This window comes from Salminus brasiliensis, chromosome 1, assembly GCF_030463535.1.
Source record: "Salminus brasiliensis chromosome 1, fSalBra1.hap2, whole genome shotgun sequence".
Taxonomy (NCBI): Eukaryota; Metazoa; Chordata; class Actinopteri; order Characiformes; family Bryconidae; genus Salminus; species Salminus brasiliensis.
Genome location: NC_132878.1, coordinates 32,671,651 through 32,743,423, shown reverse-complemented (window position 1 = coordinate 32,743,423; position 71,773 = coordinate 32,671,651). Strand labels below are relative to the sequence as shown.

At 39.3% G+C, this 71,773-nt stretch overlaps 4 protein-coding genes across 5 annotated transcripts; 2 read left to right on the top strand and 2 right to left on the bottom strand.

The window, feature by feature from the left end:
* Window positions 1–11,250: 11,250 nt before the first annotated feature.
* On the bottom strand, window positions 11,251–30,763 carry prkg3 (protein kinase cGMP-dependent 3). Its single transcript, XM_072677975.1, has 22 exons — window positions 30,387–30,763; window positions 25,314–25,409; window positions 25,089–25,151; window positions 22,573–22,702; window positions 21,794–21,960; window positions 21,451–21,564; window positions 21,047–21,152; window positions 20,690–20,753; window positions 20,453–20,530; window positions 20,218–20,306; window positions 19,862–19,927; window positions 19,666–19,713; window positions 19,413–19,451; window positions 18,450–18,561; window positions 18,229–18,365; window positions 18,063–18,152; window positions 16,837–16,978; window positions 16,153–16,316; window positions 15,475–15,591; window positions 14,396–14,458; window positions 14,100–14,175; window positions 11,251–12,299 (listed from the first exon to the last, which is right to left on the bottom strand). Exons 2-22 carry the CDS (start codon window positions 25,399–25,401, stop codon window positions 12,213–12,215), a joined length of 2,040 nt encoding a protein of 679 aa, XP_072534076.1. The 5' UTR covers window positions 25,402–25,409; window positions 30,387–30,763; the 3' UTR covers window positions 11,251–12,212.
* Window positions 30,764–33,172: 2,409 nt separating this feature from the next.
* LOC140554713 (phospholipase ABHD3-like) lies at window positions 33,173–43,466 on the bottom strand. Its single transcript, XM_072678001.1, has 9 exons — window positions 43,286–43,466; window positions 42,542–42,702; window positions 41,521–41,703; window positions 41,244–41,289; window positions 40,246–40,358; window positions 39,663–39,836; window positions 39,426–39,474; window positions 38,442–38,607; window positions 33,173–37,584 (listed from the first exon to the last, which is right to left on the bottom strand). The coding sequence occupies exons 1-9, from the start codon at window positions 43,412–43,414 to the stop codon at window positions 37,379–37,381; spliced, it is 1,227 nt and encodes a 408-aa protein (XP_072534102.1). The 5' UTR covers window positions 43,415–43,466; the 3' UTR covers window positions 33,173–37,378.
* Window positions 43,467–46,614: 3,148 nt separating this feature from the next.
* LOC140554687 (interferon-induced protein 44-like) lies at window positions 46,615–56,141 on the top strand. Of its 2 annotated transcripts, XM_072677954.1 has the most exons (7): window positions 46,615–47,343; window positions 47,432–47,483; window positions 48,427–48,622; window positions 49,936–50,088; window positions 51,626–51,788; window positions 52,453–52,553; window positions 52,756–56,141. In XM_072677954.1, the coding sequence occupies exons 1-7, from the start codon at window positions 46,731–46,733 to the stop codon at window positions 52,972–52,974; spliced, it is 1,497 nt and encodes a 498-aa protein (XP_072534055.1). In that variant the 5' UTR covers window positions 46,615–46,730; the 3' UTR covers window positions 52,975–56,141. The 2 variants fall into 2 exon arrangements, with proteins under 2 accessions (XP_072534055.1, XP_072534063.1); XM_072677962.1 differs by lacking the exon at window positions 52,453–52,553 and having other exon boundaries at window positions 52,756–52,938.
* Window positions 56,142–56,965: 824 nt separating this feature from the next.
* Window positions 56,966–59,360, top strand: LOC140569412 (uncharacterized). Its single transcript, XM_072692580.1, has 5 exons — window positions 56,966–56,971; window positions 57,126–57,233; window positions 57,365–57,526; window positions 57,857–58,691; window positions 59,245–59,360. The coding sequence occupies exons 1-5, from the start codon at window positions 56,966–56,968 to the stop codon at window positions 59,358–59,360; spliced, it is 1,227 nt and encodes a 408-aa protein (XP_072548681.1).
* Window positions 59,361–71,773: the final 12,413 nt, after the last annotated feature.

Sequence of the window (71,773 nt, the reverse complement as noted above, 5' to 3'; positions counted from 1 at the left end):
TTAGGGTGAAAAAAAATCCTACCATGCATCCAGACAATCATAATTGTAATACATCACTTATTGAGAGAAAAGGAACAGATGAGCATCAAGTATTGCTTCTTGTGTAATGCTGTAAATACAGTAGGGTGATATTTTGTTTTAAAAAAAAATAATACATTAAAGAGGAATTAAGTCAACCTAGTTATTTACGGCAATATCAATGTGAACATGGAAGCACTGTAACTCTCATAACAGATTTAAATCAATAAAGACATCTTTAACCTTAATCTTTAATCTTTGAACACTAGGGGGCCTGTGGAAACAGGTTACTGCAGGTTACTCCAGTGCTAACTGAATGAGCAATCACTTTAGTGTGGTTTTCGTTTATCCTCCAAAATACAAATGGCTTTGTGTTCTTTCTTTGATAAAGAATGCTTATTTCTCATTTTCTTAAATTCAAGCTCTAGACAACAGCAGCAGCGTCAGATCCGTCACACGCCGTTAATTTGATGCTTCCTGAGTCGCTCTGAGTGAAGATTATGCAACAAAGTGTGAGTCATTACAGGTCTCTCAAATGTGCCGAAAGACTGATTTTATCTCCATGGGCTAAAATTAACAGAGCTGACAAGTCTCTGAACAGCAGGCCAGAGCCGCGAGCCGTGATTTGTTTTGTCTAGCAGCTACAGGTAATTGGTGCAGCTTGGAGACAAGTACTTGATTACGACTACTAGCAGCTTTTTAATTAAACTGAAAGATGGGAACGGCTTTGTGTTTCACGCTTTCTGCCTCCTGGAACCTTTTAGGGGAGCAAACAACTTGTTAATTTAATGTGAGTGTAGTTCAAAGGTAGACTGGTGTGAGTATAAAATGGCAGAAAGGAAACGGATGTAAGGACTGTTTTGACATGCTGTGCTTTTAGAGTGAGGCACAATGTAAGACAGCTAACCAGAACCTTTACATTTACATATATCAGTCTTTGGTACATACAATCACACCAGTGCCATAAGTGGAAGAAAAACAAACAGGAAAATTGCTGAACACGAATAGATGCATGAACAAATTGGAGGCAAATTCTAAAGGCAAGAACTTCCAACCAGTAACCTGAAGCACTCAGCTGGAGATGTAATAAGAAACAAAAAAACATACTTAGATTTAAGCTCAAGATTTGACAGTCAAAGCAGCTTTAGAAATCCTAGAAATTTTATCTCTAGAAATTCCCATTATTTGGGAATAATGCTTTATAACAGTGATATGAATGGATAGTGCCTGGGTGCCAGATACCATAAAATACCTTCAAAGATCTTGTGGAGAGCATGCTCCACTTCAAAGAAGTACTGCCAATAGAATATGATTCTCTGGAGCAGATGAACAGTAAACCTAATGGCACCATGCGAGCAGTGGAACTGTGTTCTCTGGAATGATATACGGTGCTCCATCCAAAACCTTTGGGAAGAGATGGGTGTGAGGTGGGGTGGTGATCATCATTGTCCTGATTTCACTAATGCTCTTGCAGCTGAATGCAATCAAATCCTCACAGTAGTGCTCAAAAATCTACTAAGCCTTCTTCCCTGAACAGTAGATACAGTTACTCCAACAAAAGCAGCATATGGTCTTTTTACCCTTAATACCCTTGGTTTCGGAAGAAAGTCTGTATAGTGTGCTGTCTGTAATTTATTCTGAAGAATTACATTTGTGTTTAAACTCTGCAAGTATTACAATACAAGGCTAATCTCATTGGTGACAATGAAGAATTTGGATTTCCCTTTGGTTCCCAAGCCCTCCTACTGGTTAAGTCTTCAGAGGTATAATTGAAAGTCTAATGAGACTAATCAGCAGCATAATTATAAATAACAGAGGAATCAACCAATCACATTCAGATTTCCAGGGGATGAGACCAGTTTTGTTTAAAAAAACAAAAACAAAACACTCTAGGCCTTCTGGAACTCCCACACATATCACTGACTGAATACGAGTGGTGGAGTTCAGTCAGTTTTAGGGGAATATTGGCAGCAGCTCTGAAAGCTCTTTACTGTTAGGAACACTGTAAAACTACAACATAGAAGCTCACACATGTACGTTAGCATGTCTGTTATAGAAAATGCAGAACGTCTTACACAAGCTTTGATTGTCCGTGTTTAATCTGAAACAGCCAACAACATGTAAATGGACCACAGTTTGATACAAAGATACTATTAGTATTCCTTTGGTAGACCTGAAGGTCTAATAGTCACAGACTGCCAGTGATAAAAATAATCAGTCATACTGTTGCTGTGAGGTCAGTAAAGATAAATTAGGTGTTTCAAAGGAAATAATCAGTTATTCTGCTTGAACCTGAACTTTCAAAAACTGTAAAGCCTCATATCCACCCACAAGACACAAGCATTAATTAAAAGCTCAAAAAGAATGCTTCAAAATAAAGTCACCATATCCAGGTCACACACACATAAGATCCTTGAACAAGCTTCAAAAACCCATGTGAGATGTCACCAAGCATCATTAATAACATCTGAAAATGGAAATGGGGAAACACACTGTTCCTTTTCAATACATTCTCTGAGGTGCTGTAAAAGAGAGCTGGAGTAATATCGACCCTTCGGTTCTGCAGAAACTTCTAGAATTAGCAGTAGGTAAGTCACGGCCTAATGGTTAGAGACGTAGGCTTGAGACTGGAAGGTCACCGGTCCAAACCCTACCGGCAGCTAATAATTGGGGGTGGGGGGAATGAATAAAGGCTGTCTCCTCCCTCAATTTATTGCTAAAGTGCCCTTGAGCACTGGAGTTGGCTGCCCACTGCTCCAGGTGTGTGTGTGTGTGTGTGTGTGTATGTGTTCACTACCACGGATGGAAATAATGCAGAGGACACATTGTACAGTGACAAATGCACCTTTAGCTGTTTTGATTTAAAACAGTACCCCAGATTAAGGTATCAAGAGTATTTACATTCATTACTCAGGTAGTGGGATACTAGCATAGTGTAGATACTAGGGTTTAAAATGACTTAGAAGTTGAAGTATCAACTTAAGCTTTTTACTCAAGTAAAAGTGTACTGGTTTTAAAACTACTTAAAAAAAAGTAAAAGCTTAGGTCACGACACAGGGGCCTATAGTCCACTACCACACATTTTTCTAAAAGCCATAATGATGATAATAATGTTCTATTAAAATGTTAATGTTGAAAAATGTTGTGATGCACTAGACTGCCTGTTTCAGCTATATATCTGCCCATTGAAAATGAATGCATTTCAGTAATATCAAATATAATAAATGAGCATATATGTGTTCTACTGAGCATTAACATGTGTATCATGGAGTGGAAAATATGATAAGTATTTGCCTATAAGTTTTGTAATGGTGAAAAAAGTCCAACTTCAAGGCATGTTATCAATAAGCTTTATTGGAATGGAAATGTGGGGCTTAGTCGGGACATTTCTCTTGAGTCTCTGCCACGAACGTCTTCATACTAGGCTACATACATTTGCTGTGTCCATGCTGGAGTGTGACGTGATGTGCAGGTGCAATGGATCGCTTATAAACCAATAGGGTGTCAGAATGGTATGTTTATACTTCTAATCCAACCACAATCAAATTCACACTTTCCAGATGAAATGGACTAGGAGTAACGAGTAGAAAATGCAGATAATTGTGTGAAAATGTTTGATAAAAAAGAATTACTCCAGTAAAGTATAGATAACCAAAATTACTACTTAAGTAAGGTAATAAAGTGTTTGTTCTTCATTACTTGATACCGCTGTCCCCAGAATGGGTTATTCTGGTTTCTTAGAAGCATATAAACCAAGAAGAAACTATTAGAGAAATAAAAAATGACACCAACGAAATGAAACTTCTGATAAAACCCAATCAAATGTGATGTTGTGTTACAGAAAGATGGGATATATGAAATCGATGACCATTGCAATTACCAAATTTAATGCTTTTGTCTAGCTCCACTGACTTGACAGAGAAGCTGACCACAAGGAAACATGCTAATGCATTAACCCTGAATAAATATATAAAATCTGGCTTGCTAACCACAAAACCAACATGCTTAACTGCAAGTTTATGCAGTGAATCTGAAGTGGCTAACACAACACTGTGAGGAAAATGATTTGCTCCAGTTTGCTGAATGTACAACACAGCAATTGCTTTTAGCAGAGTACGCTAAATGGCGCTTGCAGCCAACCAGTGGATAAAAGCAGCATCTATCAAAAGCAGCAGCAAAGTGGAGCTCCAGTTCCCCGCCTGCACTGTAGGAGGCACGAGCTGTACGAACTGAACGAGAGCAAGAGGCTACAATCAGAGAGGAGCTGAACCACTGACTGTATATGGTGGAACAAGTAGCCACTGCTGCTCTTGATGAAATTAGGGAACTGCATTCACTCTGTTGAAGTCATGGAAGTCTGATGTCCAGGTTAATTGGAATGCTACGTTCCCATGAACCTGGTATAATAACATATATTGGGTTGTATTGTACGTATGGATGGAAAAGACCACTTCTTATGAATGAAATTGAAATCTGTGATATGAATAGAACTGCTTTCTCATAATCTGACTAGATTCTTTCGATGGCTTTGTGTGCTCATAGAGAGTGAGGCAGGCCCCCTGCCGTGTTAACTGGGCGACAGATGAAAGTCAGCGTGACCTTTATCTGTTCAGAGCAGTACAAACGCTCTCATGCTGGTCCATGCAGTCCAGCCACTTGACAGCTGCATGACCATCGCATCCGTCTGAATGCAGTGCACGCTGACATTCACCCTCTGCTAGCACTATGGTGTGATCAGGGAGAGACTGCTATATTAGGAACTAGCCATGAGGACAAAGATGTGGACAAAAATAGAAGCTGCAGTGGCGTTTTACCTTTTTATTACTTATTTATTTATTTATTTATTTAGTCGTCCGTCCGCCCCCCCCCCCCCCCCAACCTGTCTATTGACATCATCATTGTTTTTTTGGCAGCTATACATGCAGTCCCTGGTCCAGTCCTTAAGCATGCAGTTGTCTATCCTCGGTTAAAGTAGTTAAACCTGGATTTTATCTGGATTTTAAGTTTCAAAAAAAAAAAAAAAAAAAGGCATGTAACTTTACAGGAGAAGAACAAAACCTTCTGAACTTTCAATGGATGTCAATTTGAAAAGATTTTATTTCAAGTCAATTAAGAGCATTTCAATTGGTCCATTCATCCAGAATTGTTAACACAGGATACTGGGCATCAAAGGTTTCAAAGGATGGAGAAACCAAAAAAGGGACAAAAATAGAGATACGTTTTTCATTTGGCCACAGCAATTTGAGGGGTTTGGAAGTGGGCCGGTACACACGGAACGAAATACTGGCGTTTTTCCTGCATCCCAGGACTTACAAGTTGCCAGTACCTACACCAAAATTGCTTGAAATGTCTGGTGTTGGCTTCTACTTTCTGTGTGTGGGTTTTTGTGTGTCTTTTGTTTTTGTGTGTCGGACATCTGTTCAAGTCCTACTTTCTCGACACTATTATTTGTCTATATCTACAAACAAAATTTATAAGGCTTTTCAGTCAGGCTTAGAAGCTTTTCACAATACCAGACTTTTTATGACATAGCACAGTGTAGGTACGGTGTAGATGTAGTACACAGTCGTGTGAAAAAGTTAGGACACTAACTAGCTTTTACTAGGACAATAACAATCTTTTTATTATGATTATTGGATATGAGCATATGTCAAATGCAAATAGTGATGATATTTTTATAATGAATAAGCATGATGAGCCACATGCTGCATTTAAAGCACACACACCTTCAGCAGAGCAAGACCACAACAGCATGATTGACAAGAAAACTGAAAAAACTGTTCTTGTATGCAAAGACTTATGCTAGCCTGATGGCATTTCAGTAATTATTCAACAGCCCTCCGAATAACTTATGTCTCTGTCAGAACAGCATGGATAGACCCACCAATCCTCCTTAATTGGCCTCCCCCCATGAATCCTGCATTTGATCTATTTATCTGCTGTTAAGTTCTTTTTCCACCAGTCCTTACTCTCAGACCATTGGGGAAGTCAGGAGGCAGAATTGTGGGGTTGCTATAGAAACCATTCATTAAAGGGCCAGCATGTGTCATATTGTGTTTGATGTCTGCGTGTTTTACGGCTGTTGTGTGCAGGCCGCAGACAGGACCTGTCAGACTTGTGCTACACTGCTAACAGCACCCAAGTGGCCCAGAAAAGCACAGCTAGGGTACATAAACATAACATAAGCACTTGTTTAGGGATATGGCAATATGGAAATTAAATAAAATATTGATTATACCTGACTTGTAGCCTGTTAAAATAGTTTTTCTGTTGAAAAAGTACAACATTTCAACAGAACCAAGACCACATATGAGGATATATTTTCTTTTGGGTTCATTTGATTAAAACATTATATATTTCATTGTATTCCTTACATGATTAAAATAAATAATGTCAGGTGTACAGATTAAAATCTGGACAAAATGTCATGTTTGAATGTGATTACCCAATTATATGACTAATTACATAGTTATTACATAGCTATAACATATATAAATATGTAATTATATGATTACTGGCATACATATTATATAAAGCATTTCAATATTGTATAATCTAATTCTGTGTAGTCATAAAATGATTAACAATTTCCATATGACTGTAATAGCTTATATGAATAAGTAATTTCATGAATAGATAGTTATTATATAATGTGGTTCAAAACAGCTGTTACATAATAACTACATAATCACATGATTTCTGACATATTTTATGTTATTAATTATGTATTAACTATGTCATTAATCATGCAGTTACATTCAGTAACCATAAGTAATTATACAATAAAACCTTTGTCTTGTAATGGCTTAGATCTCCCATTCACTCAGTGAATAACACATCAGCAGATCACACACCATGTACCCGCTGGTTTTGTCATTGCTAATCTGCTGCATCCTCTCTTGCAGGCTTTTCAGTTCCAGATTAGCAAAAGCCCAAACGTCTTCAGCCTTCTATTCTCCCCAACCTTTGATCAATGCTAATGCCTCAGGAAATGTTCTCTTTTAATGGATGTCATTTTTCCCATTTTCCCCTCCCCTAGCCTCTCTTTTTTTAGGCCGTCACTTTCAGGGCCTGGTTCAGACTGTGTTAGAGCGTCAATGGTGTTAATTTACTTTTGGGGCAAATAGAAAGAGGGAGAGAGACAGAGCTACACTGACAGCTCATGTTCATGCAGTCTCACTCTGGCTGACTTACGTTCTTTATAAATCATGTAGAGAAATGACACAGATGTAGAAATCACTGCCTGGAGATGTTGCAGACAGTTGCAGTGCAGCTGCCTTAAGTTTCATAAATACAAAATCAGTAAAAACCCTAGCTGACTTGAAGCAGCTTTCTGAGAGAACTGGTATTTCTTGCTCCTGGGCTCCCCCTACAGTCAATGCACACACCACTAAGAGTCACCACTAAAAATATGCTATTCACATACCTTTCTGGACAAGCTGAGAGATACAGAACTGCCACTGAAAGTGAAAGAAGGATGTAGACTATTACAGGATTTTACACAAATAGGCAGTTTTCATAAGCGCTGCCTGTTTCACCACAGTTACACAGTGCAGAAACTCAGAGTAACAACCATATGGACACTATTCTCTGTATTTAAATTTGAATTTGAATATTAATTTGAAGCAGCACTGTAAGATTGAAATGCTACATAGTAGTGTTTTACAACTGCAAGTATGTTCTGGTTGTCTGTAACAGTCTATCCTTACTAGAGTTCTATAATGTGACCATTGCATGGCATGGGCTCCACCTCATCTGCAGACCTGTGCTGGGAACGCAGATGAGATCGGATCCTGGATCATGTAGTATTTTTTTTCTAATCATTTTTTAAATGCTTCAAATTTTGTATTTTACTTACTGGCATGTTATAAACTCTATATAGTTAAAAATATTTTTTTATATTTGTAAAACATTACACGAAAAGTTTGCCATTGTCACGCCCACGTCGCCGCGCCCGCACCGGGGGCGGTCTTGTGCCGCCGTGCACAGGAGTTCATGAGACTTTAAGTGAAATATAAGAGCCCTACGGACTCTTATATTGAAGAGGACTCTGATGTTGGATTTTACGTTCATGTTATGTTCAGTGTTCACTCTTGTTTAATACGTTCCACCTGTGGCTGAGGTATTTAAGGAGGGCTAGCGCCAGCAGCCAGTGCCGAGAATTAACTCAGGTTGACTCAGTGTTGGATCTTGTGTGCCATAGTTCAGACTGGATCCGTTGGGCTCATCAACGGCCTTTGGGAATAGAGGCTAACCTCCTTAGCCTAGGGAATCTTGTGTATCTGCCGAACCGTTCTGAACCGTTCATGTGAGTGAGTTTAACTCACTTAGCTTCGTGTTCGAAGCTTAGTCACGGTCGTTAGCTCAAGTACAGGCTTGAGGTATCACCTGTATTCAGGGAAGCTAGCCCTATCGTAGTATTGGTTCTGGAGTCAAGTAATTTCAGAATCGCCTAACTAGCGCGGCCTGTTGTGTTTCACTGTTTCACCCAGGCACAACCTGTAGGTTTTGGTTAGTGATATTGTTCTGGCTCATCCCTGGCACACTAGCCTAGTCCTCGTCTCTCGTCAGCCACAGGTGTGCTCCTTTGCTTTGCCCAGTTTACGTTGTCACATTTGTGTTTCTGTTGTACTTTCATCCCATAATGTTTTGCTGCTTTATCTTGTGTTCTGCCCTGTTTATTATTTAATAAACTCTCTCACTTTGGTCCATCCCCTGCGAGTGTTCACCCTCATTGTGGTGAGTCCCAGCGGATCATGACAGCCATGCACTTACCTTACAACATGACCCTGAAGTTCCACCTTAAAATGATGCTGCAGTTGCATTCTTTCTAAGATTTTAATTTGGCAAAATATAACTGTGTGCTACCATAGAGGCAGTCCACATGTATTTCAACAAATATGTTTCATCTGACACCAAAAACTGCCATGCCAATTTAGTTAGTATTATTTAGGAAGATTTGTAAAAAAAAAAGATCTGAAATCCATTGTTAAGAGACAGAAGGCAGAAGGTGCTTTACAGTAAGTGCAAAAAAAGAAAAAGAAAGAAAAGAGATGAAATTAAGAAAGCACTTGTTTTGTATCCTCATTCTGAAGCTTTTCTTTTTCTTTAAAAAACGTTTTTGCTATTTTTTGTGCTCATGCTGATCTGTAGGCTATTTTGTCTTAATTTGTCAGACAGTCTGTCTCATTTCAGTCCCTGCTTATTTCCCTAGTGAGTAAACTCTTTGCTTAAAGTGCAATTTTGCCATTTTTTTTAGTACCAGTACCAGTGTTGTGGAATAAATTGGAAAACTAACCTTCACTTCACTATAAATACCTTCATACACTCAGCCCAGTATAATGATAAATATGAATATAAAGTTTTGAAAAGAGAATTAATATTTAACCATTACACTATTACTATACATTGCAAAGCTACAGTATATATGTAATATTTACATATATGTATTCCAAGCAAATCAGATCAGATCATAAGTGTTGTTTTACAGGTACTGTGAGAGGTATTACAGTTTTGCTCACTCATGCATATCATTGTTGCTGTCTGTTTTTGACTTTTTGGATATATCTGGAATCTTGTTCAGAATCACTGTTGGAACAAAACCTTGTGTCTTCAAAGTAGCATCAATGTAAAGTAGAAGCCCCAAAGTGGAAAAAGATATTATCCCATTTTGGAACATTTCTATGATTTAAAAAATCCCATTAGTTCCAGTGAAAGAGAATTTTAATGCTTTAGCATCCCAATACATTGGGACAATTGTGTGCTTTGGGTGAGGCCCTATTCTGTTGCAGCAAGATCCATAAAACTATGGTTGGGTGAGTGTGAAAGAACTTGTCTGGCCCTCACAAAGTCCTTACCCCAACCCCTTGGAACACCTTTGGAATAAACTAGAATGGGAACTTGTCCAACATTAGTCTCTGATCTCACAAATTCTTTTTAAAATAAAAGGCTTTTTGCTTTTTAGATGATCTAGAGCCTTTATTTATAGATATGGTAGCCAACACGCTCATAAAGGAGTTTATTTTTCTCTCAGTTCCTGAGGCAATAGTGTGGTTGTGTACAATGCTTACAGGGATTGATTTAGTCTTAGGCTCTTAGTCTATACTGACTTCAGAAATAATTCTACTTTACCTGTGACCATGATCACCTGCCTCTCCTCTGTCTGAGCTACAGTTATCTTGTTTCTGTCACCTGATAGAATAACACACAGATGCAGACATAGAAAAACTCCATTACCATTACTTACAGAGATTTTTTTTCACTGACTCACACTTTGACTTGTCAAGTAGCTCCTAATTGTAAAGTAGTTTCTTATAGCTGCCACCCTGACTGAGCATACCACTAAATTAGGCTAATTGCCCAAGACACACACTAACATTTACAGATGCCACCACTTCCATATTACAGGCCTACGGAATCATTCCTTATTAAATAATGAAATGCATTGTCCTTTACTGAATCAGTACAAGACATGATTTTTGAGCATGCAGCTGTTGGATGGTGTCTTTTATTCAGACTATCTGTATGGAGGGTATGTAGTTGGCAGAGCTTTGACACTTCTTACAACAGCCTCTCACACATTAGCAAGAAACAGCAAAGCCAATGCCGTTAGCGATGTGGATAAGAGAGGTGGGACTCATAGTACAGAATGAGGTGTGTTAATCACTTGCGCCTAGACAAAGCCCTGAGCTTTGGGGTGCTGCCGATGCCTTATGGCATTTAAATAAGACACAGGGAAAGTGATGAACTAATGAAGTAATCAGTTTACTTCATTCATTCTCAAAATAGTATTATGTATGAAACGGGGGTGTAACTTTAAGCATCTTTTTACCAAACCGTCACTGTACGGAAGTCACGCTTTAAATGCACACAGTCTCAAGGAGAATATTTGTTTCCCCAATATGTTAAATTCAGCTGTGATAAAATGTAAAGTGTGTTCTCTGTGACTTATAGGCTTTTTGTTGGCTTGTAGATGGGAACACTTACAATGCAACAAATCACACTAACAATTTGGAAAACACTGGCATAGAAATGCGTCTCTATCTGCACAGCTGTCGCAGCACTTGCATGCACACATACACACACACACACATACACACACAGTAACATTTTGGAATGAGTCACAGCCCGTGGTCCATTCTAATTATGCAGTATTCACATTCTGTTCACTGACACCCAAATGCTACTTACAAGATTCTTTGGCACGATTACATATCAAAAAGCAGGCGAATATTTATAAAATCCAATTTGTGTTTATTTATTCATGTATTTCTTTATATATTTATTCCATTTATACAGCACTTTCTTATACCAGAGGCTGCTATGTAAAAAACAATTAACAAAAAGTCCAGATGTGCAATGGGATCTGCTCATCAAAAAATGCAACTTTGTACAACATTAGAATGATTTAAAGGCATGGTCCAATGTCTGCCACATCGGTTATGTACTACTGATTACCACAGACAGTGGCATTGACATATTTCTGCATTAAGTAAAGAACAGAAAATCTACCCACTTGAAACTCAAAACAACAGCCATTTGACATTGGGTTGAATTCCGCAAATATGACATTTGACTACATACCGTAAATCTGTGACTACAGCTTATTATAACAGTCAAGGTGTATACATCTTACCAAAGTTTTATCCAACTTTTAGAATTCAGAAACTACCCAATGGCATTTATAAGTATGTTTCTAGTTCAGTTCATTTGAAGTACAGAAAAACAAACATCAAAATAATTGCCCATAGTATTAATCAATCCTATGATACTGATGCAGCAGATAAGAATTACTTTGAAAGAAATTCTATATAGTACACTTTGTAGAAGTTTGTGTACCAACAAACATTCACACAAATGTGTCTTTGTGTGTTAAACACCACTCATTATCTCTTATCACACATCTATACACATCTCTATGATTTTTTTTTTCTATTCAGATAAAGTGTAAACAATTAAACCATGTCACTGCTTAGATAGTCACCAAACAACATCCAAAAAAAAAAATAATAAACCCTCCAGCAGAAGGCACTATTACTATTATCAAGAACCTTTGAGACAAGGTGTAACAACAGCCTCTACACTTGAGCAGTGTAGTGTATCTTCGATTAACTGCCATGATAGCGACACAATAGCTCTGATGGTGTAGGATCACTGGAATGTGTAGGAGAGCCATAAGCAGGCCATCTGCAGGTTCAGAAATCTTGATCCCACCCGGAGAACTCCTCCTCTGCTTGTGTCTTATCAAATGGAAACCGGTCAAAGTTTATGTAGCATGGACCCTGAGAAAGGAAGGCAAGCGTAAACACTGTTAGCTTAGGAATACAACCCTGATATATGTTTTAGATCTAGCTCAAGCTTAAAGCTTGTAATAGGTGTTCTTCAGAGTTCTATATACTCATAGCCATTTAAATGCTTAAAAGATTCTCTGCAGAGGTAAATGGTTCTTCTCGAGGATTAAGACCTTTCTGAACCCATGTTCCATAATGACCCTAAATGACTTATGTTATTGTTAGAAGGCAAGGTCTTTTTGGTACTATAGGCAACAGTAGGACACAATCATGAACACATTATGCCGTTAACACATCATGGCGTCATCATGCTTAAAATTTTTCAAAAGTTACAAATGCAAATATAAACTTTGCTTCCAGAATCAACCAGTGACTCTTAAAAAAAGTGTGGGGAAGTTATTTAGCAAAGGCAATGGCTCTTAGATGTTTTTTAGAACCATGACAGCTCAAATAACTAACAATAGTTCTCAATGGTGAAAAACCTCTGTGACTAAAATCCCCTACATGGTCCTTTACAGAACCTTAAACAAAATAGTTCTTTATAGCACCAAAATGTGGAGATAAAACCTCTTGTTCAGTACTATATAGAACCCCCTTTTGTTAAAATGTCTGTAAACAATTACATACAGAAATACTGTTAGTGTGAATGCTACTTGCACCCCATCTGTGAATTGTAACAAATGAAAAAATATGATATTAACATCAAAATAAATATGCTTAGTAAATCAAATTTATAAGGTCAACTATGAAAAAATGTATCTTTCTCAAGATCAGGATCTATCTGTCTCTGACTGATCTTTCTCAAACCCCTGACAAATATCAAGTAGGTTTAATATCTTGAACTGTCAGTGACTCAAAATCCAGTACTGTGAAAAGTGTTGTGACTGGAAGTTAGCACAGAGAAATAACAATGACATTGGCTATAGTTATAACATTAAACATTAACAAACAGGGCAACAAGAGAAGTTCCTTGGGTGCAAGTCTGGAAAGGCAACTTGTCGCTAATCAGTCATTACATGACTGATCAGAGACAACCACTAAAAGATTCCTGATTACAAGTTGTGTGATATGAACCCAGCATAAAACTCCTTAAAGATGAACTGTTTTACATGTATTCAGGGGGGATGTATATTTGCCATAACTGCTAACAGTATATTTACTTTTGAACATGTACAAATGGAGGGACTATGTCAAAAATGACTCGTAAATGGTTAATTTAATATTTTTTTGTGGAATTAAAGTCTGAGTCTTATGTTTACACTTTAATCACATCTTGCTTCATTTCAAATCCATTGAGGTGATGCACAGAGGCAAAAGATTGTTTCAAGATTATATTCTATAATTTGAAATTTGCTTTTTCATTAAGAGATAATGTACGTTTTTTTTTCAGACACTGTGACAACTACTACACTAGCACAGCACGCCAAAATCTTAATTGGCTTTATCCACTTTATTTACACGCAGGAATTAAAAAGAGAAGGGAAAGTAAGTGTGTTTCAGAATCCACTCCTACATTACTAAAATCTCCCTCTTGGCGGCTGTTGTAGAGCACAGTTTTAAAGAAGAGAAACAATTGACTGCATCATACATTGGCATGGCTTAATTTCACAAGCCCTTCATTTCAGCTAAGTATAAAACACATACAGTGTGATCAATTAAAAGTTGATGATTACTGCTTGATCTGTTCATTAAGGTGTGTTATTCTTTCATTTAAATAAAGAGCTTGGACACACAGCTTTCATAAATATGGTTCCCTGGTGTAACTGGTGTTTTAGGGCTTTGAGAACTGACCTTCCTGATAAGCCGGACTGTTGGAGCCTCAATCTGTCCCATCCTCAGCTTGTGCCAGTTTATACTGTTAAACCATCTGGCAGGACAGAACAGTGCAGAGACAGTGTGTTAGCTGTCATTACAGCTGTGCATTCTAACACATAACAGATCAATGCTATACCCACAGTAACAGCATGTGAAAAGAGCAGAGTTTCAGTTGTAACACAAATAACGCAAAGAACATTTACATTTTAAAAAAGCATCCTACTGAAAAAGTGATTGTATGACTTTATAGTTTTACTTTCAACAAAGGTTACCTGTGATTACGGACATCTTTAATTCCATTTTTGGTGTTCCCTAACCTCTGGCCTGGACGTGGTCTGCAAAAAAGACAAACACATACAGTCGGTTTCTTACAATAGAATTTGTAAAAAAAAAAAATAATAATAAATAAATAAATAAACCCTTTTTTATCAGAAATACTGCACACAGTGCCAAAACCTGCCAAGAAAGGGCCACCCACCAAAACTCTCTGATCAGGCATGAAGGGAATTAATCAGAGAGGGCAGCAAAGATAACCCTGAATGAGCTGGAAAGTTGTCCTTAGGACAACTTTAAGCTATACATGCCACAGAGCTGGACTTTATGGAAGAGTGTCCAGAAAAAAAGCCATTGCTTAAAGACAAAAATAAGAAAACATGTTTGGGACTCCCTAAATATATGGAAGAAGGTACTCTAGTCACAAGAGGAACTTGGAGACAAAAAACTTGGTGGTCATCAAGGAAAATGCAATTTCTGGCACAAATCCAACACCTCTCATCACCCTGAGAACACCATCACACAGTGAAGCATGGTGGTGGCAGCATTATGCTGTGGATGTTTCTTTTGTTATCATGCCAGGGACTGGAAAACTGGTCAAAATGGAAAGAAAAATGGATGATGCTAAATATAGAGGAAACCTGTTTCAGTCTTCCAGAGATTTGAGAATGGGACAGATATTCATCTTCCAGCAGGACAAGGACCCTAATATTTTTTTTATAGAAAGGACTGCCTTGTATGTCTACTCACTGACCACTTTATTAGAAACATAGGCAACTTTCTGAAGTCCACCTTTCCTATAGGCCCATAAATAGGGGTACAGTTATAGACAGGAGTGCATTGTTTATCATGCCATTCATCATTGGTCAGTTTCTGACCACAGGACCGCTGTGACAAATATAATGACCCAATAATATCTATGAAATGTAGATGATAATTAACACAAACTGTGCATTATCAGGTTTGCTGCACTCTTTAACTGCACAGCAGCAAAGTTAAGCTGCATGCTGCGGGTTTCTAATGAATAGAAGTGAATGGAAACATGACAGCCTGTTTGGGTATGAGTCAAACCTCTTACCTGCAGAGCTTGCTAATAAGCGATCTGGCACCCTCTCCCATGTAGGGGGGGAACTTTATCACACCATCCAAAATCCTGGCGTAGATCTTCTGTGGCTCTGAGCTTGAAAAAGGTGGGCTTTAACATAAAAAAGGCAAAGTGTCCATTTGCTTAACATCGTGATGAATTTGTGCATATCATTATTTAGTACATGCAGTAGTTCCAGTGTCAGTACAGTACAGAATGTGGAAACTGCAGCATTAAACTCATTTCTGATATGTAAATATAATAAAATATAATGCAAGCAAATTGAATTTTACAGAGGTTTCCAGTAGTGAGGATTTAAATAGCCAAAGGCTTCCAAAAGTCAGAATTTGTACTCTGGATGTTTTTATTTTTTATCCAGAACAACACTGCTATCTGCTGGCCCACACTATAATAACATAACTTTTTCATATCATCTTATTTACTACACTTTTATTTGAATTCTCATTTAAATTTCCCATCAAAACACATAATTAAGTAATAAATAGCCAAATCTGACCCACTTCCACTGCTCAAACACTTGGAATCACTATTCACATTACCTAACTTTCCATATTTTATAAACAAATAAATGTGAACAGGGCAGATGTTGATTGAGGTTTGAACTGCATCCTCAACACACACAAATGGTCAGTTTTAGTAGTGACTGCCTACCTCCCTACGAGGAGTTCATAGACCAGAACACCAAGTGACCAGAAATCAGCAGCAAAATCATGGCCTTGGTTCTGAATGATCTCTGGGGCCATGTACTCAGGGGTCCCACAGAATGAATAGGTCTTTTGCCCTCGCCGCAGCTCCTTAGCAAAGCCAAAGTCCACCTGGACAAACAAACATGAGACATATAAACACTGAAAGACTACTATCCTCAGAATCAGCAAAATGTTAAATATTTAAAAGACCCATATTACACACAACCCAAATATCCTTTTTCTTGTTTATAATAAATATTTTGTAAGCTATATAAACAAAAACATCCTGTTTAAAACCCTTTGTGGTTGTGATATCATTAAGGTCAAATTACATGTGCTGCTGATGTTCTAAATCCACACTTATTTACAAACAGTTTTAGCACAGTTGCAGCGTAATTACTGTTTATTTGCTTGATAAAAAAACAAAGTAAAGGCACATTTCATATAATATTGTGTTTTTGCTAAATGTTTACCAAAATTCAGAAAGATAAATGTGCAGAACAAAATGTTTGTTTCTTGTATATTTGTTCATTCTAAAATTATTTCAGCAGGAAAAAGGACGAAAATGAAGAAAATAGAAGAAAACCATAAAATGGGGAGTTTTAGAGACTGATACATCTAAAAGACATTATTTAAAAGAAATATTTACTAGTTTGACGTATCCGTTCGAATCCAGCATGAGGTTCTCTGGTTTCAGGTCTCTGTACATGATGTTTTTTTTGTGCAGATATGCATAGGCCTCAACCACACAGGCTGCTACAAACACAGAAATCTTCTCCTCAAAACGGCCTCTGTGGAAAAACACGTACAGGTACAGAGTGCAAGAATTGTGTTTTGGAGTTTCACTAAAATTGTCTAAGCTTTGATAATTGGCCTCACTCTCTCTGTGTGGGTACACTGTTAAAAAAAACTTTTTATGAGCAATAAAATTTGTCTATAATAATATTTTTTTAATTGTGTACACAACCATTTCAAATTATCTGTAAATGAACCACCCAACTGTTATTTGTGTTATTTTAAGTATTATGGTAATAATTACAGAAAAATTACAAAAACAAATGATATTTATGTGTACACTAAAAATGGTGAAATGGTTGGCAGCAAACCAGCTAATTAAAATTTTGTGTAAACACAATAAATGTACAGTTTATTAAAGTACATTTATATGTATGTAAATATAATTTGCATTATATTTTATTTCATTTATTTCAGCCATTACAACACTAAAAGTTCTGCAGTAAACATAAACATCTGTCGAATTGGCTCCTTCAGTCACTGACACTCACCATCAATGAGGTCTACCTTCTCTTAGGTGTCTTTTTATGTTTTATTTAATGATTGCCTGGCCTCAGTATTGTAGGCCATAAGAGCAAGTTACCATTTTCTGTGTAGCGGAGTATGACTGTGTGCTGGCTGTGTGCCAGTGTTCATTCCCATGCTACCACAGAATTATGATGTCAGTGTTTTGCTGCAAAATGTTTAGCACTGTCACTTTATTGAAGGTATTTCATTGTAATAATTTAGGAACAATATGTAACAATAGAGTTTCTCTGCAGTGCCTTTAATGAAAATGTTATGTTTTGTGTAAATGTATTGTTTTACCACTGGATTTAAATTAGGGTATTTGACTTTTTATATTACTGCCAGTGATTTGGACTATGTAATATGATATAGAATTGTGACAGTTTGAAAAGATGCAAATTATACTATTATACTAATATTAATGAAACTATTAATTCTACATTAAAATTAACTGTTACAGGAAGTCAGAAGGAAAATAAGCTTTAGTGGTACCTGAAAAGTCTTTTTTTTTCAAAGAATAAATAAATGCCTAACATTAAGCTGATAAGCACTGAAAAATCATTCAGATTTTACACTTCTTTCAGCTTGGTCCAGATTTCTCCCCCGGAGCAGAACTCCATGACCATGTAGATGTAGCGTGTATCTTTGAAGGCAGCATGGAGCCTAAAGCAGGAGATCAGAGGTTTAGAAGTAGAAAACGAAAGGTCAACTGTTCAGTCGGCCATAAAATAAAACTTACCGGACGATAAAATCACTCTCTATGTCCTGCAGGATCTTTTTCTCAAAGATTACATGCGGACCCTGCCGCTTCTCCACTATGAGCTTTTTGCTGACCTTTTTCATGGCAAAGTACTTCCCATGAAGCAGTGTCGTTACCTACAACACAAGTAAAGTAATTTTTCTTTTAATGGTTCTACTCCATCAGGAAAACATCTGAGCTTCAGCATCAGCATACTTTACCAGTTCCACTCGTCCAAAGCCCCCCAGGCCCAGGGTGACGGGTTCACCTTGGTAACGACCCTCCTGGTACAGAACAGGGATCAGATCCTTCAGCTTTAGAAAAGACACTAGCCTGGAGAGGAGAACCATGAAGAACATCACAACCAGCAATGTAGAGTAACTCCAAGTCAAAGGCATTAACATTAAGTATTTGGGGGGAAATAAACTACCTTCATTTCCAATGTAGAAATAATAAGTATTTTAATATATGTCAATCACTGTTCAGAATTTCTGTTACTATGCATTGTGAGTAGAAGATGAACTGATCTTTAAAAGACATAAGGCTGAAACTTTTTAAAGCAAAAAACTAAATACATTTTTTGGGTTTTGGTTGTGTATCATCAAGTTGGTAAGCATTATCCGGTAGTCATTCCTTCAGTTCACAATGGAATTAATTAATGGCAGTTAACATAAATGGGGGGTGATCAATTTGAAATCTGAAAGAGAAGGTAGAAAGGCAAATTAAACTTTCAGGGAGAGACCTCCCAGGCAGGACCTTCAGGGAGATTTAGCAGACCCTGGTGGTGCACTGTTCTACTGTGCAGCGACACCTCCACAAAAATAACCTTCATGGAAGGTTCATCAGAATAAAAACTTTCCTGCATCCTCCCCACAAAATCCGAAGTTCAAAGGAACATCTAAACAAACCTGATCCAATTTAAAAACCAATTTTGTGGATTGATAAAATAAATATAGAACTTTTTTATGACAAATCAATAACAACACATTTAACTGCTGATCTCTGACTGTGTTTGTCATTTAAATGTTTTATTATTTTACTTACTGTTTTGCTGTATATATAGTTAGTTTGTTGTTTTTTATGTCATTATTTTTATTATCATGAAACAATTCTAAAGACTCAAATAATTGCACTGAACCTTAGAGAAACTTTATTTCTCTTGTACTGGTTGTGAACTGTCTTACCTTTCTTTGTCTGATGTGTTAGTGTTCTCCAGGTCTGAACTGCTCAAAACAGAAAAAATCCAAATGTGCTGTGATGTTGTTTAGCCTAAATGTGACACTGAAAAACTATATCTAACTCAATAATATGCACCAAGAAATGACTGCCAATAGTAAATCAATAACACATGAACAGGAAAGATTGCACTGTCAGAAGAACTACTCAAATATACTGGAAGAACCTTGGAAAAGGTTTCTGAGAGAAAAGGCGTCTTACTCATCATGTAGCTCCAGACTTTCTATCGGAATGGTCTCCTCAAAAACCCTGTGAGGACATCAGAACTTTTAATTAGGACAGAACCATGAAATAACTTTTTATCTATCACAACAATTGACTGGAGGTTAAGGGGAAAATGGTAAGTTGGAGCTGTAGGGTTTGAAGGCTGAATTAAAAGAGACTGAGTGAGACTGACTCTTTGTCAATGGAGAAGCAGGTAACATCGCCCACAGCCGTGCATGTAGCCGTCCTCAAAATTGCACTGGAAAGAAAGACAAACATTTCAACCTTTCCTCATTGTAGCCAGAAAAAGCAATTACATCTGCCTGTTTGCATCTCCCTCAGTTAAACTGGGTATTAATGCAAGATATCCATTATCTGAAAATATCTAAATAAATCTAATAAATCTAAATAAATTCTATTCTGCTCATGGACTGGTCACTAGGGCACCCACATAAATGGGCTCTGTTTCAAGTAGCTCTGTTTCCAAAAAGCTCACTGGTGGATCTTTAGAGAAAGGCTAAATTACAGAAATAAAAAACTGTATTTCACCGTATAAGCGCTAACTCTCCAAAGTGTTCCCCTTGGCCCATTTTACGAATGACTTTTTGCTGCCCGTTCACTTTTTTAGTCACTAGGACCTAAAGAGAGAAAAGATATTCAATAGAAACTAAATACATTAATTATATGTAAGTTTTTTGTTGCTGTTTTTAACAAACACCATGTAACTACAAGAATGTTTAAAGGCAAGTATGTAAGACTGGCAACAAATGTGCCCCTCCCTCACCTCTCCCTTGAGGATGATGTAAAATGTATCTCCCTCAGCACCTTCTCGTACTATTACCTCATTGTCCTGAAACCTCACCTACAAGAGGAAAAAGCACTGGTCAACATAATAATCAAACTAGTGGTTTTATTTCATAATTTCCCTAAAATTTCTCTTATTATAATGATGAGTAAAGACATCTAGATACAATGTTTACATTTAAAAAATATGGAAAACAAATGGGCAAATGGTACAAACCTCCTCCATAGAGTCAATGATATTGGAGAGCTGCTCATCATTCAGGGCTTTCAGAGTGCGGGCGCTGGAAAAGGAGACCCTTCAGTACACTATAATGGTGCACTCTACAGCCCTGTTCACATCACACTAAAACCAACTGGATCTTAAGTACTGACACTGATACCCAATTCAGATACAGATCTGTTGTTTTTTGATAGAGAACAAAAATCCAATGTCTGTAAAACTGAGCTAAACTCAGAATCACAGGATAGAAGAAGGTGTAATAAACTGCAGCCTTGCTTGAACAGTGTTCATGGGGCAGTTATTTTTTCAGTAGTAGAGTAGAAGAGGGAAAGAACGAAGAAAGAAAGATCTCACGTCTTCAGGAAGCCCATCAGTTGTTCTCGCTTTTTCTTGGATTTACTTGTCATGATGCTTCTGTATGTTTGTCTCTCAATGCACCATAACCTCACAGCAGTGAGGGCTAGATAGATAGATAGATAGATAGATAGATAGATAGATAGATAGATAGATAGATAGATACAGTAGATAGATAGATAGATAGATAGATAGAGATTATTATTGTTGTCATGTGCACAGCAGAAACAAGCAGTTACACTGTACAATGAAATTCTTACTTGAATATGGTATGCATATATTAACTTATACACATTGCTTATGCACATTGCATTGCTAATTGGATCTTTATACATTTAACCTCAAAGCTGTAATCAAAGGTCACATGCAGCTGCAGTGGGCTGTCTGAGTGCCATGGAACTGACCCGTGACGGAGGCTGTCCGTTTACAGTTGTACAGAATGGCCAGCTCCCCAAAAACATCTCCAGAAGTTAACGTTCGTAAATCACGACCTGCCTGAGTAACTTTGAGTTCACCAGCTGGAATCGAAGAAGAAAGTGTTATATTCACCTTTCAATAACAATCATCCACTAGAATTGCCTCTTGTACCCTGATAACACACACACACACACACACACACACACACACACACACACACACAGACTACACTCACTGCCCACTTTATCAGAATCCCCTAAATCGCAGCGCAGACTTACTGGTATACAGAGACTGTAGCTCAAAACACACACACACACATACATAAGATACCTGCAACAATGTACATGCTGTCACCCTCTGTGCCCTCTTTGATGATCTTATCGCCAGGGCAACGATCCAAAGAGATCAGCAGCTCCACCATCATGCTGATCTGTTCCTCATCCAGACGACTCAGGAAGTCATTCCTCCCCATTGCCTTCATGATCTGAGCTTTTTCACTGCAGCACACACACACACACACACACACACACACACACACACACACTCAGTTATTGCATACTCAAATATTTGCTGTGCATTGTTCAGCTAATTATCTAAGTATAAAGCTATAAACTAATGTAAGAGGATCCAAAAACAGATCTGTAGAGTTTAAGGGACTAATTCATCTATGCATATGTGTTACTTTAACAATTCTTAAAAACAGCTACTTCAAAAAATCAGCCACTCCGAAATTTTAGTGAAACAAGTTGCAGCTTTAGACGTTGATACTCAGAGCAGTTCTAATTCCAGAAGCTTTTACTACAGACTACTAGAGTATCAAAGAAAAAGAAACCAAAGACTTGAGGCCTATATAAACAGTATTCCTGAAGTGACCGCTGTGCCATTATACAGTCTCATTGCATTGTGCTAACTGGGGCCTAACTATCATTTATCATAAGCATTTCAAAATGTGTAAAATGTTCTGCGGATGCCTCAGAGGATCTCCAATCAATCCTAACTTTTGGTTTTTTTTACAGCTCTATTCTCGAGACACTGATCAAGAAGCCCTTGCAGACTGGACTGGGAACCACTACCTTAGAATTAGTAAAGCCTAAAGTCATAAGCCAAACCTGGCAGTCTTTTTGACTTTGGTGGCTTGGATGTCCAGGTCCTCTGGGATCGGCTCCAGAGCCATGACTGCCGTCCTGCTCTGCCGTACCTCCTGAACAGCGTCATTGCTTTCTTTCTGAGATGGAGCTTCTGATCAAACATACACACACACACAAAATGTCAGCACAGTTGCATCAAAGAGCAGTAAACTCACATTACATTAAAAAAATATACACTATTAAAAAGATAAGATCCTTATCCTTTTAGGAGAATGTTTAATTTCAAACTGTGAAGGAACCCTTTTAAGGAGTTTTGAGGAACCTTAATAAAAGTTTTTCAGAAGAAAAAAGTTTGAACACACCTTAAGATTTTCTTCCACAGTTTCAAACTGAAGAATTTCCAAAAGTTCCTCAAGGATCTTATACTTTCAACAGTGTATGCTTGCAGAATCCATCCAGATGCTGTTACATATGACAGTATGATGCCATAGAAGTTAATTTGTTGAAGTCAGTAAAACAGCTTCAAAGTGATCTGCATTAGCTAACAAATGAGACTTGGGACTGAGTGTCTTTTACAGAAGCCATCAGTTTTCTCTGCTTTCAAGTCCTGGAAAAGAAAGGCACACCCAGAGTTCCCCTCCACATTTGGCCTTAGGGGAATCTCTGCTGCCATCTTAAAGGCTAGTCCAGCTATAAAAGATTTTACTGGAACATCATTGAACCCTTTATTTGACTCAAGGGAGGGACTCTAATCTTCAGATAAGGACACCTCATGAAAACTTTAGTTTTTTTTAGCATATTTAAACAAAGGGACATTTTACTTGAACAATATTGTGAGATGAATGTAATATAACTAAACACATAAGAAATGTTGAATTTGTAAAATGTAATTCATAGAAATGCAATTTTCTTGTGAAGGAAAAGTTTGGACACTATGTCCTAATATCGTTTCCCCCTTGGCTGAAATAACTTCCTATAATTTCCTATAATGATCTATCAGCCTCAGACATCAACTGGGAGAAAGTCTTTCCCACTCCTCCATGCAGAATTCTTCCAGCTGTGAGATGTTTTAGCTTTAGTTTTTAGACAGACCGTCTTACATTTTCCTCAAGAGCCCTCTGATACAATAAAGACGTCTTAGTGGATTCTTTGTTGGAGAGCTTCACAGTTGATATGGGTTCTTGTGTTTAAATGCTGTGTCTGGTCGACACCAAACATGTCCTCTGTTACTGTGTCCAAATAATTCAGCTTTGCTTTTATTTGTTCAAAGCACATTATTCCAGATGTCCTGGTCTTGGTCTAGGTGCTTCTTTACACATTTTGTGGTCTGACCTGGTTCTTGATTTTTAACTGACAAAAAACGCAAGTGTACGTTTCATTAAGTTGTTAGAAATGAAAAACAGTGGTTAAAGCTCTGCACAAGGACTTTTTTACCAGAGAAAGTCAGTTTTACATAAAAAGACTTATTAATTTATATTAATTTTATCTTAGCATTACATACTATTAGCATTGTAGAGAGTTATTTTAACCTGTTTTGTATGGTTTGCATTTACAAAAATATTTACAATATATAAACTGATTCATGTCAAAAAAGTGAATATTGGCAAAAATGGAGATTCAGGATTTTTGAATATTCTTTCAGCTAAAGTCAGGCAGCCACTAGTGATCAATTTGTTTACATGGTTCAAACCACTGGACAGAAAAGCTGCTCACCTTCTTTGATAAAATTTGATTAAAAAATAAAATGTATCCCCACACTTCCTTCAGTACTTACTTCGCTTCCCTTGTGTTATACATGTATAATGCAGATACAAAGTTCAGGAGGGTGGAAGAGAAAAAAATAAAAAACGGAATTGGTGCTTGCTGACACAGAGAGTTCTCTGATAACCAAGTGCCCTCAACCAGCCATATCCGCTACGTACATTAAAAACTCAGAACTCAAAAAAGGGTCTTAAATGTTTTTTGGCTTAAACATACGATTCCAAAATACTGTAATTAGTTTACAACCTTAATGTAGATGTACTTCGAAATGTTTCAGTGTGGCACATTTCATTTACAAAAGACCCACTAAAAAACTCTTGGGTCCCCTTAAAATTGCTCTGTGACATTGTTCCAAAGAATTCTTTCCAGAATCTAAAAATTAATATATATGGAAGATCTGAAACATAAATAAGGCATCTGAATCTTCCAAAGAATGTATGTGTGGTGTTTTAATCTAGGCCTCTGCCTTATACATTTCATTACTTGGCAATGATGATTCAGTGTTATAAATGGAACAAATGTCCATCACATTAGTTTAGGGCCCCTAATGTCAATGCAATCTCATTTACTTCAGAAAGCATTTTGTATCCTCTTGCAATTACTGGCATAAGCTGTTCATAAGTACTCAAGGATTCAAGGCAATAAGCAAAGATAAACCAGAGCAACCAGAAAATGACCTTTTTATCCATTAACCATTTATCCATTATGAATTCCGCAAAGATAATACTTACTTCCTGTTCACACACAAACACACACACACACACGCATGTACACACCCAGCTCATACAAACGGCTCTGCAGCTCCTCCAGCAGCCTCTCTTTCTCTTTCAACCTCTTCTCTGGAGACATTGCAGAAGAAGATACATTTGTTAGCACACTATGTGATAATATAATGAACTCTACTGCATCATGATGCATTCCTTCCATGTTCATACATGAAAGTGAAACGCACTAAGAAACACAATTTTCATTTACGTCAATAGGTCTTCATCCTTTCTTACCCAGGTTCTGGTTGTGGTTCTGCAGCTCCTGGTTAATCTGGCATTGCTTCTCCAGTTTCTGCCGCAGTTCCTTCAGCTTCGACTCCATGGCCGTCCCTGCAGGAACACACAGCTTCTCTGAAGTCTGCTGCACTGTTACCCTGCCTTTCATTAAAACTCAGCCGCTAAAATTCAAAGCCATCAGAAGACGCAAAGTACTTTAGGGGCGAATTCATTCTGAGGAGCCTACAAGGGCAGTGTGGAGAAATGACTCAGCACATTCATGACAGAAAATCTGAGCTAAAAAGCTACAGAACATGAAAAGTTATTAACACGTCAATGCAGTCACAACAGGGATCCAGGCCTTGCTAGTGGTTGGGAATCAATAAAGGGAAATGTAACATACAACTCTTAGAAAAAGGAGTTCATCAAAGGTTCTCCAGTTAATTTAATAGTTATAAATTGAACCATGACAAATCAAATAACTTTTTCAAGGCCTGAATGTTTTTGCCATGTTAAACAATCCCTAAATGGTTGTGAATGTTTTAATGCTGTTGTTTTATGTTATGTGTCAACGAACCCTTGTTCAGTACTCTTTAGAACTCTTTAATCTTTAATAATAATCAGCATTTACCATTTAGTAAATAATGCTAATGTGGGTAGTGGATATACCATCAGCAAAGCTAAATTTGCTTTATGGGTTACTGCTTTGACCAATTATGGGTTAGACAGTAGACCTGATCAGCAGGAGTCTAAATGCTGCATTAATTATGAATACTCCAAATCAGCAGGGGGTGCTGGAAATACCGACCTCCCACAGTGCACAGACTGTTTGCAACATGGTTCCAGTCTTCCTAAAGATTCCTATCACTAACTACTTGGACTGCTTATGTTTTGGACTCTAGACACTCTGGATTAACAGCAATGCATTTTCTTTGCAAAAGGAACATACTTCAGAGCAGCAGCACAGCAGCATCATGGAATGGTCCAGAGGCAAACCACTCTTGTCATAGATAGTTAAAATGTTGGACTTTACAGTAATTAGCTGATACTTGCAGATCATATATTCCACCACCTCAATGTCAGGAAAGTCTCAATGTTTGTCCTCCACACATCTTAAACTATCAGACTTCCCATCATCCCTTAGCTTTGTTGGTTTTTAGTAATAAGTTAGATTTCTTCATCTACAGTCCCTTTTACATTTTTTAAAATATGGTTAAAGAATACTCTAGATTTAAATGCACTTACATGTTTTGTTATTCAAACCATGATGGTGTTTTGTGCTTGAGTTTGAGTAAGGTTTAGGTACATAAAAGCATCATTAAAGTGACTAAATTACTGGCAGGTTTACATGCTTATTGACTTAGGTGCATGGATATCTTAAATATCATGATATCTTGAATGTCATGTATACATTTGTATTTGCCAAGCATTGCAATAATATTACAATTAATAGCATGGTCATACTGTTAACTTAATACAAATTACTGAAATTAATCAATGTGTATTTTCCCCTGTAATTAGGGTTGTTGTAAATGTACAGTATATAGATGTCTGCTGCAGCATTTTACCATAAATGCAGGTAAATACAGTAGACTAGTGTAATATATCATTTTAGTGTTCTGCATCTAGGAATTACAGTGGTAGTAACTAATCATTAATGAAGTAACTGGCTAAGAACAGTTTTACTGTAATCATCAGTTTCGCTATTTGGTAATTCAATGGGTGATATCATTTGGAATGTTAAAATTAGTCAGTGATAGTCAGGTTTGAGTTGGTAACAGTTTGGATTTGACTCCATCTGGATATCTAGTTACGCAACATAGTAAGTGAATCTAGTGTTTACTAGATACAAAGCAAAGTACGTACACAACGCTTGATTTGTACCTACGCTCAAGACTGTATTGGTGCTGATATGATGTCAGATTGCTCATATCTAAATAGTGCACACATTTCAGTCTAGTAAATCCCATGCATCACTAGTGTGGACACTAGTGTTGACACTAGATGATAATTAGATTGCCTTAACAGTGGCATTAAATATACGCATACTCATGCGGGAGAACACAGCTTGACCTCTTTACAAAACACTGCTTGGGATAATATCGGGGCTGGGCGAGCCCTGATCTCAACCCACATACATTTTGTAATGATATAATCATCAACTCAGCTTTATACCCTCTGTTGACTGAGGTGACAAACACGTGATCATATTTGTCTTCCTTCTCTCCTGGACATTGAACGCTCCTTAGATTAGGCGGCAGCTCACAGAAGTCGTAAAAGCGCGTTGAGCCACCATGGACAAAGAATGTCAAACAGAAGCCTTTTTTTCAATAAACTGGACATACGGTCATTAGAAGGGGCTGGACCGGATTGTCCAGTGCTGTTTAAAGCACACTGACGTAATTTCAGTACCAAATCAAATGCCAGAAACCAGCCAATAGGAAGACAATGAACATCTCAAACATGAAAATAAGGGTGTTAGGGTGAAGAATCCAAAATAAAATAGTGCCAGAAAGGGTTTTTTGACATAATGCTATAAAAGAACCACAGAAGAACCCATAGAACCCTTCAAAGGATTAAACTTCCAAGGTTCAAGTTCGTGACTGAGATGTGAGACTGTGAAAAAACAATACTAAAAAGGTTCCATTTGTCCTAATTTTTACAACCTCCACATAATGCAGAGTAGATGTCACCAACCACAAAGGGCCGTTGTGGCTGCAGGTTTTCTTTCCACATGAAAATAGGCCTCAATCAGCTGGCCTCAGTCTTTAAACATTTTTAGCAATTTATTAGAGTAGTTACACTCCAATTAAAAATGAGCTCAGTATAGTACTGAGAAGTGTATTTTTTTACTTGTAATGAAAGTGGAACCCTTTCATTCCCAATCAATCCAAAGAACCCATTATATAAAACCTTTGGCCTTATTAAAGGATCCTTAAAGAACCCTTATTTGGAGAGAATGCAAATCTGCTGCCACGCCAGCCTTTTGAAGAACAGATTGGTGAACCCTGATGTAAAGAGTTCAGGCTCACTTCATTCTAAGCCTCATTATTCAGCAATCACATTGAAAATAGTTATTTTTCATTTGTAAGAGTGGCTCTTGGATCTTAGTGGCTCTGTAAGATCTTAAATAGTAATTATTTACCATTTATGTGAAAAAGATTCTGATAGGAAGCTGTGTTCAAGAAGCCTGTGTTCTTCAAGCCTGTGTTCTTCAAACCTGTGTTCTTCTAACTAAATTATCAGTACCTTTGCTGATCAGCAGTTTTATTCTGATGTTACAGGTAAACACATTTACTGATAAAATAAGTAGTTTTAAAATTGATTTCATGGATGCTAGAGATAGTACCACACTACAGAAATTATATGTTAGCAAGTGAACTTTTATTAAACCTAGCAAACTTTTGTGTTTGGTGAAAAGTAACAGGTTATACTGCCATTCCTGTGGCAAACTAGGATTTGATTCCCCACCTGGACACACACCACACTACATTTGCCTACGTGTGTAGCAGGATTTCAACGTAGGTTGTTCTGGATAAATGCATCAGCCAAATGCCAGAATTGTCATTGCAATGGCAGATAACTTTGCTTCTCTCAGGAAAAAAGCTTATTAGCACTTGGTAGAAACGCAAAATGATCTGCTGATGGAATACGACACTCATTAAATAACAATGCTTCAAACAATGAAGGTAAATAATCAAATAAAGTAACCAGATTCAGCTACACTGAAAAATATTTCACTTACTAAATGCACTTGGTAGCTCCTGGCCTTCTATTTACCTTGAAAAGAAGAATCTAGCAACTCAGAAATATAGAAATATTAAATATTTTTCATTGTACAATTTTTGAACAGGGTTTGTGTGATGCCCTCCTGCTCTCTCTGAACCAATGTGAATCCTGTAAGAGTTTCTTTAGGCAAATTTGACTTTTCTTGCATACAAATTGCACACTTACTGCTGAGGGAAACTGACATGACTTGAGTTTCATTAGCCCTTGGCTAACAAGCCATGTCTGACTTCCCACAGTTATTTCTGGGTGGACTATCAATCAGTGCACCAGCTTTTTTTTACTTGTTAGCTAAATTAACCTAGTAGGTGCAGAGCAAATTATTAAAACAAACAAAAAAATTAATAATCACGCATGTGCTTCATCTAACAGAACAAGGAAACTACATTCATTGAAGCTGCAAAAACCAAATGTTAACCCAACCTACACCCATTGTATCCTTTGGCATTGACATTTAAAGCTTAAGTTAACCTTGGAGAAATGATTAGCTTGTATTATTGCCTCTGGTTTCGTGTTTTATGACTTATGAGACAGTCAGAAGCCTTTGAATAGCACCTAACAACATGTTAGTTACATGACACACACATACACACACAAAAACACACTACTGCATCCACAAAGAGTCTTTTAGAAAATGTGCTAAATATGATTTTTGCAGAAATCCACTTTTGATTCCCAAAACAACCATGTTTGAAAAAGAGATTTGTAAGTGTGAACAACCATCTAAAGGTTTATAGCATCTTCACTGAATATAGAGGTTCTTACATGAACCCTTTCTTTCATGAACCCTTGGATTATGTGGAGGTTCTTTAAAACTGCATTGAGATTAAGACAGTAGAATTTTTAAAAATCTGGGTATGAAAGATTTCTAACTGAAAGATTTTCAACTGGGCAAGGGTGAGGGGGTGGGGTCAGACCAAACCAAGCACAACCGTGGGCCAATAGTTTGGTAAGTCATCTGTTCTATGTCATCAGTACAAAAACTGTTCTATATATTACTAAAAATGGTTATTTGACTTAAAATAGTAGAATCCTTTTCGTTGCAATATAGAAGCCTGTTATTGACATAGATCCATTGCCTTTACGAAAGAACTTGCACAACGTTTAAGAGTGGATAGAATGAATGTACCAAAAAGTAACTGTTTGCATTAAAAATGTTGGTTTACTAGTAACTAGACCATTCTAACTGGAGCCTATTGGAAGTTAAAAGGGGAAAAATTATATATTGAGATCTAAGTCAATTCAGTGCACCACTTTTCAATACAAACTAAATCTCAGGTAACAGAAAATCCCTTCCTTACTCACCCGAGCAGAGTGGACAGAGCAGGTGAATGGGCTTCCACTGCAGTTTCTATTGTCCACTCATGAGAAGAGAGGAGTCTAACTTCTCAAGCAGTGCAGGTCACTCCGAAAATAAACGAACTGACCCAAATCCCCTGAGGTCCAGATCACACATCACAAAGCTCCAGAAATGACAGACACATATACAAACGCATATACTGTCAGTGTGTCCATTCCAAACGCATATACTGTCAGTGTGTCCATTCCACTCTACTGTGCAAAGTCTCCGTCACTCCAGAGCCGTCTCGCTCTTTTCTTATCAGTTCGGCTCCTGCAGCAGCCACTGATCATTAACCTGCTCCTCCAGAGAGAGAGCGAGAGAGAGAGAGAGAAAGGAAGGAAGGAGAGAGAGAGAAAGGAAGAAAGGAGAGAGAGAGGGAGGGAGACAGAGAAAGAGAGAGAGAGAAGAGGGTGAGAAAAGGACAGCAAAGAACTGGAAAGAAAGACTGAAGGGAAGAGAGAAAGACTAAGCGAGAGCAGGGTAAAGTAGGAGAGGGGGGGGGGGAAGATGATACAAAGAAAATTCAGCTGTTACTGCATTTCCTACATACTCTTTCTTTCTCTGCCTCTGTTTATGTCCAGAGCTTTGGTGAGCTATATTCAGTAATGGTGGACTTACAATATACCCCAGAATAGTCTAGCATAGAGTAACAGGATCCACACAATAACCCACCCTTGTTCGGACACCACAGTATGAAATCTCGCTCTTTCTATCTCCGCTCAAGGGGCAAGGAAAGGAAGAGCGCATGACATGCGGCTTGAGGAGGAAGAATCAATACTGAGTTATATCCGTTTTCATGAGAACGAGAAGGAGAAGGGGAGAGGGAGAGAGAGAGAGAGAACTTGCATTAATAAGTAGCTATCATTTTCAGATCAGAGTAAAAAGACGGATATCAGTAGTACTAAGAAGCCATGGATGCGTTCTATATAAAAACATGATCAGTCTAATGAACAGCTCTGATGCCAGTTTATATGGGAGGAAAGGCACCTTACTGAGCTAAAATCAACATTTATGACCAATGGGTAGCCCTGGTTCGAGCTGAATGCAAGACTGAATACAGCTTTTCATTTATTGGTGTGTTTTATTAACACACTTTTAACATGACACAAAGACCCCATTTACACCTATGGCCTGTTTACATGTGACATTAACATGTGTTTTGTATCTGGACAATATCTGGATCTACTTTAACCAGATTCAGTTTACACTTGTCATTAAAAAGTGTCTCCAGTCTGACCAGATGAGATCCCATTTAACTTTCCAGTATAAAAAAAACACACCAATATGTACGTCATTACCACTTACTTCTTGTAAACAACGGTTTCTCATAAAAACTGTCCTAATGTCCTAATATATGGCTCAGCTACGTCTCAGACCACCTCCCAAAGCGATTTGAGTGGCGGGATTTGTAACTAGTTTAAATGTGTGGCTTGACCATATCAGATATAATCCTGATACTCAAGACACATGAAGTGACCAGGTGTAAATGGGGTCAAAATGTGTCCAAAAAGCTAACTCAGAAAGTTTGCTTTCAATTTATCACCTACTTTGGCATTGTATAGCACTGTACTGACTTGTATTAATTCACTCCTAGACATATACATAAAGATTGTTTAAGCAGTGCCAAATAAGAAACACTTTTGGTTCCATAAAGAACCATGGCTGTAAGGGATGCGTGTGTGACGATCCTTTAAATTGGTAAAGAATAAAATTGAAGGAAGATCAAGTGAAGGCTCTTTAAAGCGTTAAAAGGTTCTTCACACTCACATATGTCCTTCCTTTACAAACATGGCTCTTTAAGGAAGCATCTTTAATTTAAAGAGTGTAAGCAATTTCTAGAATTTATCCTTTAGAGTCTTTGGGGGGCTGATGGGTGGAACGGCAGCTACTGTACCTTTCCGGCTTGGGTTAATAATTTACGGCTTACCTGTTAATGTAGACCAGGAGGAGCAAAAACAAATTATCTGGGCCTTGAACAAAACTTGAGATGGGTTTACTAGCATAGGAAATTTAGCTATAAATGTAACATATTACTTTTATTATACAGCAACAAATTTGGAAGACATCGATTATTAAAAAGACAATATTCAATAGATGACCGTGAATCAAAGTATTTGTTTTTAAAACCTTGACGCATCAACACAGAACTGAACTGATGGGTTTAAAAATACAGCTTTTAGGTACATACATTGCTGATAAAAGTGTTCAATGTAAAGCATCAACTAGAGAGGTATAAAGACTCCCAGCATTGGGCTTTGAAGCAGTGAAACTGGGATGAGTTGGAGTGGTAGACTTAATCATCCAACTTCAGAACCTGATGCACTTGTGGCTGCATGTATCAAGGTTGAAGATATCAAGCGTTACAAATACGTACATGCTGAGGATTCTTTGGCTTTGATTGTAGCTCTGCTTGTCAGATTTCAGACAAGAATACTGCTTTGTGCCACGGCTGTCTGGCTTACCGGCTAAGTTTAATGACTCTAAGTGTGGTAATGATTACCAGCAGAAGCTGTGACTGGACTGGGATGTGACTTTGCATAAAATTTCTACACAGTTCCACCCTGAGCAGCTCCACAGGTGATTTCACATGGATCAGAGAAGCTGGAAATTAATGGGTTCTGAAGGAAAGTGTCTGCTGCTTGCAAAAAAAATCAATACTATCATTATGAAGGCACCTAGAGGTCCGGCCAAAGGGTCTGTGCTCAAGATGCTCCTTTGGCCTCTGACGAAAGAAAAGAGGGAGAAGAAGTAGTTATTTAAGCACTTTATTGATGTTTATATATTAGAGATCAGTGTATGATGGTGAGTAAAAAATACTAAACACAAAATGACAAAAGAACTGGTAGATCTAGAGATACAGATGTTCTTCATGCAATTAAGGACCATAGGTCAACAGTATAGTCAAAAGTGATGGATTGTCATATTCAGCCATATACAAGTACTATACATTGTGGAGAAGGTGAATGCTGATTTCATTGCCCAATCTGACCTGACAATCAGCCACACCTCAAACTTCCATAAAGTTGACTGCTCATAAACTTGTGATGCTATAAAAACAAGTATAAATGATTTCTATGCTCAATTAGACATTATTGGAGCTTTGTTTGGTTAGACCAATGACTATAGAAAGCATAAATGCTGTGGTCCCATTCCCTTCCGTTCATTAGTGAAGCCAATATTGTCCAATAACATTGTCAAATTTGCAACCAGAGTGTGCAGTAGAGGCCAAAGGCCAGAACAGACTCGCTTACTCATTTCGTAGACTCGCTCTTTACTGTAGTGTTTCAACAGTAAAAGTGCAGTGTAAGTTCGACTACAACTCTGCTGCTGTGTAATGAAGAGCAAGGGTGTGATGCAGGTTCTGCAGACGGTCTGTTTCAGCCAATGCTGTCAATCACTTAATTTCTAAGTGCAAACCTGCCTTGTTATAAGATAGAGCAGTTTATACGTCTTGGGGGGTGGTATAAATGTGCCATTATTAGCACTGGGAGACTCTAGGGAAAAAAGATACTGATAGAGATGTAGATGAAAAAAGATAGAGATGGAAAGAGGTGAAAATTGAGATGGAAAATTGGTGGTTTTGTCCTCATTGGGATGGTTTAAGCTACACATCAAATGGTCACCAACCAGTAGAAGCGCTTCACCCGTGGTTGCTTCAGGTTTGAGGGACATTGTACTGTTCATGTTTTCTACAGTCATTGAGTTAGACTTCCCAACATAAAAATATATATACAAAAAAAATTACAAATCAGTGTATCAAGTATGATCAAATGCTCAATGTTGACAGCTTATCTGAAAAAGGAAAAATATACAACATTAACAGGAAGTTATTAGTACATATTTTGTCTATAGAGGTTTGGACTTTGTTTGATGTATGAATAAGTCCTTGTCTGGGCAGACAGAGAAGAAATTCAGCTTTGCTGCAATTCGACAACTAGCTAATGAGCAACCTGTATTAGCTAGACAACTAAAGTGTTGGTGAGTTTGCTCACATTAGCATTAGGTCCAAGTCTGTTAGCACTGTTAAACTGTTTTACTGAAGACATAGCTGCTACTAACATAATTACATAAAATCAGAAAACTCTTAATAACGATAAAACATCTTTCAGTGAGTGCTGGCTAGCCACTTCCCTTCCTTCCATATCGCTAACACAAACCCTGTTTTATTCTAAAGGGACAACTGGCAGTAACTGATGTGTAAACTATCCTAATCCTTACTGTTTTATTTAATGCGTGTGTTACTTCATCAAGACTAGCACGCTAGTTAGCTGGCATTTGTCTGTAGGGATGCAGTTGGATATTACTGGGGTATTTTTTCCCTGCACCACTCGCTTTAAAATCTGATTCACACACTATAACTGACTCATAAGCAATTGGCAAAGTAAATAAATGGCCACTTCAGCCTTTTTTCACATGTAGTTGAGCTTATGCCAATGTTTACAGCATGTAACTACACAACCAACACTGCTCCCAGCGGACCACATACACACACACTTAACTACACACACATGTTCATGTTCAGGGAATACTATGTGCAATATCCCACCCCCATGTGCAATTAAGAGTCTTTTGCTGTAGATAATATTGTTTATTGCTTTTTTAATTCTTATTTATATTGTGTATATAGTGTAAATTATTTATCCAAATTTTTGTAACTGAGTGTCCTGCTATCCCTTTCTGCTGCTACACTGTGAATTTCCCCACTGCGGGACTAATAAAGGACTATCTTATCTTATCTTATCTTATGTACTTGACCAAAAAAAAAAAAAACATGAACACAGTGGAATTTCACACATTATTAAAATAACCCTTATGAAAATAATCATAAAACACAGTCTTGAGAATCAGGCTATGAATTCACTACTATTTGGTGTAATTAATGGCATACTAAATCCAAACATACCAATCCTTCATATAGCAAATATGTTCACATCTTAATGTTAATTACGTCAGAGAACCTTGAAAATTACTCAGTATTCTTGGACCTATAGGCTCCAATGTGATGCTAGTTATGAAGCTTTGTGCAGGCATACGCTTACTATAGGTACAAGAATAAAAAAAAAAAATAAAAAAAAGACAGACATACTTGAAATAATTTCAATCACAAGTAAGTGCTGTGTGTTCATGATGTCCCTTATAATAGTGCTATGACTGTTTAAGATCCTTAAAAGGCCATGTGCTTTCAAATACACATTAAGTGGATTACACACTTGGATTACAAGATCATAAATATCCTTCATGGCCATATCAACCCCAAGTGTGCTGAATTACAGAATAAATATGGCTACTTTGTCGTTTACAACACTGCCACAAAGAGGTGCTGGGGGTTCATAGGCACACAGGGCAGAACAGATGTACTATGGCCAAACAGCACACAGTTGTAAGGTTCAGTACAAGGCATTTTCGCTTACACGGGCAAGTATATGCAGCACTAGTCTTTTTTTTAAATAAAATATCAGTGCATTAAGACAATTACAAAAGGGTATACAACAATTGAAAACATTCATTCAAATACAGTGTATGGCCAAAAGTATGTGTAAACTAATCTAACTAGTGGGTTCAGCTACTTCAACAACAGCCATAGCTAACATGCAGAAAATAAAGCAAGCAACTGTGGAGTCTCCATTGAGACACACTGGAATGGGTCGTTCTGAAGAGCTCAGTGACTCAACATGGCACAATCGCTGGATGACTTAGGATGTTGTTATTGTTGTGTTGAACAGGGGTGAAGCAGTGAGCTGCACAAGCTCATAATACATAAGCTTTAACATAGCTTATTTGCATGGTAATTCCGCAAAGGATAATCGTACATCTAAATTTAAATTTCTTTCTAAAGTTAGCAGAAGTGTGGTCCCAAAAAAAATAAAATAAATAAAAATAAAAATAAAAAACACAGTGCCCTGGCCTTAACTTCATGCAATGCCTCAATACCCGTTGCTTAAAATAAGATACTTTTGGCCACATTCTATACAGTAGTGCAAGAATATGTCTTTTATAATACATTTTTTCAACAACATTTAGATGTTTTAACATATCTGACATATCTGAACATTGAGGCATCAGTCGTTGTGTATTACTTAAAGTGGGTTTTGCCCTTATGGAAACATTATTGGTAAATTGGTGAATAATGAGAAAAGAAAAAAATAAACATCATCCTGTCTTGAAAAATTACACCAAGACAAAGGAATATGAATGTGTGTACATGTAGCATTCTGCCTTTTCCATCTTAACTGCTTAACTGAAAGCATGATTAAATAATGGTTAAATAAATGCCCCATTCCTTAAACGACTCAGCAACCAAACAAAAACACAACTATTAATGCCCTGTAATAATAATCATTACATTCAAATCATTACAATCAAAACCAAAAATGAAAACATGCCTCTTATCAAGTTTCTCCATGTAATAAAGTTAAAATATTAGTTTCAGGTAGTGCTTGTACTAAAAATATTCTAACATACATATACAATAATAATAATAATAAAAGGGTATATAAAATTGCCAATTGGTAATATATTTAGTTTTTTTCATGTTCTACTCCACAGATTATGCTACATATTTAGCATTACAATTAATTGAATTATTTCATTTTTTTAATTAATTGTAACAGCTCACAGTGATCTCTTACCTAAAAACATAAATCATTTCATTTAGTTTGTTTTTCAGACAAGAAACCAAACATATGTTCTGCAAGTCTGCTGAATTAGAAAACTAAGGCACAGAACTCAGAAAAGCTCCAGAATTTGTCCCAAACTCACTTAGTGGGTGCAGCATTTCCAAATGTTTTTCATTCCTTCTGGTAAGAAAACACTACACCAAAATTGTATTTTGGCCTAAATGTCTCTTTAATATTACTTCTATATGAGCTGTAATAGCTCACTGTGTTCCTGAAATCTATTGTATTGAAGTAAGCAGTGAATGTATTGAAAAACTAATTAAATAAGAAGGCTTTTGTTACTCTGTGAGCTGCTCCTTGATGCTGCATGCCTCTCTCAGGTCCTCCAGGTGTTCAAAAGCAGCCCAGACAAACTGTCCCAATAGGCGATCCATGTAACTCTCGCTTTTAGGAAAAAGACCATCCAGGAACCCAATGTGTCCTCCGTGAGCAGTCATCAATAGAGCCACATTAGGCATTCGCTGAGCGAGAGCTACTGGGAATGCTGGAAAAATAGGGAGGTCTTCATTAATATGTGCCTATACCCAATGCCTTGTGCTCAATACAGTGTTCTTTCCAAATTAGAAAAGAAAAGAAAAAGTTCTGTAACTGGGCTTTCTTAAGTATTATAGTGGGTTGTATTACTTATGTAACTGTTATTACTTATTGCAATAATAATCTCACATCACTGCAAAAAAAGTGCAAACAAATTGCTTTATATTGCAAACAATAAACTTTATGACACCTGCCAACCTGGGTGGAAGGGGGACACTGGATGTGGCAGAGTTTGAGAGGGCAGCCCTCTATACTTTACACAAATCTAACTTATACATAAACAACAACTCTTTCAGTCCTCTCACACTTGTCTGCCATTGTGTCTCTCACCCCTCTATAGTCTCTGCTGTCTTTTTGATTGAGGCACAAGATCTCTGGTTGACCAGCACCTGCTTCTGAAATTTAATCAATAAGCGCTGTGGCACCTTTTCCCGCCAAGCCCGTCACTCACTTAGCACTGTTTGCAGCTCCTAGGCACCCAGAACATGTTGGCGTGTGGCACAACGTTTGGTTGACCCTTGATACCGGTTAAATAACAAGGGATGCACACACTGACACTGACCGCCAGCAACCTTTTGTGACCTCTTGTGGATAAATTGGTAACTGCGTTTCATGAATAAAAGCCAGAATAGAAAAACTAGTGGGAAAATTAAGCATAAAACACATTAATTCCCTCTATATTTAACTTAGCAGCCTACAGGCCAGACCAAGCCATCAGGCTGCATGTTTTCCACCCCTAGAGAGAGAAACTAAAAATGGAGAACAAACTCTGGATCTCGGGATCATTAGAGTGATTGTATGCCTCACCGTGCTTCGGGGAGAAGGGATCGTCAGCAGCATTTAAACACAGCACAGGTACAGTGGTCTGTTGCAATCTGCACACCGGACTGGCATCTTTGTAATAGTCAGTGCAGGACTTGTAGCCGAACATCACAGACGTGAAGCGCTGATCAAACTCACGGATTGTGCGTGCCTATAGAGAGAGGAGGAGAGAAAGAGGAAGGTGGGTGAGTGAAAGTGGTAAGCTGATGCAGTAAGATTAACATTACAATGGTATGAAATCTTTTCTGCTTTCTGCAAATATGTTAATGTGAAGAAAATCTCAGCTGTGATATTGCTTCTTTGATTCAGCAGTCTGAATCAAAACTGAAGCAAAGAGGGCCTCTACAATTTTAATATTGCCAACTTCTTCCACCAAAAACTACAGCTCCACTAGCGACTGCTGTTAATTACTTAGATTAAAGTGGCCACTATTGTTTCTTAGCAACCGGTGTTAAGCTTCTTTTACTGGATTATCACAGTTATTTTGTGAACACAAGCATTTTGCTGAGCCATTTGGAGCCACGTTTCCCCCACATAGTAATTAAGCCTAGTCCTTGACTACAGAGCATTTTGAATAAAGGTTTTGAGGTACTGAAAAAGGGAACTCTGGTTCTATATAGAATCATAAATAATAATAATAATAATAATAATAATAATAAACCCTGCAAACTTAATCCTTGTCTTGGAAACTGCATAATTAAGTGCAATTAATATGACATACAAGTAAGTACTATTTATTGTCTGAACAAAAATGTGTGGTCTTTTTTAAAGCAATTAATGTCTTGACACATGCCAAATGTGAAACTCCAATGCACCTCTCCAATTCATTATTGACCCTGGAGCATCGTCTTCAGTTCCTTGTTTAGTTATAAACAACAGAACATGACTGGACCACTTTAATGTCCTGTTTAAAAATCAACATTTAAAACCCCTATTTTAGAAGTAGCAAGCTTGAGAAGCTGCAAATACCTTCAGCACGTGATCCACATCTATCACCTTCTCCAGGACCTTTCTGTGTCTAAGATCAGAGTGAGACAGAAAGCAAAGCACAGTCCCACAGATGTTATTACCACTGATTTACCATTTAAAAGTTGTAGGAGTAATTTGATTTAGTGATCAGTGTCTGATATGATCACTGAAAGATCTACAAAAAAAGCAGAACAGGGAGAAATTATCAGACTGAGTGGGTGTGAGGGAGGGACTAACCTTTTGATGGCAAGGCATAAGTTGGCGGCGAGATGTCGATTGAAAAGAAGCTTATTGATTGGCTGCTCCAGAGATTCAGAGGATTCAATAGAGTCCCAAATCACAGACATGGTGAGACCAGCGATTATCTTGGAGTCTCGTCCTTTACGGGCCAGATAATTCAGTAACAACATACTGCAACAAAGTTCAAAGACATGACAAACAATCCATTAAACAGGTTTTATGTAAATTACTTATCAATTTAGATTATTTATTTATCAATAAAGATTATACACAAGCACACAGGTAAAAGCTTCAGAACTGGTGACAGAACACTTTACAAGGGAACACCAGTAGTGCAAGTTGCAAAACATAAAATGTAGGACAAAAGCAAAATAACACACACAATATATCTATACTTATTTGCCAAATGTCAAATCAAGTAAGATATGAGTACAATCACAAGCCTTATTAAGTGCTAGCGACTCGTTCCACCACTTAGATGCCAGGACAATAAAAAGTCTGTGTAGTGGTACCTGGTTTCGTGTGTGTGTGTGTGTGTGTGTGTGTGTGTGTGTGTGTGTTGTTTATGTGTTCTTCTCACCCTCCAAGTGACACACCAGCTCCGAGCAAAGGTGCTTGTGGGTATAGTTCTTTGATATGATTAACGACTGTCTCTACATCTGATGTATCAGCAGCACAGAATGTAAGAGGGGTCTGACAGGGTGGGGTAAAGAGAGAAAGGAAAAAAAGGGAAGTAAAAGGAAGTGAGTCAAATGAACTTTGAAAAACACCTTCTCTGTTTGTGCAACACAAACCTATAAACGTGATGCAGAAGGATTTCAACAGCACATATTGCACAAGCACAAAACACGAGTGATTCAAGCTGAGAAATTTCGATCACTGCACAGTGATATACCATGAGTACACCCAGTAATCTATCATAAGAGTGCTTTATCAAAACAAACACCATACATCTAGGATGTACAACAATAGAACTCGAATAGAATAGAAATAGAATAATAACAATAATAATAAGAAGAAAATATTATTATTTTTATTATTATTATTATTATTATTTCCTTTGCTATATTCCATTTGACATTGTAATAATCACAAATGAAAAGTAAAACAAACCAAAAGCTAAATGTTGTTCCCATGGCGTCCCAAACCACACGAGTACACTAAACAGACACCATGGGTTTAAAACAAAGCAACTCCCATCAATAGTGTTGCATGGTTTGAGACTTGAACTTCAGCCTATCAGAGGGAGGATGATCTGCTGCACCATTTAAGGAAGTACAAATAATTGAAATACAGAGCGAGTGAATCCCAAACAAAGATCAGCTTCATATAAAAGTGGCAGGGTGTGTAGCAGTGTGTGTAGCCATGGGAATAACACAACCTGTAACATCGCCTAATGCTTTGGCCGTTGCTTGTAACCCTGATGATTGGAAAAATATGAAGTGTTCCTCAACAATTATGACTGAAAGGTATAGTCTGATGTTGATTTAGCAGCGGGGTGACTGATGTTATAATGTTATAGCACTTCCCCTCGTGTATTATTGCTTAAATATTAAGGAATTTCATAAAGTTCCTCACCAGCAGCTCCTCTCCTCCAAAGCCCCTGTTGTTCATCACCACACACCTGGTAAAGAGAAGTCAGAAAGTGTCACACACCCACACACCTCTTTGGTGCATTTGGTTTATTTTCAGATGATAAATTCTATAAAAAAAAGGATGTAGGATGTCTAAGCTAAAACCCCAAGAAGAACCAGAGTACTATCGTTGGCAAATAGAATTGATAGAGAAAACTACTGTAAAACATTATACTTCTACATCGTATGGCCAAGTATAGGTTGAACACACACTCACACACCTGTATCCGTGGCGAGTGGCTTGCTGGATCGCAGTCAGAATGTATTTTTGCTGGCTGCTACCCGTCAGACCAGGCAGGAGCAGCACCGTCGGCCTTGTGGAGCTTTGTGGGTGTTTGGCACTGTCAGAGTTATCTACCCAGTCCAGAGATAGCTGACCACCGTCTCTTGTCCTGATCAGCTCACTGAGAAATTGAAAAGGACAGAGTTTTGTGTTTTCTTACTTCTTTTTTTCATATACCCAAACCCAGTACCAACATATTCATTTGTAGAGCAAATAACAAAATCGAGCTGTCCTGTGAAACTCAAAGCAAACCCAGCAGGTCTAAAGCGTTAAGCGCATGCCTACAAACAAAGCTCTCGTCAGTGAGAAATCAACGGTGGGGGCGGTAAAGGTTCCAAGAGGGCCTAGAAGACAAAAATCACAAATAGTTTTGTGATTTTCTTGCTCAAGCATACCTGACAACTTACCTGTTGATTGCCAGGTTTAGTTGGTGTGTCACAGCAGGAATACCAGCAAACTGTGCTGGACCCTAAGCCTCAGTTACCCACCCCTGGTGTACAATGAGCCTCATTAAGGCGTTAAAGGCACACCAATACATTACAAAAAAGAATGATGAATTGAATATTCAACAAGACATCCACTCATTTTGGATGGAAGGATATATGAATAAATAATAATTTTTAAAACAAAACAAAAACGAACCCTAACATTGTTTTTAATAAATATTCCACTACTCCAAAATGTGTGCATTCCGTGTATTTTTAAAAGAAACATAATTTTAAAAATTGTATTAAAGTAATCAGACTATGGTAAATTGTAACGCATCATGATGCACTGAATACGTTCTTAGAGAACTTAAAGCATTAAGGCCAACGTTAGACATTTGGAAATTTTATAGAACCAAGTAGAACTGATAGGCCATCAAGGAGGACGTACAACCGAACATGCTAATGTGGTCTGTACTTAACACAGAGAGTACATACGTACAAGCAGATAAAAAATTAAACCAAAGGTCATACTTGCGGTACTTGACGTCAGTGTTGGACTTGATGAACACTCGCACGAGCGTCTGCAGCCGCCCACCCCAGCACCATGGTGTAGGACAGAAACGCTCTCCCACAATCGGACAGTGCCTCTGAAGAAATGCACGAAAGCCATCACCACACACCAACAGAGGCACCTGACAGAGAAACAGAGGGAGAGGGAGAGAGAGTGCGGTCACTAAGGGAAAGAGGGAAAATATTTAAACAGTGTGACCCTGGTCAACAGGGACAAAATAGTAGAAACTGGATGGCTGCTGGCACTACGACACATAGAGACAGAACTAGAGTAGAGGTTGACCATGAGGCAGATGCTGAGGCTGAGACAGCGAGAGAGAAAGAGAGATTCACAGTATGCTGCTCAGAATTACAAAAAGTCAAGGACTAGCAGGATTAGTCTTCATCCAAAAGTGAATGAATGAATGAATGAATGAATGGATGAATAAGGAAGGGGGAAAAGACTGGCAAAAAAAAAAAAAGTCACAGTTAAACATTGCACCAGCTATTATCCCTCCTTTCACCTACTGAAATGACACCAATACACAGTCAGAAAGAAGACCAGGTCTTCTGGTCCTAAATCCCAAGAGACTGAGTCCAGCACAATCCATTCAAACCAAAGCTAACAGTTCACACACACAAACCACCCACAGCTCCCACCGCTAGGACTGACAGGAGCCCCAGTACCATGGATTGACCCCAATAGCAACCCTCTAGTTCACTGACCTGCCCCTTACGACCCCACAGGCAGAACAGGGAGGCAGTGACCAGGCTGAGGAGCAGCGTACAGGGTCGGGAGATGCAGTCCACGCACCCTGTCCACAGCTCGGAGGGAGACAGCAGAGACAGCAGCATAGTTTCCTGACCGGCTCGGTGGTTAAAATGGACTGACGGACAAACAATCAGCCTTAAGGGCGTTTTTATCCCCCCACCTCTGAGCTGAGAGGGGCTGGCACTGAACTAGGTCGGTCTGTCCAGCCAGCACCTCTCTGTCTTCCTTTCATGAAGAAATCTGGGGCAAAGGGTACATGAGCCAAGAAAACAGCTTGTAGCTTTTCACTCAAGGACTAAGCAGTCTTTTGGTGGGTTTATAGCTAGTTTGGTCCACGGAGACGGTGGCGAGGGCATTAGTAATATACATGTTCAGCTAATAATAAAATGGAGGAACTTAATGGAAGCGCAATAAGCAGCCTACAGGAGCCAAGACCAGCGAGCCTGACGAGTAACATGTAACACGTGTAACACAGAGTTATATAAGTTATGTGACCAACAGCTTGTTTTCTGGCACAAAAACGAACAAATAAACGAAGTTTTAACCCGAAACAAACAGACCGGACAGAGCCATCCGTCCCAGTGCTGTTCGGCTCTGTCAATGAAGAGGAGGAAAGACCCACAGCTGTTCACGAACTTGCCTGAAAAAGGAGCATGTAGACTGTTTAAGAGTGTCCTCTTACACTGCTAAGCTAACTGAAGTCTGCCCTGTCCCTACTGTGGACCTCGTAGTAATCTGGATCATTTAAAGTTGAGTTTCAAAGGTTAAAATAGTAAATATATCGAGTATTATGAACCAGAGAACCTCCCACAGACTGCTTAGTTTCACAATCTGTTCTGAGAGATATGTCGCCACCTTCCGGATTACACAAGTCACTACAGCATATTGTTATTATTATTATTATTATTATTATTATTATTATCAATAATATAATAATCATAATAATAAACCCCAACAATGGTCTGTAAACCAATAAGTGACTGTCTCTAGTCATATTATAAAATGCAGATTTTTTATCTACAATAAAGTTACCATATGTTCCCTTTCTACCGGTAATGTCCCCATTTTGAGATGTGTCCAGTTGGGATTCTGCATTTTTTTTTTATTTTAAACCAGCCCTGGCTTCTCCATTAAAGCTTTAAATAACCTTATTAAAGTGATAGTCTGTAAGTTTGGGGGATTTGGGGGATTTAGAGATCTCTCTGGTGAAAATGTGTCATTGCATCGAGCAAGTATGTTTTAAAATGTGCATTATAGTTTCCCTCCAGAATGGATTATGGGTATTCTACGTCTGTACACACCGTATATATTGCGATGCATTATGGGATTGATACAGCGCACTGAAAATTGTGCACTACGCTTGGGCACTATGGCAGATCCCAGAGTAGTGCACTATATAGTGAATAGTATATAGTGAATATATAGTGTCCCTGCTCTGGATGTGGCTGTGACTCCCTTGGACTTCTCTGATCACCACTTTCTCTCCTTCTCACTCCCCCTCTCTGCTCCTTCAACCACCACTTCTGCAAGTTCTTCCACTCTTCACCGCAATCTTCGCTCTGTTTCCCCCTCAGCTCTTGCCTCAACTGTCCTGACCACTCTTCCTCATCCTGAATCTTTCTCCTCCCTCCCACTTGAAACTGCTACAGACACTCTCCTCTCATCTATCTCCACCTCTGTCGACCTTCTCTGGCCTTTCTCACCTCAGCAAATTCTTCTTCACCTTCACCATGGCTGCCGGATGTTCTCCGCAACAACCGTAGAGAGCTAAGACTGGCTGAAAGGAAGTGGCGGAAGTCACAACACGACTCCGACCTCCACTCCTATCAGTCTCTTCTCTCCAGGTTTAGAATGGAAGTAGCCGCTGCTAAAGCATCCTACTACAGGGGGAAACTGGAAGCATCTGCATCTGACCCACACAAACTCTTCACCATCTTCTCCTCACTCCTCAACCCTCCTACTCCCCCACCTCCCACTACCCTGTCTGCAGAAGATTTTGTCTCCTTCTTTAAAGAAAAGGTTGACAAGATCCGCAGATCTAGACACTGCCCTCATCCTCCCTCTTCTCTGTCCTGCTTCTCTCCACTTTCCACAGATGACCTCCTACATCTTCTCACCTCCAATAATCCTACCACCTGTTCACTAGACCCTGTTCCATCCCCTCTGTTAAAGAAGCCAACTCTGGACAACTCTTGTCACTTCCAGACTTGACTACTGCAACTCTCTTCTGGCTGCTCTCCCTCTGCACACCATCAGACCCCTGCAACTCCTCCAGAATGCAGCGGCACGGGTCGTCTTCAATGTCCCTAAATTCAGCCATGTCACTTCACTGCTGCGTTCTCTTCACTGGCTTCCTGTAGCTGCTTCCCGCATCAGATTCAAAACCCTGACACTGGCCTACAAAGCCAAGGACGGACCAGCCCCTCCATACTTGATGGCAATGGTCAAAAGCCGATCCGCACCAAGAGCCCTTCGAGCTTCAAGTACGACTCGGCTCGACCCGCCATCCCTCAAAATCCACGGAAGACAAGCGTCCAGGCTCTTTTCTGTCCTGCACCGAAGTGGTGGAACGAGCTGCCCCTGGGTGTCCGAACGGCCGAGTTGCTCGCTGTCTTCAAACCCAGACTGAAGACCCACATATTCAGAGAATACTTGGATGAATAATACTATGGTCACCTTATTGTCTTGTGCTTAGTAATGTCTAAGCTTAGAGGTATCCTTTGAACTATTAGTCTATTCTAACTAGCTAAGGCTTTTCTTGGGTAAACAGCAAAGCACTTTGTAAGTCGCTCTGGATAAGAGCGTCTGCTCAATGCCATAAATGTAAATGTAGATGTAGGGCACATTTTTTCATCTTTACTTCTTCAGAGGGATGCCATTGATGGTCTGAAGCAGGTTTAAAGAGTCTGTGTGAGACTTTATCAGTCCTCAAAATCATCTTGAAGGTATTTTAGAGAGGAAAAATTGCAAATGTGGACTGAGATTGAGTTGTTTGTCACACTATATATGTTCTGAGTTGGCACTTCTTTAAGAATGTCAGAAATGTAAATGTACATTTGGACAGCCTAAATCACTTAAAAATAAAATGCTCCATCATTAAAATGATTATTTGATTAGAGGTGGTCCAGGCTAGTGGTTTACAGAGGTGATAGACTACATCAGTGTGTTGTCGAATTGATCCGCCCTGCTTCCACACGTTTTTGGCCGATTAATGGGCGCATGCTCATGGCAGGCGTGGGCGTGTCCGCTGGGTAGGTTTCGTTTCTCGCTCGTCTTCGCTGTGTGCTTTCAGTATCTCCTTCTCTCGCCATAGCGCGTTTACCAAAGTACAGTTTAGGCTTGAAAGTAAAACGCGCGACTTGCTTACCCAGCTGAACTCCACCGGCTAACTCTGATCAAATGGCATCCATCGTATCTTCTCTGGGTGATGAGAAGGAGCTGAGGATGCAGGGGTTATTCGACCAGCCTGTTCGCTTTCACCTCCTCTACAAGTGCAGCCATCACGGAGCCGACATCAGCACACTGCTCTCCAAGTTCGACGAGTCCGGGAAGTTTGTCCTCGCCGTGTTTCTGCAGTCGGGGGTCGTCAGAGGGGGGTTCACGAGTAAATCTCTGAAGGCTGGGAAGGAGTTTGCTGATGCAGAGGCTTTTCTGTTTGAAGTAGAGAGGAACGCCAAGCGTTTTCGTGTGCTCAGTTCTGCCAGCGCGGTCCAAGTCCATTTCCCCGATTCAGGCCAAAGCGCTTTGGCCGCTGTTGGCTCTGTTTTTGGCGCACCCTCATATTCCCTTCCGTCAGCCCGAGGAGGAGGTTTTCATTTTGGTGTTTCTGCAGTTCAGACACAACCAGCAAGCCCGCCAAGTCCAGTGGCTGTCTCCTTTGGGAAGGCTCTGCACATATACTCGAATGACAGTAAGTTGTATGTGAACTTCTGCAAAGACCTGACCTACAGCTGCGGATGGGCTGAGGAACAGAGCGTGCGCTGTGTGGACGTGGAGCTCCACCGAGTCCAAGGTCAGTCTACAGGACTAACAGTAGAGCTTATCTTCTGAAGGCTTCAGTGGTTACTGTCAAACTCAGATGGATGATGCTTTTCGTTTAGATGTGGGAGATGTTCTGCCCAACCCTTGGAGAGAGATGGACTGGTATAATGAGTAAGTTGAGTGATTACAAACACATCCAATATTTTAAGGGAGTTACATATCACACATCTACTTGGTTCAGTCCACATGAATATTTTCAAAATACTTTTGTGCAAAAGGGAAGAACAGGAACATACACACACTTATGTGTATAAATATTGTAGCTGTCCTATACACCTGTGTCAGAACTGTCAGAAAATCTCATAATGATGAATAAAGCAATGTATCCAAATATTACACTAACTTATAAAAGTTCTGTTTTGGAGATATGTGGTTTTGTAGCAACTATTATATCGCCGCTGTCCTTGTATCTGATTTTTACTTTTTGTGAATCGGGCAGTTTTTCTTTTTATTGTGTCACGATTTCCTGATGGAATTTCATGTTAAATGGACCAATTAAAATGCTCCAAAATGACTTGGAATAAAGTTTGTTGACACAAATAAATAAATTATTTTTTGCAGCCTCACTTATGCATGATTGTAGATCACTTTCCAGCTCAGAGTCTCTCATTCTGCCACATCTTAAAAATAAAAAATAAAAAAATGAAAATAAAGTAAACATGACTGTTATAACCTATTGTCCAAAAGTATGGGTAAAAAATGACAATGCCAGAACTGTCATTTAAGATAATTAATAGATTTGCTGCACAAATTAACATGTTATTTATTTTTTTGTTTGTTTCTTTATATAATTATTGAAAATTGCAAATGTGCTGAGGTGTAGCTCAGCATCAATAATTATGTCAAAATGAAAGTAACATCCAGAACGCCATGTTTCAGAAATAATAATGTGTCCTTCAGACAGATAAAGCTCAGCATAATTCTGATTTATTAATAATTTGTTTCCAATAAGATATTTGCTTACAGATAGTAAATAAATGTGAAATTTCACACACAAAAACTTATTTTATTCATAATCCCACATTATTGCTTAAATCTTCTTTTTGTTGTTCAGAACCAGGAGGAGCCTGAGAGAGAAATTTGTGTCTTATAAACTGGTGGTGAAGACAGTGTCACAGGCCAGGGCCCTGCTCCTGGGCCCAGTTGGTTCTGGGAAATCCAGCCTGATCAACTCCATCAAATCCACCATGCTCAGACGCGTCATTCACCTGCCTAATGTCAGCACGACAACAGGAAGTTTTACCAAGAAGGTATCCATAAAAAAATCATACTCTAGCATAGACTGGCAGATGCTACTCCAAAGTGGATATGTTTCCTACATGGCAGTGCTCTGTTTTTTAAGTTTTGAAAGAACATGTTTCTGAGTGCAGTACCTCCATGTCATTCATACTTTGGTCTGAAGTGAAAACTTCCCACCTTGCCTTTTGAGTCATCTCATGTGTAATGCTAAAGTAGTGGTATAGCAGAAAAAAAGGCGGGGGGGGGGGGGGGGGGGGTCATTTATCTTTATAACGCTCAGCATATACCATGTGTGCACAATTTTTTAAGGATAGTTTTTATTAATCACCAACTACAGTGCTATTGGTTCATCCAAAATGTTAATAAACCTCAAACATGAATGTTTAAGAAAGTAAAAGTAAGGTTTTGGCTTTCTTAGGAGAATATCTATATATGCACAGCATCGCCCTGCTTAAAAATCAATGTCTTTTTGAAAGATGCAGACGTCTTCCTGTACCACTGCTTAAAGAAACCAGGACCAGTCTAGATTCTTCAGGTTATGTGTCTTGTTCAGTGGTGGTCGGGTTCTTGGTACTCCAGGTAGGTTGCAGTTCTGGAATATGACAGAACTGGAAGATAATGGGTTCCTGGAAATCTCATGCTTGATTCTTCTCAAATCTTTGGCAATTAATTTGTGTCTTTTTTTCTCAACACATTTCTTGCGACTATTTGCAACAAAACGTTTGATGGTTCTGTGACCACGCCCCAATATTTTAGCAATTTTAGTAGTGCTGCATCCCTCAGAGTGACTTTTGTTTATTTTTGGCTTTTCAGAGTCAGTTAAATCTCTTTTTGCCCATTTTGCATAAAGAAAAAAACTGCCTTATAATTGTGCACACCTTAATATAGGGTGTTGACATCCTTAGGCCACACCCACCCTCATTACACAGACACACATCACCTGCTATGCCTAAATCCACTAAGCATTCAAGTTTATCCAGCATGGAGTTAGAAAATATGACTTAGAATTATTATATGGTCAAAATACTCACTTGCATAATAATTGTGCACACAGTGTATAGTTAAAGGTCACCATAGGCATAAGTGAAGGGGGTAGGATGAACATTTGTTCCACTGGTAGATTATTCTATGGGTTGAATGCCTCACCATTACTCCTTTATTCATTTGTTTCCATCTTAATCCATGTAATTATACATTTAATACATAATACATACATAATTTTGCAAAGATTCCCCTTTTAGTTTCTTTAAACTGACATTGAATGATTGAACTGAAAAGATTGACTTGCTTTCTCTCTCCTTTACATATCTTATCTCTTATCTAGCTGAAGTCATATGAAATTCGGGAAGAGAAAGGGGGTCCTCTTACTGCTCTGACCCTGTGTGATGTTATGGCCATTGAAGATGAAGACTTTACTGGCCTATCTCTGTCTGATATATTGGCAGTCATCAAGGGCCACACTCCAGAAGGATATCAGGTACTGTCTTTCAGATGAACAGCAACACGTGACACATGTGTGACACATCAAACTTATTGAGAATTTCATAAGAAAAACAATGGTGTGGTTTTAACATAACTTTATTCTTTCATGAGTTATTTACAAGTTTCTGACCACTTATAAAATGTGTTCAAAGTGCTGCCCATTGTGTTGGATTGTCAATGCAACCCTCTTCTCTCACTCTTTACACACTGATAGCAACACCACAGAACAAATGTTAGCACAGGCTTCCAGTATCCGTAGTTTCAGGTGCTGCACATTTCGTATCTTCACAGCATAGGCAATTGCCTTCAGATAGTGGGGCCATTCTTCATCAATGGAAACCTCAAGGCCACTGGATATTTAAAATTGCTACATGATGATGTGTTTCCCTCTTTATGCACTGAAGCTGGCACGTTCCCTGAGTTTTTCCAGCAAGATGGTGCACCACCACATTTTGGGTGTCAGGTCCGATGCAAGACTGCTTTAATAAGCAACAGAACAGGGGTAAAACAAGAAAACGCTGCAATAACACAGGGAATAATGATTAACCAAAATACAAACGTGACAAAGTAAACGTGGCAAAGCCAGAAAGCCACCTGAGGCTGGAGGATAGCCAGGGAGCTAGGCGTGAACAGGCTAACCAAAACAGGGAGATATAAACAGGAACTAAGGACACTGGCCATGCCAGTAAAAAGGCTAGGGAGAAACGTAAACAGTGCTCGTCAGGATCAATCGCCTTACCCTCGAGTTGACTCAACACAAACCAGAGCAGTAGTACTCTCATGAACATGGATAGCCCAGCAGGACTCTTGGAAACATTATGGACTCTCGTAGATGTCCTCGTGAAACACTGACAAGACACTAGATTCCTTGGACAGACACCAACACTCTAGGTTGGCTCAGAACGGCAAATTCTCGGCAACGAGAATGTCAGCGTTAGCTCCCTAAATACCCCAGCCTCAGGTGAACCAAATTAACAGAAGCAATGAACATGAATCGAATACATGTGAACACAACTAAACAGAAACATGACGCAAGACGTGAACATGACTGTCAACATAAAAGTCTGTTATAAACGGCGAACTTGAACTGAAAGTCTGTGACATGAACAGAACATCAACTTAAGCCTGAGCTTGAAGCCTGTGGACCACGGCTCGGGCGGGCGCGGCAACATGGACCTGACACAGTTACACTTAAGTTTAAATTCTTATGAGACTTCTAGCATATAAAATCAGGTTAAACAACATTTTGGGAGTAAAATAAAATTAGGTCATGTTCACTGGGGTGTTGTGAATTTGATTTGCAGTGTTGGCCCCTACCCTCTTCCTTCAAGGTCCAGACACATGTTAGTCTTTTAACACCAAAGCCAGGGATCCCTCCTCAGTCCTGTAGTTTGCATTGCTTTCATATTTAGTCTAACTACTTAATAAAATGATTTAAGTTGTAATGAGTTAGGGATTTGAGCTGTGATTAAACTGTTGTTTATGGAATAAGCTTATGATATGTCCTGCTGTCTTCTGTTGTGCTCCTGCAGTTCCAGAGTGATGATAAGTTAAATGATAAGTTCACCTCATCTTCCACTCTGAAAGACCAGGTTCACGGCGTCCTCTTTGTGCTTGACGCCTCTAAAGTGGCATCCTACTCAGTCAGTCAGCGGAACATCCTCAGGAAGCTCCACACCACTCTGTCAGACATGGGTGAGAGTTTACTGAGTATTTTTAACGTATATTTGTAGACCCTGATGAAAAAAAATTCAGTAGAGGAGAAATTCAAGGGGTTAAATTTTTGTTTATTGATTTTATCCTGCTGCCAGAGGAGTTATGGACGTGCACATAGTGAAACAGATTGGTATGTGGAATCGGCACTCTTTGTGTGCTGATGTATTTTTTTGGCTGTGTAAAAGATGTATGAAGCTTTTATTGTTGTTGGATGCACTGTGTTTTTACCCCTTGAGCAAGCGTTCAGATCACAGTTAGAATCGATAAGCACTTACAGTTTGTTCTTCAGTCAGTAAAATGAGTTATGTGACTTGCATTCTCAGTTTGAAATGAGAATTTCTGACACTAACAAAATGATAACAAAATTAAAACTTTATTTTTTATATTTAGAATTTTAGTACATGCAACAACACTATTGAGGTATTACTGTAAACATGAATAACAATATACTTTATACTGTAATATACTGTATACCTGTGTGAGAATTGCATTTTAAATTTACAAGCTTGTAGACTATTGCAGTACGTCCAGCATGAAACACGATAGCCCAACAAAAGCCCATGAACATGCAGTAAATATCACTCCTAGTTTTTACATAGGTTTAGAAACACCTGATGGGTTTTGATTTTAAATTCTGCCACAGGTATCCCTCAATTGATTGTGCTGACACATGTGGACCAGGTGTGTTGTGCAGTAAAGAAGGATGTGAAGTATGTCTACTCTAGCCAAGCTTTGCAGGAGACGGTACTCATTTTTTTCTATTATAATTAAAATTGGGAGTTTTCAAAAAAATTTGACCGGTAGGGTAGTTGATATGACAAGTTTTTTACATCTGCAGTTTGTAAATCTAACTCAGGTTTTCTCTGTCCCTGGTTAGTGCTGATATGTATGACTTAACAATACAATATGTATAGTGGTTTAAAAATGTCTTTTAACGTCCCTACAGATGCAGAAAGCAGCAGAGATGGTGGGATTGCCACTGTCCTATGTGTTGCCAGTGAAGAACTACGTTTCCCAGCTGTCAGTGGATTGCAACACTGACATCCTGCTCCTTAGTGCAGTCAATTGCATCCTTCAGGCTATGGATGATGCACTTGAGGACCAGTACCCTGGTGACATCACAGTGCAACAAACTCAAACTCAAACTCCAAGGTTTAGGTTATGAGTGAGCCACTAACTGTAAATGCTTTGCAGTTTCTACTGAACCAAAGAGTAATTCAACATAAATGTGTAGTTCTGCAGAAATGTATTAAAGCAATACTAAATACAGTCTGGACTGCTAAAAATAGCTATTCCTTTAAATATTAGTGCTCTCGAAAAGGGGAAATACCAGGTTTAAGTTTCACAGCTATTGGATATCTGCCTCTTTATTAATCATACATTTACAGTTCATAAGAAGCCCACCAAGTATATACATATATATTCTTGAGTTCCTTATAAATACACACAAAATGGACAAATTGTTGGTACCCTCGGTTAATAAAAGAAAAACCCACAATGGTAACAGAAATAACTTGAATCTGACAAAAGTAATAATAAATAATAATTCTATGAAAATAAACAAATGAAAATCCAACATTGATTTTGAACCATGCTTCAACAGAATTATTTTAAAAAGTAAACTCATGAAACAGGCCAGGACAAATGTGACCAAAGCAACATGTTAAATCAAGGTGTGTTCACTAATTAGCATCACAGGTGTCTACAATCTTGTAATCAGTCAGTGGGCCTATATATAGGGCTACAGGTAGTCACTGTGCTGTTTGGTGACATGGTGTGTACCACACTCAACATGGACCAGAGGAAGTGAAGGAAAGAGTTGTCTCAGGAGATTAGAAAGAAAATTATAGACAAGCATGTTAAAGGTTATAAGACCATCTCCAAGCAGCTAGATGTTCCTGTGACTACAGCACATATTATTATTCAGAAATCAAAGAGACGGATAATACAAATGGTAACAAAAGAGCCCAGAAAAACTAAAGAGATTAAAGGTAAACTTCAAGCTCAAGAAACATCAGCGTCAGATCACACCATCCATCATTGTTTGAGCCAAAGTGGACTTCATGGGAGATGACCGAGGAGGATACCATTGTTGAAAACAAATCATAAAAAAGCTGACTGGAATTTGCCAAACTACATGTTGACAAGTCCCAAAGCTTCTGGGAGAATGTCCTATGCACAGATGAGACAAAAATGGGACTTTTTGCCAGGGCACATCAGCTCCATATTTACAGATGGAAAAATTAAGCATATTAAGAAAAGAACACTGTCCCTACTGTGAAACATGAAAGAGGCTCTGTTATGTTGTGGTGCTGCTTTGCTGCATCTTTGCTGAGTGTCTTAAATCTGTGCAGGGTACAATGACATCCCAAGAGGAAGAGGAAAACATTGGGCTATTCTGAAGTAGCCTTCTAAGAGCCCTGACCTACATCACATATTGAGCATCTTTGGATAGAGCTGAAACATGGTGTCTGGAAAAGGCACCCTTCAAACCTGAGACAACTGGAGCAGTTTGCTCATGAGGAGTGGGCCAAAATACCTACTGAGAGGTGCAGAAGTGTCTGAGTTACAGGAATTGTTTGATTGCAGTGATTGCCTCAAAAGGTTGTGCAACAAAATATTAAGTTAAGAGTACCATCATTTCTGTCCTGTCCAGGAGTTTATTATTTTAAATAATTCTGTTGAAGCATGGTTAAAGAGCAATGTATGACTTCCATTGGTTATTATTACTTTTGTCAGATTAAGTTATTTAGGTTTAGGTTTGTGGGTTTTTCTTCATTAACTGAGGGGTACTAACAATTTTGTCCACATGTGTAGATCATTCCAGACACCTAAAGAAGTGTTTCCATCTAGTTTAATCCTTTTACCTTCCAGCTATTAAGATTTGGATTTATAGTGTGATGGTTTAGCCAGTTTTCCTACTGGCTTCAGCTGTAATATTAACCATTGTTTTCTTTTCTTTAGCTTATATATAAGAGAACTTCTAAAACTTGTACTTCACTTAATGATACAGGAGGCATTATTAAAGAGAAATCTTCTTTATCTTTCTTTATTTATATTTGCTGTACTGAGGAGCTACACAAGTCATTTATTCTGTTTAAAGTCAAATCTGTGCTAATCCAAAAAATTGAATTAAAAAGGTTTTAGCCTTATATATTCTAGGTCAGATTTTTTTTTTAAACATTGAGTTACTTTACAACATCCAGAGAATTCGGCCTTTCCTCTCTAGAGAGGCCACACAGGTGGTTGTTCAGTCTCTCGTTATTTCAAGGCTACTTTCCTTCTGGCTGGTGTTCCTATGTTCAACCATGTAACTCTTCTGGGTTCTCTTTACTGGCGACTTGTAGCTGCTCACATCAGATTCAAAACCCTGATGCTGGCCTGCAAAGCCAAGAATGGACCAGCTCCTCCGTACTTTAACCCTTTCAGCTTCAAGTACGGCACAAATGATAAGCATCCAGACTGTTCTGGAGTGGCACCGAAGTGGTGGTATGAACTTCCCCTGGGTGTCCAAACAGAGCAGAGTCGCTTGCTGATTTCAAATGCCGAAGACCCACCTCTTCCTAGAGTAGTGTATGTAGAGAATTGTGGTCTTTATACTGACTTTTGAATTAAGTAGTATCTACGCTTAGAGGTATCTGTTGGATCCTAGCCACTACAAATTAGCTAAGGCTATTTAAGTAACCAGTGAAAAACATTTGTAATTCTAGATGAGAGCAACTGCTAAATGCCTTCAGTGTCAATGTGCAGCAGTGTTCTTACAACCTGAATGAAAATATTTGGGAGAATTTTTTTATTTACAGTAAAAGTAAAGGGGTAGAAATTAAATAAGGCAGTAAAAAAGAGAAAAGGGAAATATAGCAGCAGGTGTAGACAATTCTATAATTTGGTCAGAAGCTGCTTAATGTGTTAAATAGGACATTACTCCAGGGGTACATGTTAATATGGACATTTCTAATGTCATGTCAGATGGAGTGATTACTAATCATCTGCTCTTCTACAAAAACATCATGAGCAGCTCCACCACAAGACAAATGAGACCAAATAGAGACACCAGAGCAGTGGACACTCTGCAGCTGTGTCTGAATGTCTGCACATTCTGGTCTAGAATCACTTCTTTAGAGCTGCTTAGATTAACTGACAGCTCTGTTACAGTTCTGTTATAGGAGGAGCTCCACATCTAGAAAGATGGAGCTCAGCTCATGTAAAGGCCCAACAGGAAGCCAATGAATATAACAAAGTAATTTTATTCACTAGGGCATTCTCTAGTGTTCTGTATTAAAGGCTGTTTGTTTTCATTAATAAAGTTTCCTACATTGTTGTTTTCTTTAACCTGGCCCTGTCTCTGTGGTTCTGGTCCTCTACCCGGTCCGGCCGGTCCACTATATATAAAGCTAGATGAGTGTAGAAGCAGGTGTGATGACAGTAGACAGTAGCTGGAGTGAGTTGATGTGTAAAGTGATTGTGTTTATTAATAAGTGAACAGTGAACTGTATATTAATACACACAGGAAGCTCTAGTTTCTCTACAGGAAGACCACCTGTACATTTCCTTCATTCACTCTTAATAATCTGAGCGGCTCTCCACATCAGCTCGACCCGGTTAGCAACGGTAACCAAGGGGCGGGACTTGCCGCATATCGATTGTGACGTCACTATCGTTTTAGAATTTTTTGTGGCGCGCCGGTCAGAGCCGCTCATTCCAGCGTGGAGAGCGTGAGAGACAGACGTCCCCTTCAGTTAGACTGGAAATGGAGAAGAAGAGGAAGAAGAAAGATGTAAGTGGAGCTCAGAGCTCTGAAACACAACACTACTGTTCAACATGTGTCATTAAGATCATCATTAATTTAATAATAATATACAGTAAATACCACAAACACATCTGAATCAGTAATTAACATTTATCATATTCAGGTTCTATATCATTTATAACCACATTGATAATTAAGTACATTTAATACAGACAGGGTTAAACTGTGTGAACATAATGTGAGGGAAATGTTAAGAGTGAAGAGCTCAGCAGATGAGAAAAGCATTAGACTGAGTTCAGTAGAACAGACAGGTGGAACGGTGTTAAACAGAGTCCTACTGTAGCTGTGATGCTGAGCTCTGCTCTACACTTTGATAAATCAGAGGAATCCTGCAGGAATTGTTGTAATGGTGGTAGATTGACTTTGCTTTGTAAATATAATACCAGTAGAGGAACATTAGAGAGATGTTTAGGCAGGGTGAATAAGTGAGCACAACATGCCAGCAGAATAACTTTCTCCAACAGCTGGATGATGTTCACTAACTCTGTGTTTTCTCCACTTTCCAGATGTCACAGAAGGGCAAGGTTGACAGTGGCCACTCCTTGCCGAAATCACAGGGCTGCGTTCCTCCTGGAGCTTCTGAGAAGTACTTCAGGGGGAAACTGGGAAAGAGGGTAAGTGTCTCCAGTTAATAGGTTTCATTCTGAACTGTGATGATTACACTTCCATCTGGACTGGATTGTTTGCTACTGAGTAACGCTGTAAGTACTGTGTATTAAATGTACTGTATGAACTGTTCCCACAGCTCGTTCAGCAAACACCAGAGTTCGACCTGTCCGACCCCTACATGAACGTGACCCATGGCACCTACAGCAGCCTCCATGATCCCCACCTGAAGAAGTTCTTCAGCAGGCCAGAGAAGAAAACCCACCTGATTAAAAAGGGTTTAATTACTGAAGACGACAAGGTGCGTAGATTATCTCAGATATGAAGGACACAACACTTCAAAGCCTGAACAGCTCACAGAAAGCCTTCGCTTAAGCTTTAGCTTTTCTGAGCTTCCTGCTAAGAATCAAATGGCTAAAACAGGCTCCTTGCAGTGCTTGTGTACTGAATTTAGTCATTTATAAATTAAGAATATTGAGGTAAAAGAATATTGAGAATGTTGACTATTGAGTGCAATGTGTTGAACTGAAGTAAAGGTAGCAGGTAATACTGCAATTAGAATAAGTACATAGTTGAAACCCTCAAATCAGTTCATACTCAGACAAGCTTCTAATCTAAGCCTTCATTTCAGGTGCTGTGCTCTCGAAAGGAGTTTCGACAGTACACAGACTACAAGAGTCTTCAGAAGAAGGGGAAAAAGCCTTGTACTTCCGTCAAGAGGCCTGTTAAAGGTGTTTCTGGAAAGAAGTTGGAAGACTTAGGCTCAGTGCTGCAGAATCAGAAGACCACGAAAGCCTTGGAAGAGCTCTCTGAGGTCATTACTGATTCAGCAATTCAACCAACAGTGTCCCAAAGTCCCCTCCCGTCCCCAAGCCCGTTCTCTGTGAAACAGACGAGTTTAGAGACCCTCAGCGAAGTTCTGACCAATGTCGAGGACCAAATTTCTGTTGCATTAAATCGACTCGACATGCTGGAGAACATGCTGAGACAAATTCCTAAGTTTCCCACCCTAGAAAGTTCTAGTTCCGAAGACTCATCCAGCTCCTCCCAGTGTACCCCCAAATCTTCCTCAAGCAGCAGTTTGAGGGGCACGGTAGAGTCTGATGAGGGGCACAGGGGCACTTTGACACAGATTCTGAGTGATGCTCCCTGTGCCAGAGAGGAACAAGTTAAAGAGAGTGTGACTGACTCTCCTGCTAATGTGCTCCACCAGCATGAGGAGGATAAAAGTCAGTCTGAGATCCAGATTCCTAAAGAACTGGATGTCTTCACCACTACTCTCGTGCCTTGTGAAAGAGTAGGCTCTTCACAGCTTCAGGTGGCCCCCTTTTCCCAGCCCGAGGCAGTACTGAATGTACTGGAGGACACTGTTAGTGTGAAAGCTAAGAGCCTAAAGTCATCCAGCAGTAATGCTGTAGAGATCACAGAGCCAGCTTTCATAGATGAGCATCCTGCTGAAGCAACAGGTAAGCTAACTTATGAACTGTAAACACTGTAAACACACCACAGATGAATAAAACACAACAGAAAACACTGCTGATCAAAGCTGGAAGGAAACAACGCTCAGAAACTGCCCCATTCCACCACAACTGATGCAGCTAATGAGTGTCAGAAGTCTTTGAATAGCTGGATCAGGTGTGTGAGATTTGGGTTGGAACCTGCTTGGTAGATCTTCAGGAGGTGGGTTGGGGTTCTGGAACAGCGGTTCTCAAAGTGATCCTCAGGGACCAGATCTTTGCATTCTATTTATTGAGAGTTGGGTGATCTGTGTTTTTCATAATAGAAAATCAGTCTGGTGGAAGATCAGTGTATTAAATAATTAACATATTAGTCTTGAGTCAGGACTTAAATGATATTAATGTCCAGAATTCATCAGATTCAACAGTGACAGTCACACCTTCAGGCAGAAAACAGAGAAAGTCACAATGTCAAAGTAGTCTGCACAGATACCTTTCTACTGTGTTCTAGATTGTTCTGTACATTTTACTGATTTGTCTTATTCTGTTCTCTAACACACAGGCTCCAAACCCAAGAAGAAGAATCAGGTGGGAGCCTTTTTCAGGCGGACGTGGAAGGTGCTTAAAAAGACCTTCAGCTGTTGCAGCTGCAACAAGAAGATCTATCCTGCGGACTAATTTCCTCCTTATTATCAAAACCCTGGAGGAGAGGCGGGATGCGCGAGAGTAGGAATATAGTAGGTCTATACAATGAGGTGCAGAAGTATTTGGACAGTGACTGAAGTGAAGACTTTTGTCTGTAATTCAAGAGGTTTAACAAAAATACTGCATTACTGTTTAGGAAGTACAGCCAACAACAAAGTCGCTCCACAGAAGACAACTAAAGTTTTCTGTAGAGCTATCCGGTGTCGACCAGAGGAGGACTGGTTCCCCTTTTGAGTCTTGGTTCCTCTCAAGGTTTCTTCCTCTCACTCTAAGGGAGTTTTTCCTTGCCACTGTCGCCACTGGCTTGCTCAAAAGAGGCTCCGATCCGGATCTTTGTAAAGCTGCTTTCTAACATCCGTTGTTTGTTAAACCCCTAGAATTGAAGGCGTTGAAATGCTGTCACTGTTTAAATACTAATGAACCTCACTGTATATGATAACTATGCCTAGAACAAACCGGAGAAAGTCAAATAGAAACTCGACTAGGCCCAGCTGCAAAATCTAGAACTAGAAACACTTAACAAGAAGATCAAACTCAAAATTAATCCAGTCTTAAAAAGGCATTAACAAAAAGTCAGTATACAGCATCAAGACACCACACAGAACACTCCGAGAGCTCCATCTTCCTCAGGTGAGGGGTAGAGCTTTGACTGGGCAGGCACATGGCTATTCCACATGTACACATAATGCACATGATCTGAAGCTTTGTTCATTGCCTGACAGAGCCAGCAGAGGGAGCATTCTTGAAAGAACCCCCCAACTCACCCCAAGGTGCCTATTGGGGGACAAGGGCTGCCCCATCCATGTTTTGCTTCAGGGGCCGCGCCTTGAGTTCTGCTATGATGAATCGCTCTGCTGGTCCTGTCAGGCTTTGGGTCATGTGCGTATCGGTTACATGTGGACTGGCCATGTGTCTGCCAGGCCTCTTCAAGGTCCGCCCTTCACCTTAGTGAGATTGTGAGACTCATATGAGCTCCTCAACTCCTGCATGAAGATAGAGCTCTCTGGGTGTTCTGTATGGTGTCCCGTTGTCAAATGAGACACCACACAAGGCAGCTGGGCCAAAAACTATGCGGATCGGAACGAGACATTTTGGAATTAGAATGGCCTTGGAAACGGGATCATGGAGAACACAGGAATGGACATGGGGACAGCGACACAAAGAAGTAGAGGAACTGGATCAACTCTGGACACAAAAACAGAACTTCTCTAAGACCCTGGAATGAAGCTTTTTCAAGTTCAGAAGTAGGGTTGAGAGCAACTCTGGTCACACGAACTTATTATCAGTATCAGGGAACAGGAACCAGACACCTCCTGGGAGTTGGGAATGGATTGGACCAGACAGACACAATTGGAGCCACCTTGAAGACCGGGAGTGAATTCTAAGACCGGTCAGCATACGGCAACAAGAGACCCCAAAGAAAGCTCAGAGAGCTTTTTCTACTTTTTCATCTATTCTTTACACGATTTCATAATTTGGTCAGAGTAATCCATATTACAGCAACATCCATTCAGTGAGAATAGGAGCATGTTACTGAACAGTATACAGGAAGTTCTACCATGTTCTAAACCACATCCGTGTGAAACACAGGTTGAGTGGTGTTGTTGGGTTAGTGTTTACAAAAAGAGGAGATTGGTGACAGTCTGAGTCCAGTGTTTGTTAGCAACATTAGCTTAGCATCTCCTAACTTTATGTTCATTTGTTGGGCCTTTACATGAGCTGAGCTCCATCTTTCTAGATGTGGAGCTCCTCTTATAACAGAACTGTAACAGAGCTGTCAGTTAATCTAAGCAGCTCTAAAGAAGTGATTCTAGACCAGAATGTGCAGACATTCAGACACAGCTGCAGAGTGTCCACTGCTCTGGTGTCTCTATTTGGTATCATTTGTCTTGTGGTGGAGCTGCTCATGATGTTTTTGTACAAGAGCAGATGATTAGTAATCACTCCATCTGACATGACATTAGAAATGTCCATAATAACATGTACCCCAGGAGTAATGTCCTATTTAACACTTCTGAGAATCACAGCAGCACATTTAGCTTCTGACCAAATTATGGAATTTGGAAATACCTCCTGCTGAATTTCCCTTTTCTTTCTCTCAGGAGCTTTATTTAATTTCTACCCCTTTACTTTTACTGTAAATAAACTTCCTTCAAAATATTTTCAGTTTGATTCTGTTTTTTATTCAAGCTACAGTTTAGAGATCAGATAATCCAGTTAAAAGGGGATTGGCCAGGTTTACAGGTGTTTGTTAGTAACAAGAATATTTTAATAATTTAAACTAAAATATAATTAATTTAATTATTATGAATAATAATATGTAGTAAGTCTACAGACTGTTTTCAGTTGTTTTTGAGATGTGTCAACTGCAATTTCTGTTGATTGGACACTTTAGAAAAGCACACAGCTGAGTCTATAAGGGCCCTCAATTTACACCACTTTCAATTTCTAAAATGTTTAAACAAATACAGTGGAGTACAAAATAATCCCCTCAATTATCAGTATTTTTGATCCACAGAAATGAGTCAATATTAACTGAAAACAATATAAAATACTATAAAAGAAACAAATGAATGAATGTGTATTACTCAGAGTGACAAAAGTGCTTCACTGAGATTTGATCATGTTTAGTCATGTTATTGTTGGTCTTACTCTGAAGATCTTAGCTTTCTAGACTGAAAAAGGTTAAATTCTGATTAATGTTTATTAATAACTAATAAATAAAACTATATCAACGTCTAAAACAATCTACAATAGGAGTGTTTGGTGGGCTGCCTTCAGTAATCCCTTCACTCCTCCAGACCAAATGGCCGTCTACATGACATCTATGAAGCCCCGGGAGTAATGACAAGTGCCCCCATACAAAGTATGAGAGCAAGTGTTTCTTCATCTCGGCTATGGACAAGCTGGGGCCTACTGCACACCAGTCCCCACGCCGGACTCTCCCCGCCTCTCGTCATGCCCACCACGGATCACTGAAGACCTGTGAACTAAATGTTGATCATATTTCTTTTTCTCTGTTTGTTCAGAATTACAACTTCACTCATTAAAACAGAAATGTCCCTAAAATGATAAGTAAGGTGTTAAATCCATATTAAAGATCATAAACAACTACTGACATTATTTATGTGCAGACCACTCAACATCTCAGCATGAACTTCCCAAATACTGTTCACTCTATTCACCTCCTGTCATGAACCACCTCTTACTTCCTCATGTTCTTCAGCTACACAACATCCTCAGACCTCCAACAGAACATACTTTATCTACCGGGATCATTTCTTTACTAGGAGAAGAGAAACTCCATCAGGTGCTGGATGACGAGCAGTGGTCATCTACAGCAGCTCCAACCAATGTTGACTGAGAAAATACCTAAAAAAAAATTAAATGATGAAATGATCATGATGTAGATGACTGAGGAGAAGATGCAGCTGCTGATGATGATCACAAAGATGATGCAGAAGATTACGATCATGAAGATGAAGTCCTATCAGTCTGCTGAGAGTCACTTTTGCTCTGAACAGATCCTGATATGGAGGACATGGGTGTTCTTGATACTTGTTACTTGTTGTTATTTACCTCAGCAGTGCTAATGTTAAATTTACCTCAGCAGTGCTAATGTTAAATTTACCTCAGCAGTGCTAATCTTAAATTAACCTCAGCAGTGCTAATCTTAAATTTACCTCAGCAGTGCTAATATTAAATTTACCTCAGCAGTGCTAATGTTAAATTTACCTCAGCAGTGCTAATATTAAATTTACCTCAGCAGTGCTAATATTAAATTTACCTCAGCAGTGCTAATCTTAAATTAACCTCAGCAGTGCTAATCTTAAATTTACCTCAGCAGTGCTAATATTAAATTTACCTCAGCAGCGCTAATGTTAAATTTACCTCAGCGGCGCTAATATTAAATTAACCTCAGCGGCGCTAATCTTAAATTTATCTCAGCAGTGCTAATATTAAATTTATCTCAGCAGTGCTAATATTAAATTCATCTCAGCAGTGCTAATATTAAATTTACCTCAGCAGTGCTAATATTAAATTTACCTCAGCAGTGCTAATATTAAATGTACCTCAGCAGTGCTAATATTAAATTAACCTCACCAGTGCTAATGTTGAATTTACCTCAGCAGTGCTAATATTAAATTAACCTCAGCAGTGCTAATATTAAATTTACCTCAGCAGTGCTAATATTAAATTCATCTCAGCAGTGCTAATATTAAATTTACCTCAGCAGTGCTAATATTAAATTTACCTCAGCAGTGCTAATGTTGAATTTACCTCAGCAGTGCTAATATTAAATTAACCTCAGCAGTGCTAATATTAAATTTACCTCAGCAGTGCTAATATTAAATTCATCTCAGCAGTGCTAATATTAAATTTACCTCAGCAGTGCTAATATTAAATTTACCTCAGCAGTGCTAATATTAAATGTACCTCAGCAGTGCTAATATTAAATTAACCTCACCAGTGCTAATGTTGAATTTACCTCAGCAGTGCTAATATTAAATTAACCTCAGCAGTGCTAATATTAAATTTACCTCAGCAGTGCTAATATTAAATTTACCTCAGCAGTGCTAATATTAAATTTACGTCAGCAGTGCTAATGTTAAATTTACCTCAGCAGTGCTAATGTTAAATTAACCTCAGCAGTGCTAATGTTAAATTTACCTCAGCAGTGCTAATATTAAATTTACCTCAGCGGTGCTAATATTAAATTAACCTCAGCAGTGCTAATATTAAATTTACCTCAGCAGTGCTAATGTTAAATTTACCTCAGCAGTGCTAATATTAAATTTACCTCAGCGGTGCTAATATTAAATTAACCTCAGCAGTGCTAATGTTAAATTTACCTCAGCAGTGCTAATATTAAATTTACCTCAGCGGTGCTAATATTAAATTAACCTCAGCAGTGCTAATATTAAATTTACCTCAGCAGTGCTAATGTTAAATGTAACTCAGCAGTGCTAATGTTAAATGTACCTCAGCAGTGCTAATGTTAAATTTACCTCAGCAGTGCTAATGTTAAATTAACCTCAGCAGTGCTAATATTAAATTTACCTCAGCAGTGCTAATATTAAATTTACCTCAGCAGTGCTAATGTTAAATTTACCTCAGCAGTGCTAATGTTAAATGTACCTCAGCAGTGCTAATGTTAAATTTACCTCAGCAGTGCTAATGTTAAATTAACCTCAGCAGTGCTAATGTTAAATTAACCTCAGCAGTGCTAATATTAAATTTACCTCAGCAGTGCTAATATTAAATTTACCTCAGCAGTGCTAATGTTAAATTTACCTCAGCAGTGCTAATATTAAATGTACCTCAGCAGTGCTAATGTTAAATGTACCTCAGTATCTGAACACATGCTCTTCAGTCACTGTCCTCAACACTCACAGTGCTCAGTCTCACAGTCAGAGCAGACCCACACCGCTCCACGTCCACACTGCTAATGAACTGCGCATGCCCAAAGCTGCCGCTGACTCCGCCCCCTATGTTCAGAGCGGGATGTAAATATAAATGCTTCTTCAGAGAGACACGAAAATAAACCTCTGCGTTTATCTTACACAGTCTCACTCTCTCACCTCTAAATAAATAAATAAATAAATAAATAAATAAAAATAATAATAATAATCATGTGTGTGTGTTTGGATTCAAACTTCGTCTCCTTGGTGAAAGACGCTGAAATAGAACGTTGGTGAGCTCCACAGAATTCCAGCGGTTCCAAAGGAGAGGTTTTCCGTTAGTCGTTAACCGACAGCGCTCAGAGACGCTCGCTGCTTCACTCCTGAGATGATCCTCAGGAGATCTCTCACTGTTCCCACCCTGCTTCCTCCTGGGCTCCGACTGCGGCCGGTGAGTCACATCACTGGCGGTACAGCTGCAGCTGCAGCCTCTTGTCTTCTTCTCCGCAGGTGGATCTGGACAGCTGATGCTGCCCCCCAGACCGACCACTCGTAGGGGGAGTAACGGACAGCGCCATCTAGCTCTGCTGTGTGGAGCTGATGGAGCTGCAGCGGCTTCTTAAGTGGAGGAGGATGAGCAGTAGCTCGCTGTGGGGTTGAGTCTGTTGGACAGTTTACAGCTTTAGGGTCGTTAGCGAGAGAGTGTAATGACCCCTATCGACCGGTTAGCGGCGCTGCTAACGGCTACAGCTTACCGTGTGTGTCTCTCTCTGCTGCTGTGGAGTAAAGCCCTCTAACACACCGCCTTTAGACTTGAAGAGCTTCAGCAGCAGAAATGTTGATCTTCCGCTACTTAAAAAGACGAAACCTGAGTGTCTGAGTGAAAGGTGGAGTTTTCTGTTCGGTTCAGAGTGAGACTGAGCAGCATGTGGGATCTTTGACTTGTAGTGAAGCTCAAATCAGCTCCACTTTCTAATTGTCCACTCCACCTGAACTCCAGCAGCAGCTACATCCGGGCTCCTGAACAAGAGCAGGTGGAGGGAGCAATGTGACTGTTGGAGCATTTCAGGTGGAGCAGCCTCAGCCTCGACATGAAGGAAACGTCCCTTTATTAGAAATATGGATCAGCAGTGCGATTACACTGCATTTGGGTTTAGACTGTTTTTGGAGTAAAAGCTGTTAGGAATGGATTATTTGTACATTTTTAATAGTAAGTTATTTTACTGAGCTTTACTTTCATTGATTTCAGTGATTCTAAAATTGTTCATCATGACTATTTAACACAGGGTGATTATAGGCCTGTAGCCTCCATGACTGTTTATGAATAAGACTCATGTAAAGATGAACAACAGTGAACCAGTGTCTCTCTCTCTCTCTCTCTCTCTCTCTCTCTCTCTCTCTGTAGATGGCCTGTGCTGACCCTCCAGACAGTGACGCTGAATCCCTCTGAGATGATCAGCACAATACAGACCCCATTAGAGGACTTGGAACATCTCTGAACATGAACTAAACGAGAAGATCATCAGAACTATCAAGAACACCCATGTCCTCCACATCAGGATCTGTTTAGAGCAAAAGTGACTCTCAGCAGACTGATAGGACTTCATCTTCATGATTGTTATCTTCTGCATAATCTTTGTGATCATCATCATCTCCAGCAGCAACATCGTCACCTCAGTCATGGCCATGGTGGGCATGACGAGAGGCGGGGAGAGTCCAGCGTGGGGACTGGTGTGCAGTAGGCCCCAGCTTGTCCATAGCCGAGATGAAGAAACACTTGCTCTCATACTTTGTATGGGGGCACTTGTCATTACTCCCGGGGCTTCATAGATGTCATGTAGACGGCCATTTGGTCTGGAGGAGTGAAGGGATTACTGAAGGCAGCCCACCAAACACTCCTATTGTAGATTGTTTTAGACGTTGATATAGTTTTATTTATTAGTTATTAATAAACATTAATCAGAATTTAACCTTTTTCAGTCTAGAAAGCTAAGATCTTCAGAGTAAGACCAACAATAACATGACTAAACATGATCAAATCTCAGTGAAGCACTTTTGTCACTCTGAGTAATACACATTCATTCATTTGTTTCTTTTATAGTATTTTATATTGTTTTCAGTTAATATTGACTCATTTCTGTGGATCAAAAATGCTGATAATTGAGGGGATTATTTTGTACTCCACTGTACTCGTTTAAACATGCTAGAAATTGAAAGTGGTGTAAATTGAGGGCCCTTATAGACTCAGCTGTGTGCTTTTCTAAAGTGTTCAATCAACTGAAATTGCAGCTGAAAACAGTCTGTAGACTTACTACATATTATTCATTAAACACCTGTAAACCTGACCAATCCCCTTTTAACTGGATTATCTGATCTCTAAACTGTAGCTTGAAGAAAAAACAGAATCAAACTGAAAATATTTTGAAGGAAGTTTATTTACAGTAAAAGTAAAGGGGTAGAAATTAAATAAGGCTCCTGAGAGAGAAAGAAAATGGAAATTCAGCAGGAGGTTCAGACAATTCCATAATTTGGTCAGAAGCTAAAAGTGCTGCTGTGATTCTCAGAAGTGTTAAATAGGACATTACTCCTGGGGTACATGTTATTATGGACATTTCTAATGTCATGTCAGATGGAGTGATTACTAATCATCTGCTCTTCTACAAAAACATCATGAGCAGCTCCACCACAAGACAAATAATACCAAATATAGACACCAGAGCAGTGGACACTCTGCAGCTGTGTCTGAATGTCTGCACATTCTGGTCTAGAATCACTTCTTTAGAGCTGCTTAGATTAACTGACAGCTCTGTTACAGTTCCGTTATAGGAGGAGCTCCACATCTAGAAAGATGGAGCTCAGCTCATATAAAGGCCCAACAAATGAACATAAAGTTAGGAGATGCTAAGCTAATGTTGCTAACAAACACTGGACTCAGACTGTCGCCAATCTCCTCTCTTTGTAAACACTAACCCAACAACACCACTCAACCTGTGTTTCACATGGATGTGGTTTAGAACATGGTAGAACTTCCTGTATTCTGTTCAGTAACATGCTCCTATTCTCACTGAATGGATGTTGCTGTAATATGGATTACTCTGACCAAATTATGAAATCGTGTAAAGAATAGATGAAAAAGTAGAAAAACTGAGATGGATTTTTTTACTGCACAAAGCTTCCAGCCATTTGCATTATGTTTACATTACGTCTTTGCCAACCCCATCCAAGCTCCGTGATTTATCTGAAGACGGAGCTCTCTGAGCTTTCTTTGGGGTCTCTTGTTGCCGTATGCTGACCGGTCTTAGAATTTACTCCCGGTCTTCAAGGTGGCTCCAATTGTGTCTGTCTGGTCCAATCCATTCCCAACTCCCAGGAGGTGTCTGGTTTCTGTTCCCTGATACTGATAATAAGTTCTTGTGGCCAGAATTGCTCTCAACCTTACTTCTGGACTTGAAAAAGCTCCAGGGTCTTAGAGAAGTTCTGTTTTTGTGTCCAGAGTTGATCCAGTTCCTCTACTTGTTTGTGTCGCTGTCCCCATCTCCATTCCTGTGTTCTCCATGATCCCGTTTCCAAGGCCATTCTAATTCCAAAATGTCTCGTTCCGATCCGCATAGTTTTTGGCCCAGCTGCCTTGTGTGGTGTCTCATTTGACAACAAGACACCACACAGAACACCCAGAGAGCTCTATCTTCATGCAGGAGTTGAGGAGCTCATATGAGTCTCACAATCTCACTAAGGTGAAGAGCGGACCTTGAAGAGGCTTGGCAGACACATGGCCAGTCCACATGTAACCGATACGCACATGACCCAAAGCCTGACAGGACCAGCAGAGCGATTCATCATAGCAGAACTCAAGGCGCGGCCCCTGAAGCAAAACATGGATGGGGCAGCCCTTGTCCCCCAATAGGCACCTTGGGGTGAGTTGGGGGGTTCTTTCATGATTGCTCCCTCTGCTGGCTCTGTCAGGCACTGAACAAAGCTTCAGATCATGTGCATTATGTGTACATGTGGAATAGCCATGTGCCTGCCCAGTCAAAGCTCCACCACTCACCTGAGGAAGATGGAGCTCTCTGAGTGTTCTGTGTGGTGTCTTGATGCTGTATACTGACTTTTTGTTAATGTGTTTTTAAGACTGGATTAAGTCCAGTCTTAAAAAGTTAATGAGTTTGATCTTCTTGTTAAGTGTTTCTAGTTCTAGATTTTGTAGCTGGGCCAGTTAGAGTTTCTGTGACTTTCTCCGGTTTGTTCTAGGCCTAGTTATCATATACAGTGAGGTTCATTAGTATTTAAACAGTGACAGCATTTCAACGCCTTCAATTCTAGGGGTTTAACAAACAACGGATGTTAGAAAGCAGCTTTACAAAGATCCGGATCGGAGCCTCTTTTGAGCAAGCCAGTGGCGACAGTGGCAAGGAAAAACTCCCTTAGAGTGAGAGGAAGAAACCTTGAGAGGAACCAAGACTCAAAAGGGGAACCAGTCCTCCTCTGGTCGACACCGGATAGCTCTACAGAAAACTTTAGTTGTCTTCTGTGGAGCGACTTTGTTGTTGGCAGTACTTCCTAAACAGTAATGCAGTATTTTTGTTAAACCTCTTGAATTACAGACAAAAGTCTTTACTTCAGTCACTGTCTAAATACTTCTGCACCTCATTGTATAGACCTACTATATTCCTACGCTCGCGCATCCCGCCTCTCCTCCAGGGTTTTGATAATAAGGAGGAAATTAGTCCGCAGGGTAGATCTTCTTGTTGCGGCTGCAACAGCTGAAGGTCTTTTTAAGCACCTTCCACGTCCGCCTGAAAAAGGCTCCCACCTGATTCTTCTTCTTGGGTTTGGAGCCTGTGTGTTAGAGAACAGAATAAGACAAATCAGTAAATTGTACAGAACAATCTAGAACACAGTAGAAAGGTATCTGTGCAGACTACTTTGACATTGTGACTTTTTCTGTTTTCTGCCTGAAGGTGTGACTGTCACTGTCTAAATCTGATGAATTCTGGATATTAATATAATTTAAGTCCTGACTCAAGACTAATATGTGAATTATTTAATACACTTGTCTTCCACCAGACTGATTTTCTATTATGAAAAACACAGATCACCCAACTCTCAATAAGTAGAATGCAAAGATCTGGTCCCTGAGGATCACTTTGAGAACCGCTGTTCCAGAACCCCAACCCGCCTCCTGAAGATCTACCAAGCAGGTTCCAACCCAAATCTCACACACCTGATCCAGCTATTCAAAGACTTCTGACACTCATTAGCTGCATCAGTTGTGGTGGAATGGGTCAGTTTCTGAGCGTTGTTTCCTTCCAGCTTTGATCAGCAGTGTTTTCTGTTGTGTTTTATTCATCTGTGGTGTGTTTACAGTGTTTACAGTTCATAAGTTAGCTCACCTGTTGCTTCAGCAGGATGCTCATCTATGAAAGCTGGCTCTGTGAGCTCTACAGCATCACTGCTGGATGACTTTAGGCTCTTAGCTTTCACACTAACAGTGTCCTCCAGTACATTCAGTACTGCCTCGGGCGGGGAAAAGGGGGCCACCTGAAGCTGTGAAGAGCCTACTCTTTCACAAGGCACGAGAGTAGTGGTGCAGACATCCAGTTCTTTAGGAATCTGGATCTCAGACTGACTTTTATCCTCCTCATGCTGGTGGAGCACATTAGCAGGAGAGTCAGTAACACTCTCTTTTACTTGTTCCTGTCTGGCACAGGGAGCGTCACTCAGAATCTGTGTCAAAGTGCCCCTGTGCCTCTCATCAGACTCTGACTCTACCGTGCCCCTCAAACTGCTGCTTGAGGAAGATTTGGGGGTACACTGGGAGGAGCTGGATGAGTCTTCGGAACTAGAACTTTCTAAGGTGGGAAACTTAGGAATTTGTCTCAGCATGTTCTCCAGCATGTCGAGTCGATTTAATGCAACAGAAATTTGGTCCTCGACATTGGTCAGAACTTTGCTGAGGGTCTCTAAACTCGTCTGTTTCACAGAGAACGGGCTTGGGGAGGGGAGGGGACTTTGGGACACTGTTGGTTGAATTGCTGAATCAGTAATGACCTCCGAGAGCTCCTTCAAGGCTTTCGTGGTCTTCTCATTCTGCAGCACTGAGCCTAAGTCTTTCAACTTCTGTCCAGAAACACCTTTAACAGGCCTCTTGACGGAAGTCTTTTTCCCCTTCTTCTGAAGACTCTTGTAGTCTGTGTACTGTCGAAACTCCTTTCGAGAGCACAGCACCTGAAATGAAGGCTTAGATTAGAAGCTTGTCTGAGTATGAACTGTTTTGAGGGTTTCCACTATGTACTTATTTTAACTGCGGTATTACCTGCTACCTTTACTTCAGTTCAACACATTGTACTCAATAGTCAACATTCTCAATAATCTTTTACCTCAATATTCTTAATTTATAAATGACTAAATTCAGTACACAAGCACTGCAAGTAGCCTGTTTCAGCCATTTGATTCTTAGCAGGAAGCTCAGAAAAGCTAAAGCTTAAATGAAGGCTTTCTGTGAGCTGTTCAGGCTTTGAGATAATCTACGCACCTTCTCGTCTTCAGTAATTAAACCCTTTTTAATCAGGTGGGTTTTCTTCTCTGGCCTGCTGAAGAACTTCTTCAGGTGGGGATCATGGAGGCTGCTGTAGGTGCTGTGGGTCACGTTCATGTAGGGGTCGGACAGGTCGAACTCTGGTGTTTGCTGAACGAGCTGTGGGAACAGTTCATACAGTACATTTAATACACAGTACTTACAGCGTTACTCAGTAGCAAACAATCCAGTCCAGATGGAAGTGTAATCATCACAGTTCAGAATGAAACCTATTAACTGGAGACACTTACCCTCTTTCCCAGTTTCCCCCTGAAGTACTTCTCAGAAGCTCCAGGAGGAACGCAGCCCTGTGATTTCGGCAAGGAGCAGCCACTGTCAACCTTGCCCTTCTGTGACATCTGGAAAGTGGAGAAAACACAGAGTTAGTGAACATCATCCAGCTGTTGGAG

Bases quoted from the DNA above. Each gene is read 5' to 3' on its own strand.
- prkg3 (XM_072677975.1), bottom strand. From the start codon at position 25,401: ATGGAGTCGAAGCTGAAGGAACTGCGGCAGAAACTGGAGAAGCAATGC. The intron at 19,928-20,217 runs GTGAAATACAGT...CTTTCTTTCCAG, and splicing joins GGAGAGTTAGCGCTTATACG to TGCAATTTTGAGGACGGCTA. The intron at 18,562-19,412 runs GTAAGACAGTTC...TCTCCTCTCCAG, and splicing joins AACACATCAGACAAAGAAAG to GCTAGTGTCTTTTCTAAAGC.
- LOC140554713 (XM_072678001.1), bottom strand. From the start codon at position 43,414: ATGCTGCTGTCTCTGCTGTCTCCCTCCGAGCTGTGGACAGGGTGCGTG. The intron at 41,704-42,541 runs GTATGACCTTTG...TCAATTTCTCAG, and splicing joins ACTGACGTCAAGTACCGCAA to TGAGCTGATCAGGACAAGAG. The intron at 38,608-39,425 runs GTATTTGCAGCT...CTCTCTCTATAG, and splicing joins ATGTGGATCACGTGCTGAAG to GCACGCACAATCCGTGAGTT.
- LOC140554687 (XM_072677954.1), top strand. From the start codon at position 46,731: ATGGCATCCATCGTATCTTCTCTGGGTGATGAGAAGGAGCTGAGGATG. The intron at 47,344-47,431 runs GTCAGTCTACAG...CTTTTCGTTTAG, and splicing joins GGAGCTCCACCGAGTCCAAG to ATGTGGGAGATGTTCTGCCC. The intron at 50,089-51,625 runs GTACTGTCTTTC...GTGCTCCTGCAG, and splicing joins ACACTCCAGAAGGATATCAG to TTCCAGAGTGATGATAAGTT.
- LOC140569412 (XM_072692580.1), top strand. The intron at 57,234-57,364 runs GTAAGTGTCTCC...CTGTTCCCACAG, and splicing joins GGGGGAAACTGGGAAAGAGG to CTCGTTCAGCAAACACCAGA. The intron at 58,692-59,244 runs GTAAGCTAACTT...TCTAACACACAG, and splicing joins GCATCCTGCTGAAGCAACAG to GCTCCAAACCCAAGAAGAAG.